We start from the raw sequence: 56,654 nt of genomic DNA, 5'->3' as shown, positions 1-56,654 counted from the left end.
CATGGAGAAAACAAGGGAATGAAAAGAAACATGCCTAGACAATGCGTAGCAAAAGTACACATCCCAACAGATGTGATGGAGAAAAAGCGGAAACGAGGCTACAGGGCTCACGCTACAGGGACTTTCTGTAACACTGATCTTACTGGCTTTCACAAGTACAACAGACCTCTGTGAGGAATGTTGCCTTCTCATTTAGGGTAAAACACCCCCGGAGTTAAGGGGTATCAATATCACAAGGGAGATATATTCCTCTTTTGTCTGCATTTGCTGCAGTGAGGTGATGGTTAGTGTGCTGGTCTGTGGGCCAGCTGGGACACATCTCAGTTCACCCGTGCACACACACACACACGTGCGCACGCATGCACCCACGCACACAATCACATGCACACACTGAAGCTTGCTCTACGCTGCTCACTATCTTTCAACAACAAGCTGAGCAGGGACCAGACGGAAAGAGGTCCTATTTGTGCAGGAAGATAAATACACTTCTGCACCCAGTCCTGTCCCCTCCAGATTAGAGCAACACAATAATGAGCAGGAGCACTGGTGGAAGGTCAGAAGAAAGCAAGGGTAAAGGATAGAGTAACGGCCTACTACCAAAACACACACCCCCGCACGCATACATGCAGGACTAATCACAGACAGACACACATGGTTTTATCTTTACTTATCAGAATTTAGAATTCAGTGACTGTCTAAACAATATTTTGTCCCTTGTACTGTATTTTATTTCATTTTACATGTGAATCAAACCTCTGAGGTGTGTTTAAGTATGAAGTTTATGTACGTCCCTTACAAATATGAATGAAATCCCTGTTGTCATCTTTCCCAGAATCATTCACTCTGGGAACGCTCCAGGACTTTACAATTTGATAGCGTCACAGTTTTTAGGAACACAGACAGAACACAAGAGTCACTGTGGGCGTGGGTGTCAACTATCTGGTCATCTTCTGTTGGGATGACGGGGAACAGAAAAGTGTAAATATACACATACATACTGTAAATATTCAGGAATGCGTGTGTCGAGTTGTTTACAAGTGATTGCTGTGTGAGTCAGAACTGTCATAATCTTTTATCAGCTCCTCCTCTGTGTTACATTCGGGATGGTAACACTCAGGCACGGACCACAGAATTAGGAAATTCATCTCCACACTGCCATGAATGTATGTTTTCTCTAACTCTGCTGAAACAAACCTCTGCCTCAAAGGAAGGAGACCCCTTCACTGTTGAGGGAAACATGATTTCGTCTTGGTCCACCTCCAAACACTGCTAACAAGCCATTCCATTCTGTTTAAAGTCTTTTCATGTTAAGACACACATCAATCCACACCTACAACATACCTGAGGAAACAAACCTTCTCTCAGGATATGTACTGTGTGTGTGGGGTGAACATGGCCGGACACGTCCCTTAAACACACCGGGAGGCGCCCAGCGGGAGTGCCGGCAGCCCCTCTTTTCAACACTTCAAGCACGCTGCACACAAACACAGTTGCCCTTCCCATGGTCCTTTTGTTCCCTATCGTTTTTGTTGAAGTTCCTGTCATGGACACTGTCAGCTTTCTCTGGACATTTATAACTGACAGTTATATTCCACTTTTGGACAAACACTCACTTCAACGTATAATTTTTTTTTTCCAGGACTAAATGGCTCTAATCATACTTGAATCACTGCGTAAATGCAAACAAGCTTTTGAAATTAACCATCTTACAAGTGAAGCTAGAGAACATGCATATGCTTGCTGACACAGAATTATAGCAAATGCACTTTACAGAAATTCAGACAATTACCCAAAGAATAACACACCCAAGTACAGGCAAGCGTCTACACTAAGCCAGGAAGAAAATTACTTAAATTGCTTGCATTCCTTATAAAACTCTTTGAAGCTGAACCCAACTTGATGCACACAATCAGAATTGGAAGAGCACCACTTTTAGTTTATGCACGTTTTAAAAAAGGTTGCAAAGGTATTGCATAGTTTTGTGATTGAAGATAAGCACCATGCTAGTCTCATGCAGTCAATGCTCCTGTGCTAGAACAACAAACTTTATCAGCATGACATGACGTTAAAAAAAAAAAGGAAAAGAAAAGAAAAAAAAAAAAAACAACGTAATTTTTGGCATCAAATCATGACGTAACATACAGATAAAACCAGGAGAGGACTCCAAACTGGTGCATGATCAGAGTGAAGCGGTGGCCTGGGGCCTATAGTAAATGAATGCCAGAGAGAGAGTCTGCAGTGAAAGGTTATCTCCTGCACTGTCCTTCAGTGTCATGTGCTTCCTGTGAATGTACCTGACACCTCGGTGAGGTGACGCTGCAACGGAGAATCACCTCAAGCTACAAATGAATAACTGAAGAGCAGGTTCCATGCACAGAGTGCTCTGATAAATCACTTCCCTAAGCTTCATTTTCTAAACAGAGCTGATTTACATCACTTCTATATGGACTCATCCAAGCGTCACTGAGCAAACGCGTACAAACCATTGCAAACGTGGCATACACTACAAGACTACCTGCCTCTTTATTTAAAAATCCCAAAGCAATTGAGTGATAATCAGCTGCACCAATTCTGCCAGAGACTTTGGCATCCTTTGTTGGTATTTTACCTTCAGTGATGAAACATTTTTCCTTCCAACTTCCTGCTGAAACATGTTGCCTTGCTTTCTGGAACATCAACATAAATTCAGAATCTCCAGAGAAAAGTGATGTCTTGCTTTCGTGCTGTTTTTCCACTGTTATCAGGACATGACATTTCACTGCTAATGACAGACACTGTGACATGGATCAAGTTTAAATTCATGTCCTCCATCAGGTCATTACTTGGCACTGACAACATAACAACGCACACATTTTTATTTTAATTTGGTGTGATCTTGTACTATAAATAAACTGTAGTGGAAGGTGACATTGAAGACCTTAAGTTGTTTACACAAACCTTTGATAGCCTGCGTTTTGGGATCCCTGTTGCATCTATAAACCCGTTTATGGAATATTATGGAATGTGTTTTCTGTGGTGCTACGCCCACGGCTAGAAAAGATCTACAAGTGAAAGAACACGGAAATTCGTGCCCGCCAGCTTCACCTTCATTCCTTGGACTGAGCAATAGCAGGTTACTTCTACAACAACATGCCAAAACAATGTTGATCTCAACAGTAATTTGTGCGATCTTGACACTCCTGACAACAAGCCTGGTGTTACAGGCAATTATACTGTTCATAAAAAGTATCTATCAAAAGTGAATCCAGCCCCATGTCTGTATGAGTTTTGCAGAGACAACAAGCATCAGAAGTGGGTAGGAAAAAAAAAAAGATTTTACATGCCACAGTAACCAGTTTAATATCTGAGGGAGACAAGCAGCTTAATCAGGTTTTAGATCATTGATAAATTAGCTTACCTGGGTTCTCAGAGCTATGCCATTTACATGCATTGATCTGGAGCCAGATTACCTGGCCTAAACAGGGTTAATAATGGAGCTGTCAGTAGGTGTAAACAAAGTCAAATGCATATGAAACAAGCTTAATAGCCCTGAAACTAATTATTGGCAGCTTTTTTTCTTCCTAGTATTAGTCAGTCTGATGGCCACATATATAACAAATATGTAGTACAAATTTAGGTCATAAAACTACAGCATTTTCTCAGTATAAGACATTTCAGAGTCCATGCCAAAACAGACAGACAATGTTTTATTAATGATAATTAATGGTTGATTTGTTTTCTCTTCCTTTTTTCTGGTTGCAAAATGACAATTCCATTGTGCAGTCTTTTTCATGCTAAAATATATTACAAGATAAACTGAGCCTTTTTCTGTATACCAGCATGTGTCGTATAGTAAATATTGCAGGTTTACTTTTCATGTTGCCAGTAACTGATGTGCATTTTGTTTTTACTACAGTCCCTATTTTCTGGTTTAATGCTGATACTGTTTGTGACTTTAAAGGGTTAATTTTGTCGACAACCTTTCATGCTGTGCACAGAAAAAAATGTTTTAAATATTTAATTACATGCACTGGCTGCAGCCTGTGAAGGAAGAGTATTGCAGCCCAAGATAGCTGCAAATTACTGAATGATTCAGAAGACAGGGTAAACTTAAACTGCCTTCACAAAGCAGTGGGATCCAAGTCATAAAGAGCAGGCATATATAAACACAATAAACCGTGGTATCAGGTGGGAAAAAAATCAATAGGCCGAATTATGAAGCAGGTTCTTGTCCTGAGTTTTTATGTGTTTTATTTCACTGTAGATTGTCTTTCATGATTTTTCTATAGTGATATTTTAATCTTGGCATGTACCTTATATTGTTCAGTGCTACTTCTGATTAAAAAAAAAAAAAAAGAAAGAAAACTGTATTCCGGAAACCATGTCTGCAAGGTATCAATCTTATCTAATATATGTTACTTAAAAATGACTGATTCTATGTATTTTGAGACTATCCAGCTTTCAGAGCAGACGTGGATATTTTAATCCACACAGCTGAGTTACTGCTGGGCATCTTTTTTTTTTTTTTTTTTTTTTTTTTTTTTTTTTTTTGACCACAGTCAGACACTGTACATGATTGCCTCCCCCTGAGGACACACCACTATGGTTAGTTTAGTCACAAACACATCCACTTACAGCAGTATTAACAGCATAGGTCTAACTCTAGAAAGATGGCTTCCCTTTCTGAGCAGAGTAAAATCCAAATGGCAGTGACTTTCACAGTTGTTGTCCGGTACATATCTCCCAGACTGTGCAGTGACTGTGGGCTTTTGAGTGTTTTTGACACTGCTCCAGCCACAGGGGCAGGGAGTCCAACAACTGCTGTGACATTCCCAACGGACTCATCCCTTTCAACTTTTCGGTGTTTGTCCTGCTTCCTGATCCTGATCATATACTGCCTCATTGTGGTGAAGGCAACATTCTTCAGTGGGTGAAAAATTCTGAGTCCTAATTGTTGGAAAGGCTGAGAGGCAGGGTATATGTGCTAAATCCAAAATATTACACTGCTTTATTGTTAGACTGCTGTTCTGTTTAGTAGGATACTGTAAGTTCTTCTTTTTCACCTCAGTTATAGGTAAAGTCTACCGTAAGGTCTACAGAAACAATACGTAAACACAAATTTATTTGTTACTGAACAAACAGCTGTTTGCTGATGGGCAGTAGTAGTTTATAGTGATACAAAAGGACACAGTCAAAATATGCAAACTATATAAAGAATGAAGAATTTTTTTCACGAGTGTGTAAGTTATTTTAGTTAGAAAAATTAGAAAACTAGAAAAACTAGAAAAATATCTATGAATACGGCGTTATTTAATTGCAATTGCAATAATTGAAACTGTGACTGTGTTTCTCTCTTAGTTTCATGTTCAACTTACTGTAGCCTATCTGATGTTAAGATTAAAGGCACAAATCATTGATATAAATAAAGTTTAATGCAATAGGTGTTACAGAAATACCATATACACCTCAAGTTATTTAGCAAATTTTGAAACTTGTGATGTGTGTGATGGAAAGACTTTCTCATAGCAGTAATCAGTTGTCTAAACAACCACCCAACACTCAAGCCAAACACCACAATATTTATATTTATTATTTTAGTAACATGTTAATATTATTATTACCACGTTACAATATTGTTTGCATGACCCTGTCTGTACTTTTGATATTATGATATAAATAAAATTAAAAATAGTCACTGACTGGACTCCAAACATAGTTCTACTACTCATTACTTTGATTATAAGTCATATTCTCCACTCGCACCTAGTGAATGTGTCAAACTCTGACACAGAGCTTAATACTGACAGCATAAGACAAATGCAAATGCAATTCTGCCACCAAACCAATAAGACATAAATTTGTGCGTTTTTCTCTGAAAATAGTAACAGTCTGTTCTAAATAGTTTTGCTGATCCAAAAGCAGCTTTCATCCCATTTTATGAATTCAAGCCAGAGATTAATGGAGATTATTGGTTGTGACATTATGTACTAATTGTAAGACTAATCTGCATTCACACCACCAGCAGCCGACCCAGTCTTGCTCCTCTGTCTGATGGCTGATCTCAGCCAGCTGTTTGCAAGCTGCAGTTTTGCAGCAGTGCTGCAGGTAGTACATGCAACAATGATTATACAAACAGGGTTAAGTATTATATATAAAACACAAATGTTTCTGTAGTCATGAAAAGAAAGCGATGACTTGCTTGTCAAGTTTCTTGCAATGCAAATGCATGCATGCTTTGGTTCTCATGCAGCAGAAGAACTGATAAAATATCCACTATTTCATGACAAAAAAATGCATATTCATAACCCTGTCTTTTTACTATAATTATTGTAGCTACAAAACAACCTTGCAATGGAAAAAAAAACCTACGGATTACTAACCAGTTAAATATAAATAAAAAATAATTAATACTGATTATTAATGCAAAGTGGAAATACTGTAAGGTGATAAAATGTGTTTTAAATGCACAAGGCATATTTTACCTAATCAGGATTTAACTAATAAAACAAATAATCTGCCCTCCCTTTATTTAACCACCTCTGCTGACCTGCCATTTTGCCGGCTCTTACTTCCCAAACCTCCCCAGTCTCAACATCTAACAAATAACGTTTTAATTCTTTGAAAATCTCACTGAAACTGTTTACAGTTATGTATGGCACATTATTAATTTGATATAAAATTACAAGCCTTAAACTACATTACATTACAGACTTGTTCTCATAGTTCTTATCCAGCTGAACTTAGAGTAAGCCCATTATTCTCCATGAGCCCAGACATAATTCTGTATTACAGCATGGAAATTTATAATCATCCAAAGCACTGCTTTGGTGTGTGTGAAATCAAAGGGCATGTTAAACAGACATTCAAAACTGTGGAAAATACAGTATCTGTCACAGTGGAGTGGTTAAACCACTCATGTAGAACTAAACTGTTAGTATTTCAGTTTTGTGGTGCAGCACATTAGAGCAGAATTAGGAGGTTATAACAACTTGTGTCATATACGGGGCTTTTCTAGCATCACAAACAGCTCTGTAGTTAATCAAAAGAAGTGAGTTCTTTTTCAACAGAAGTGGATCTTTTTGTTGTGATAAGCGCATGTACAGTATAATCCAAGGTTTTTGGCTTACCGTAGTCTATCAAAACACAACTTTGTCCTGACTCATTTTTGTAAATCTTTTAGGAGCATAATCCTGAAAATCTCCATGCACATAACTCCTGTTCTTGGAATTACCTTAGCTCAATTTGAACTGTGGAGAAATATAACAAATGTTAAAATGACAATGGAAACGAAAAACAAACAAAAGAAGAAATCAAATATAATCAAATTTCAGTGCGTTTTTCACACCCAATAAGACAGTGATGAATCTCAGTTTTTTTTTTTTTAAATTGTTACTTAATTTTCTTGAATTTGGACATTGGCAGGATTATTACGGGACCTTGTCACACTCCCGTGCTCATGATTTATGACGTTATCACATTCTGGATCTATTCGTCAGAGGTCAGCTAGTGTGAAATGCCAGACAAGCTGCTTAGACCTCCCTCGAGGCAGACATTTTGTGTAATTAATAATGGCTTAATAATGCCGGCATTCCATTTAGGTGAGCGTGTTGCCTGATGTTGTGCTTTTTGGCTGCTTATAGCTAACTAGAACATCACAGCAACCACTGTCACCTGTTAAACTTGTGCATGCCTTGTTATGATGCGTCAAACTGTAATGGAAATTATGTTGGTAGGTAATGTGGGATCCCAGTGAGTCCTCATTACAATACATGGTTAGCTACTGGTAGACATGAAATGCAGGCATTCGACTGGCAGTAATTTGGAAACTGCTTGCCTCAAGAACTGTTCTCTTTGAGCACTGACTGGTTCTCTCATGCATGATTTTATTAGTGTTAAGGAGAACTACAGCCCACTTTCTCAGTGCTCTTTAAATAACTATTGTTCCCTCACTTCTTTTAACCAGTCTGAACTTAACAAGTCAGGTGTGGCTACATTAGCTTAGCAATCTTAATCAGCTGTGCCAGTGATGAGCAAAATTCTCATCACTGGCCTATAATACTGCAACAGTAGCACCATGCAGGCGGAAAAGTTTTAATAAACTGAGTGTTCACCTGCCCAGCACCCAACAGAAGACGGTTACCACAGCTACCTAGATCATAAAGAACCATGAAAGCTAAAAACCCACATATTGGAGCCTAGTTTTTGCAGCAGCTGGTGAAGACCAAAACACACATTCAGAGTGAATATTAGACTTACTAATTAGCTAGAAACACGACTACAAATGAATGCAAATGTTGCTCCATGTTAGATGTATAAGGAAACTGTCAGCACATATCTAAAAGTGCTAAGTCAAAGGCAACTAAAAGCCAACAGCATAGGCTTCAGATTCTTGAGGATATTTTGCCATCCAGAAAGGTTTCTTCAGATCTGACTCTGACTCTGAATTACTAAGAATCCACACAGACATACTGTTTGCTAACATGTGTAACAAGCAGATAACTTTGTCAGGTGTATGGGTTTGTTAGCTGGTCCTGATGTTTTATGCCAAAGTGGTATAAAAATCAATTTAAGTACATTTAAACACCCTGAATGTTTTATATGGAAACAAATACACACAATAAACACGCTACAGCAATTATACTATAGTATTAAAATTTGTTTGAGAATGAAATAATAAGATAAATAATTATACTGTTTGGGCTTTAAGTCTGGTTAAGAAATGGTGATCTAAACATTTCTTAATTATTGGATGGATAATGTATATGCTGCCTGCGCAGATGCAGGTTGAAAGGACTGCTAAATGCAAAGCGCTTCAAAGAAAATGCTGAGAAGACCAAAGTTGCAGCAGAACAGGAATTTAAATTCCTCACTCCTGTGTTAGTCATCTAACCTCAATAAACATGCATCATTCTTAAGAGCTCCACGGTGCTTTAAAGAATAAATGAATCAGCTGACACTGTAAACTATACAAAGTACTGGCTCCCACAATACTAGTACCAAACAACACACTCAGCTTGAGACTGAAAAGACAGAGGGTGCTTTTGTCTTTTCCCAGTCACAGGTGTACACGCTTTGTGGCATAACACTGGGCAGCAACAATCACAAACACCACCTGATGACATCTCCCTGATTTGATATTTTTACGGGGTAAAGCCCAGTGGCTAAAAAGGCTCCAAGCTCACCACTTACTCTCATCACACATCTGCTTTGCAACAGCTGTGCTCTGCAAACAGGTATCAACTCTGACCTAAATCAGTAAACATCAACTCTACCATGAAAACCGGCCTGTCACTGCAAAATTGTGACTTTTGTAGACGCAAAAGTTAGAGACCCAGTATGTTCACTCTAATTCTGTCCTTAGAAATGTGGAGTAGAAGTCTGAGTGATTGTGAGAAAGTGCCTAATAGGACAGGAAAATGAGCAGCCAATTACTGAAAATGGCCATGCCCTTTTTTCATGCATCTTATAAATATACATCAAGATATCTTGTCAGAGTAGAGTAGCCGAGCGGAGATTCAGCAGGGCAGAAAGTCTACATAAATAACCCAGTGAATATAGAAAATAGTCCCCACAAATGTGCAGTATAACCTCAGCTGAAACAACCCGTGCTTCCAGCTGGTCAGCCTCATTAGCCCGTACCAGAGACACTAGCGCACTGACAGTTGAAAACACTTCAATCATCCCTATCTAAACAAATACACATCCTGTACAGGACAATCACCTCAGTGGTGAGATACAGTAAATGAGCACCTTTGTCACAATCAACATCTGTTTGCTGAATTGCCCCTGAGGGTGCTATTAGGGTATAATGACCAACCTGTAGATGCATGTTGATTCATGCTGTAGCCACACAAACTTGTGGGGTAAAGCACAGAACCCAGTAGCCATCAGCAGCTGTCATTCATGTTCCCATGTCTAGCTCTTCCGAGGAACTCTCTCAATTCACAGAAAGATGCATAGCTTGGGGCAGAATCCTGCCTGTCTGCCACCTCAATGCAGCAGCTGTGACTTGCATACAGTGAGACCTCACAGTGACAGATTCGTGATAGAGTGCGCATTCACAACAGCATTGTTACATTCATTTACATCAGAGAAATAAATGGCCTTAATGGGCAATAAATAAACACTCCCACAAGTGAGAATGATTTGCACGTTTGTTAATTACAAGCATGTAGGTGGTTTTAGGGCGATGTGTTACTCCTCGACTCGGCTGACCCTTTTTTTTTTTTTTTTTTTTTTTTTTTTTTGTGCATGAGTGTTGCATCGATTTGTACTGTCTTTTGCTAATACAACACTCCCACCAGTCTGCATACACCCACACCCATGCAAACGCAAAATGCAATTATGTAGGTCTGCTCCATGGAGTCTATGGATAGACAAAAAGCCAGGGGTCTCACCTAACACATTTGCTTCACTATACAGGCCTTTGATTTAGGCTGAGCCATGAGGGACAAAAGCACTATTGTTATGCTAAGGCAGATGTGACTTACTAGAAATTACAGTTCACACGACAGCTATGCCTGGCTCCATTCCAAGTGAAAACATATCCACTCTTGTTCAGACAGATGTCATTTTCTTCTCTGTCATCTCATCTCATACTCATAGTTGATTAAAAAAAAATTCAATGCAATACATAGTTTACAACACAGCACACAATCAGCAAAGCTTGGTAATGGAAGATAATCAGAATATGCAAATTTTGGCAGTCCTCTCTACTTCTGTCATAAAAAGGCACTCAGAGTCTGAATGGATTAGATCTCAATTATGACAAATGAACGAAAGTGTGAACATAAAGAAGTTGGCTCCCTGGTTCAGTATTTCCATACCAAGCCTACCACCATACACTCACCAAGCACTTCATTAAGAACACCTGTACACCTGCTTATTCATGCAATTTTCCAATCATGTGGCAGCAGTGCAATGTGTAAAATCATGCAAATATAGGTCAGGAGCTGGAGCTGAATGTTCACATCAAACATGAGAATGGGGAAAAAATATTAAGTCAGTGACTTTGACTGTGGGATGATGGTTGTTGATTGGCGGCATGGAAGTATTTCTGAAACTGCTGAGTTTAACTCAGAACGGTACAAAAAACATCCAGTGAGCGACAGTTCTGTGGACAGAAATACCTTGTTGATGAGAGAGGTCAGAGGAGAATGGTCAGACCAGCTCAAGCTGACAGAAAGGCTACGGTAACCACTCTTTACAACTATAGTGAGCAGAAAAGCATCTCAAAAATGCACAACACGTCGAACCTGGGGGCGGATGGACCACAACAGCAGAGGACCACGTCAGGTTCCTCTCCTGTCAGCCAAGAACAGAAATCTGAGGCTGCAGTGGGCACAGACTCACCAAAACGGGACAGATGAAGACTGGAAAAACGTAGACTGGTCTGATGAATCTAGATTTCTGCTGAGACACGCAGATGGTGGGGTCAGAATTTGGTATCAACAGCATGAATCCATGAACCCAACCTGCCTTGTGTCAACTGTCCAGGCTGATGATGGTCATGTAATGTTGTGGAATGTTTTCTCTGGACACTTTGGGGCTGCTTAATACCATTCATCCATCGTTTCAGTGCCACGGCCTATCTAAGTATTGCTGCCGACCATGTTCATCCATTTATGACCACAATTTACCACCTTCTAATGGCTACTTCCTGCATGATAATATCACAAAGTAAAAATCATCTCAGACTGGTTCATGAACATGACAATGAGTTGAGGGTACTTCAGTGCCCTCCCCAGGCACCAGATCTGAATCCAGCAGAAAACCTTTGGGATGTGGCAGAACAGGAGATTGGCAGCATGAATGTGCATCTGACAAATCTGCAGAGATGATGCAGTCATGTCGACATGGAGCAGAATCTCAAAGGAGTGTTTCCAACATCTTGTGGAATCCATACCATGAAGAACTGAAGCTGTTTTGCGAGCAAAGGGAGGAACTATCCAGTATTTGTGTGGTGTTCCTAATAAAGTGCTCTGTGAGTGGAATACTCACCAAGCTTAACAAAGGACAAAGTGTGCACTGAGGAGTAGGTCATTAGGCTTTATAATGTCAGGTGACTGCAGTTATATACTGCATATGGTCCACTGTGAAACAAACATGTCGTTCACCTTCCAAACCTCCTCCTAAAGGAGACTTTAAGAGGAGGTGAGTTGAGTGTTTTGTCATCATTACATTGTCACAAAGCAGCACCGGACTTCCAGGAAACACTCGCTGTCATGTGTTAACGCTAACATACAGTACTGGACTGAGGTGTTTATAGTCTGTACTACACTGTATTTTCTTTACAGCACAATAATGTCAGCGTTCCAGTTTCAACCAGACACGATATGATCTGCTTGTGACACCTGCAACAAGTATGAGGGACAGATCTGATAACTTATCGTGAGCCTGTGTTTGCTGTGTGTTGCTGTTGCTGCATGTTTGTTGTAATCTGTGTCAGAAAAACAGTATGTCAGAGCTCCCAGCTGACTCAGTCCTGAAGAAAGAGTACAGGTGGTAAGCACTGTTTTTCAGGCAGCCCTTAGGAACCAGAAGAGAACAACTGCATCACTTTGAGAGCTGTATAATATGCACATTCAGTCCTCTAGTTCACACACTTGGGAGCTTGCACGAGAGGGATTCATGGCGCGTTTGGGATGTGTGCTAAGTTGGCTTGGACTTGTCAGCCAAGAACAGGGCCCAGACAAAGCTACATATGCAGCAATTCGAGGTTCAAGGCCATGACATAATGGCCAATAATACAGATGCACTGGTATGATGTTAGTTAACTTAATATGAGGAAAAGAAGCCGTCAAGAGAACATTGTTGATCTTGAGTCCCTGCTGAATGAAGAAGGGAGCTCACAGGGAGAAGAGGATGTCAAGGGACTGGCTGTTTATCTGTCTGTATGAAAGGCTGTGTTGAAAATGGCATGATTTGGGGAGGAGAGGGGGGTAAGAAAAGAATCCATTACCCTGAGTAAGAATCCCCTCAATTACAACGGCCCACCAGAGCAACATTAGCTATGTTGCTGGATACTTTGCTCTAACCAAAGGAGCTACAGGGGCCCAAGAAGCAGGGCGTGGCAACTCTCTCAGGTAACACAGTGAGGTGGCTGTGCCAGTTTGATCACATCACTGACAAGCTCTGCTAAGCGGCAGAGGGATTGATGGGAGGTGTTTGGGCTGTTCAAGAAACTCAAGAGACTGCAAGGTCCATTTTGTGTTACCTCTCTAATGGGATGATGACTTTAAAAGCCAGAGCGAGTGTTGCAAAATCAAGAAGAGAGGAGCGCATTTGTGTCTCATGAGAACAGGGTAAGCGGATTTAAGAAGGCAGCAGTAAAGAGCACACATCATGTTCTAGGCCACAACACTTGAGTGACGGTACAACTGTGACTGCCATACAGTGGTGGGTTGTTGTTGTTGTTTTTTTAAATTATGTGTGTGCAATATATTTGCTATATGCTCTAAGTGGCTCCATACAGTCAAAGTAAGGAAGACGAGCTGCCTCTTATCTTGAAGTTGTGCAAGAGGCTGACCAGTGTGGGACATCAGCACAAGCACTGAGAGGTGTTTCAGATCCAGTTACAGACACTGACACCACTTTATAATTAAGGTAGCTGAGACTCGTTTTATCCTGGTGAAGAGAAAGAAAACTCACCCCACAAATTCTGTCACTACACAATGTACTGTTTTGTAGGGAAAAAATTTATGTCTGTGCATCCATGCACACACACATGAATTAATTTGTGTGCAGCCTACTGCACCTACATCAGTGCAACAGTATGCTGCATTTTACTTAATAAGTTCCATAGCTTAAACAATGATTTTCATTTGTGAAATCTTACAAGAAGCCATGTGGAAGAGGGCGAGAGGGAGCATTGCCCATCAAAGCAAAAATAAATACTCTTCAGTATCATCAGTGATGATTTATATATGAAGAAATAGTTAAATAACACCTTACTACAAACAAATGGTTCCTGGTGTGGTTTTAAAATTACTCCCTAAGGGCGACATCTACTGACCAAAGCCCATCCCTGAACAACCTGTGAATGAATCTTAAAAAAGAAAGAACGACAGAAAGGAAGAAAAGAACAACCCTGAAGTGTTAGGTTGGTAAAGTCGATAATTCGATATTGTCAACAACAACATCATCGATTCTGGGTTAGGACAACAACACACAGTGCTAGCCCTCTGTCTGTGGTGGACATGCATGTGTGGTTACAGGACAGGACGACAGACTATGCCAAAGTGTAGGGTATTAAAGCATTAAAGCAGGGCGTGAGCCTAAATATAGCCAAGGAACCAGTTTGCTTAGGGCACACGTGATACCAGTGATACAGGCCGCTGTCCCTGGTCCTGAAATTGTACCGGGTCCATAAAATGCATGTGCTCGATGTTCATATAAGAAGCCACAACGTTATTGTTATTATTATTATTATTATTATTATTATTATTATTTTAAACAGAAATCTGCACATTAAGTCAAGAAAGCAAAAGATGCATTGCAAAGTGCCTAAAACCTTTAAAGTATAATGCGGCTTTGCAGGATGCAGATAGTTCGATACACATAAACTGCAATTCCTCACAAGCAACAGTGCGAGGCGCATGTCTGATGCAGTTCAGGGTAGAGAGAATGGGAGAGAGAAAGCGAGAAAGAGAGTTTGATTGATCATGTGGGCTATGGGAGCCTGCGAGAGTTGTCGAAAATTGCTGCATAGACGCCCCTCAGGCACCTATCTGGTACCCACTGACTCCAAACCATGCTGTGGCCATAATAACCACAATTCACTAGAGCGCCTGTTACCAAAAGCCCTAAGCCAGGGGCTGTTAACAGACCGTTCATTCTTCCGGGTTGGACTTCACCGGTAATCCACAATACATTAACTTACCGCAGTCCTCACACAAGATCTTCCCAACATCCTTTTTAAGGTTCTTTCCACTCGTGTCCAGAGGCGCAAACGATGCCTTGAAAACCAAGGGCTCGTCAGTGGGGTCCATGAAAAAAATGTACTTGTGGTTCTTCTTCACTTTGGTGCACGGAGCCTCAGATCCAAATTCCCCCACGGTGACGAGCTGTTCTCGCTCCAGACCCCCGCTGTTTAGGGGCCAAACATCCAGCACTTTGACATTCACACGGTACGGCTCCGCGGAGACGTTCACAGGCGTAGACTGCACCTTGCCCTCGATCACCACGGCGGATTTGTAAGCCTGGTCCTGCAGGGAATTCAAACTCGGGGAGTAGCAGGCGAATGAGACCCCGATGACCAGCATGGATAAATGTACTGAATCAAGCCTCATGCCGCCTGCTTTGGCTCGGTGGTCGCTGGTCGCGTTGCGGCAGGGCTCTCTCGGCTGCGGGGCGATGGCGATGGAGCTGGGTTGAATGAAGAGACAGCGAGTAGGCTCCAGTAGCACGGCAGCGCGGCAGACCTTGCATAAGTGTCCATGCCATCGGGATCCGCTGCTTTTTCGAGTGATTTTCAGTGGGTAAAGAGCAGCTTTGAAACGGGGGGAAACCGCGGGATGATGCTGGGTTTCAAATCCAGTCACTGCTTTCTGCTAATAATAAGGCATTGTAGATAGGCTAAGCAAGGAATTGGCGGATTCTCCCCTCCAGAAGATGCCCCCTATGCTGCCATAGTAGCCTTAACTGCAAGACGACGCCACTCTTATCTTTGCCCAAAAATTGCAGTGGTGGGGTACCGCTATGATGGTTTCTTGTATCATCTGCAGCGGAGGGAAAAGACGCAAAATGCTGCAGTGAACCACAAGTTTGGTAGTCCGGTCGCAAAAAAAAAAAAAAAAAAAAACAAAAGCCAGGTTTCATTCCAAAAAATAAAACAGTATTTCTGATCGGCAGCTCTAACGCTAATACGCCGCCTTCCACCGCGGCTCTCTCTCCGCCTCCCCCACTAGCCACAGACGGAGAGAAAATAATGCCGATTGCCAAGGGGCTCCGTCAACAAAAAAAAAAAAAAAAAAAAAAAAAAAAGAAAACGCAGGATCGGAGCACTGGCAAGCGATGGACCAGAAGGTCGATCTCCTCACTCCCTAAAAACCCAGTTACTGTGTGTCAATCACTCCATGGTGTTTTATCAGCGGCGATCTCACGTTATAATGAAACAAACGAAATCCTAAATCCATGACTGTCCCTCCTCAAAATCGCATCTTACTGTAGCCAAGGCATGACTCCAAAAGAAGAGAAAAAGAAAAGAAAAAAGAAAAAAAAAAGAAAAAATGAAATAGGTTCACGTTGAAAAATGCAGCCGCATACACTCCGGCGGGCCTAGAGAAATCATATGGCTGTGCGATGATGACTAAGGCTGCGAAAGCATTTCAGATTCTTCAAGAGACTGTTTTGAATGAGTTTTGCGTCTCATCCCATTAAGTCATGCCCTGTATTCAGGTCACATTGGCGAGCTCTGCCTCTGGAAAAAAAAAACTGATGTTGAAGCACCGCATCAAATCCATACAGCTACAACAGCTGCAACACTGGGGTCCAAAGCGGAAAAACTACTTGAATCACCTTAGAAGGGGAAAATTAAGTGGAAGCATGCTTCTCTGTGTTTTTACAACAATATTATACCTTCACATGGTAAAGAGGGGACTTTGAGAAATGACTAGACCTAAATAAGAAACACAATTCAACACAGGAATATTAGCACCTTTGATTATCATCAGTGGTGGTGTCTAGGTCAAGTTATGACAGTAACGGTTTGGTTTGGTTTAGCCTAAATGCCAAATAGCATGCGGATACAGGATGTTGTACTGACTATTCACAAAGAGCGACATCTGCTGACCACACTGTATTTTATGAGCAATCTGACACATGCTTGCTGTAAATGCTGCTGTAAATCAAACAGCAAAGGCGCCAACTTAGGAAAAGCAGGGTGACCAAATGAGAATTTCGTCCAATAAAACATGCTGGATGTGGATCCAAACAATCGCGCCAATTGATTAGTGGCCTATACAGTTTAGGCTCCATAAATAATTTATATTGAATTAAGCTTAAACGGGCAGACCACGAGTCTCAAAACAAACACATCGGTAGTGTAACCGTGTAAAATGCACCTAAACCTATGAATTTGCGTTGTGTTTTCATTGACGCGCCCGTCCAGCAGACGTGACACAGACCTGGCTGCTCTCCGTGGTGCTGAAAATCTACAAGGTCTGTAACTTAAGGCTATAAATTATAAAGATGATATCAGACACAGGCACAGAATCAGTTATTACTGACTGGACTAAAGTCCTGTTTCCTGTTACAAGAACTCCAATTGTGCTTTGTTTTTTTGTTTTTGTTGTTCTTTAAACAACACTTTAAAAACAGGGGTTATTTACACGGGTGAAAAATTAATTCCCTGAAAGATTCAAATATGCTGCAAAGTAAAACACATTCACTTGCAACATGGTGCTGATAGCAGCAACGCGTACAGACACTGCCCTCCATTACAGTTGCCCGAAATGTTTGCCCTACCTGTTACCATCAGAAGGCAAAGCTGTAACTCCTCCATTGCACCGAAAGAGGGCGCGCGTCGGCCATGTTTCCCACAGTGCGTGTTGACATCAGAGGTGAAACGTGCGGCGTTGAACTTGTGCGTGTCGCTCTCTCCGTGCCACGACTCGCCGTTTCTTGTCCATCTTGTGAAGCCAGCAGAAGCAGTCCGCCGAGCTGTCACAAAATAAAAAGGCCTCCGAGCACATTCACATGTGTCTATTGCCTCGTCTCGTCTCCTGCGGCACGCCGTCGAGGCTTTAAGGCGCTCCGCCTGCAGACCGAGCGGGGTAAGGTAGGTTATGTGGGATCTCGCTTGATGGAACGACGCTTTATTTACATGTCATTCGGATTGTTTCTGTCCTGCAGCAGTTGAGTGTCCTAACGTGCAGCCAAGCATATGTCATCGCTTCGCAGAGTTTTACAAAAGCATAAACACGCACCATAAGGCCGTGCGTCTGATCAGAAATAATAATGGGTGCTGCATTATTTTTTTTTTATTATTATTTTGGAGCGGCGCCACAGCATTCCTCTGCTGGGATGTACAGGGCAAAACTTTGTGAGGTGATCACAGCGGCGGCCTTTTTACAAACTGCGACAGCACCTTTTCTGAGGCTGGTATCTGCGTTGGACGTGGCCTCGGCATCCGAACACAACTGCTTTTTCTGATCCATATTCATGATAAAAAAAAAATAAAATAAAAAAGAAATTGGTCTGGGAAAAAAAATAGGACAAGTAGGCTACCGATTGATGAGAGATTCATTCATCTGAAAGGTTGTTTGTGGTCTGTCGGAGCAGCTGACAAACCAGCGCACAGAGGCAGGGTCCGTTCAGCCAATTAGGTAGGCCTAAGTAAATTAGACAAATATAATATGCCTTTTGATCACATTTTGAAAGTGATGAAATACTCTATTGGGGTTTTTTTTTTAATGGGCAAGGGAGGCCCAGAGAGGAAAGAGAATAACAGCATAAACCCTACGCAGGTTACATAGAGAATTTAAATCTAATACCAAAAACAACAACCCCCCATCTGAATTTCTTTACTTGAAGTTGTATAGGAATTAGCCTACTTACCTTTTTTTGCAGACTCGTGTTTGTCACATATGTCCACCTGGTTGAGGAGAACAAAAAAAGAAAGGGCTCTTCAGAAAAGAGAGACAGTAAGGTCAGCTGCAGCAATAGAAAGATATGAACGTGAAGAATTAAACGTTTGGACTCAAAGAAATTCAACCAGACGGACAATGAAATAATCTAATAAACTCCTTGCATACAATCCTGCTTAAAGGGGGTTTGAGGGCATATATCATGTCGAACATCAGAATAAATTGGCTTTTTTTTTTTTTTTTTTTTTTTTTTTTTAACATTTCACATTCTGTATTCAGATTGAATTCATTTTTACTTTCGTGAATGTTGGCTTGTCTTATTTAGATCACCAGTAATTTACTCCATCAGACTTTTGCAGGATTTTGTGTGATAAGAAGTGATGATTCGGGAGGCCCCGGCGACCTTTGAGAGAATAAGAGCACAGAGCGTATCTGAATGATTTTATATAAGAAATCTAAACGCCGATTAAGGTTAAATAAGACAGTGGGGAAAAACGGAGAAGCAGCCAAACTGTGGTAATGCCTTAAGGCCGCCGTGCTCACCTCGCCTCACATGAAGGTAGACAGCAGCTCAAATTTGAACTAAACGTACAGAGTAGACTTCATGGTTTGGTTATTTTGGACTATAGTTTTCATTAACTGAACATCACTTATTTTAGCATGTTTATTGCAGCATTTTAAGCCACATAGTTGTTATGTTATTAGCAGTTAATTAAAATGTTTTACTTCTCTAATACAATATTTATTTACTTTTTTCAATTTACTTTGGCCTAATAATAAGGAGGATAAAAGGGAAATAATTAGTTCACCTCTACCTTTCATCAGCATTCTTACTTAATATCACAATCTATACTCATTCATTGGATATTATTTCATTATGTTATCTAGTCTTCAACTTTAGGATTATTTCAGGATTGTACTCAATGAATTGTGGGAAGCTTTATTTACTAAAGGTTATTCAGTATTTTGAATTTATATACAAGTGCAAACCAATTTTTAACATCTAAAAAAAACTTTAAATAATGTGTGTCATAGTATTTAACTGTGTGCCAATAATGAAGAGTTATAAGTATATGTATAAATAAAAAGGGCATTTATAAATGTAATCAGATTTTAAGTGTTTTAGTTGATTTAGATTGTATTTTGTAAATAAAGTATCACTGAACTCCACTAAGGCCTTCAGGCAGCCTCTAAGACGCCTACAGTGAAGAAATATCCATGCTTAACTTAGTCTCTTATTTATTCTTGATAATTCTGTCACTGTGATAGATCTCGTTTTATAATGTAGAGAAATAAAATAATGTGCATGTTGAAACAATACACAATAAAATCAGAAAAAAATAAGTTTATCAAAGATCAAAATTAGCCCATCAATCATAAATAATCAACTTCTTTTAAGCTAAATAAAATTTGAAGGATCACTGCTCACCCTTTTAAGATGAACATTTATGAAGTGCCTAACGAATATTGTCTGAAACAGTTGTAAATGAGTTTAAGCAGAGTTAAGCTGCAGGATATCCTTTTTATTTAGACTTTAAGGAGTGTGGCGCACAGTAACTTTGAGCGCTTACACACATTTACGCACACCAATAGTCTTCAAGGTATTTAGCCTTACATATTCTCTAGATGTGCGTGAAATGAGATTCAGCCTGCATACAGCGAAGGTGTGGCCCGAAACATAGCTGTTTCACAATGCAGAGCTGAAAATATATGTGAAATTCTTATATATTAATGTAGCCGTTTTATCTCATTCTCTATATTTTCTCTATATAATATTTTAATTCGACTTTTTTGACTGCAAATATTACCCCTTCAGCATGTAAAGGCCTGACTTATAAGAAAAGTCTCACAGTTTTTCCACATGCACGCAAACTGCTGGTTTAGTGGCTCATATAAAACTCTGGGATTGTTCTTTCACAAATTAAAAAAAAAAAAAGATTAGCTTTATTTATTATTTTCTCATAGCATAGGATTTGCCAGAAATGCCAAAGTTGTTTGAAAGGAGCATTAAAACGTTACATACATGATGTGCAGAGATTCAGGCATAGCAACAGTAAATTGGCACAAACGAATTTAGGCTAATTTTTAAAAAAATTCTAATAAAATAATACATAGGCCCATATAGCCTGTGTTTCAATATGAAGGGTCTGCGCAATCAAATTTGTTTCCAGGTGGACCAGAAGGAAGATTTATTGCTGTGGAGAAAGTATCGCCAGCATGAGGACAGTTTTTGCTCAAGTGACCAGTAACAGGTAAATTTTGTGTGCAGCCTTTTGACCTATTAAAATATATTTCACCTTTTTTAAGCAGAAATAAATGCAAAACGAGGATACTACAATTTCCATTTCAAATTCCAAATTCCACACCAGAGATGTTCAACATCTATTTCTAAGCTTGCGGACTGACAGGACTAATAAGTAATAGCCTTTGAACATGTAGGCCGAAATTTAAACATGGGGATGCTTTGGTCTGTTCACACAAAGTCAGTCTATGGTGACGCCTATAAATTACTACTAATGGGTATTAATTGCATGCAGGCCTGTCAAACACAGATTTTCTGATTACTTCTACATGACATGCTGCTCTGAAAAAGAATAAAAAAGCACCTTTGACATTATAAACATCTCTTGTCGTTAAATGCGACGGCAGCGTGCAGTCAGCTGGCCTGACAGACAGCTGAGTTAAGAAGAGGCAGGCCTGTGATCTGAAGAGTTAAGAGGTATAGGCCTGTGAGCAGCGTAGCCGCTCTGCTTACACGACGCTCAGGTCAGGCGTGGACGCCAGCTGGCGAGGTCTGGTTATAAAGACATATTTAAAATAGCCCGGTGACTATGCTGACAAAAATGTGTGCATTCAAGTCATAAATTAGGTGACTTTAGAGAGAGCGAGTAGTCTAAAAATAAAAAATATAATAATAAATAAACCTTGAGTTGATAGTCGCACTAAGGCAAAAGATTCAAAAATAAAGTAATTCCTCCTTTTGTGTTTCTCGTGCTATGGCGACAAGCGCAAGACAACCTACTAAAATGTTGGACCCGGACGGCGTTAATTATAATTTGGATTTGACGGAACTGAGTTTTTGGACCATAAGATGGAAGGACTTTCAGTTTTTATGATAATGTTGATTTATTATTTTTTTATAGTCTTTAAGAAGAAACTATCGGCTTTTGCCTGCCTTCTTTCAAACCTTCCGGGGTGAGAAACTAATACAAAAAAAAAAAAAAAAAAGATATGAATCGCGTTTAAACTGAGTAGAGATAAGTATAGACAAACTTCGCTATCACGACTTCAAATAGCAAACACCATGATGTGTTGTAACCTAATCTTTGTATCCTTGAATGCTGCTGCTAAAACTATTAATACAGGTTAAACGGTCACTTTCTGCATTTTTTCTGGACATGCTTTGGCGAGACTGCACTTCACTGCCATGCCTGGAAAGCAAATCTGAATTTAAGTTGTGAAAGAACAAATTCTAATGTAGCCCAATTAAAAAGAGAAAATAAATATGGTAATGTTACCTGATTCACACAAGAAGTATGCCTATGAAATTTTAAAATAAATGTACTGAAATAAATTATAGTGCTATAGTCATTTCACTTGCTACCTAAAAGCTGATGAAGGTAAAGGTGGACTAGTTAAAACAGGATCTGTACAGGCCTGTTAGTGAGCATAGAAATTATTCACTCGTGTTCATCGGTCTTATAATTGACATTATTTAATTACTAGTACTAATATAATTCCGTTAGTTTTTTGTTTTAAATATATATTTAATTTGGTGATGAGGCCTTAAGACTTGCTTTAGTTGCGAGACGGCATAGGTTAAGAATTTGACTCGAATGTTTGACAGGGTTTTCTTACGAGTTACAAATCAATGATTTTGGCCCATTTTTGGATCCGTACACAAAACTACATCCGTACATTTAAAATAAGCAGTAAGGTCAGGTCAACCTAACTAAAGTCGTCGTTTGCAAAAATCGATTGTACATTAAATGTGTAGGCTACAGAGACACGTACCATGTTAAATAGTGCTACTTTGGAAGGATTAGTATGTTCTCATGATATCAGAAAACAGAGGGCAAGCTAGGGTCTTTCCAGGCAGCAAAAAACACCACAATTTTCACAGGTCGAATCGAAACTTTACCAGAGAGTAGGGGATTCTTCAAAACAACCGACGGTTTCGTTTCACTATAATCATGCGGGCTCAGGACTTGACACCGTTCAGGAGAAGATACGCCGTCTTCACCCTGCATTAAACGGCTCCCTCGCTTTTTTATACCTCTCTATATAGATCTCGCGAGAGCTCCGGCGTTCGCTGTGGCTGGCCGTGGCTTTGCAGCAGACAGAGGGAGAAGGCAGGCAGGCAGCATCATGGCGGACAGAGACAGTGGAAGTGAGCAGGGAGGAGCAGCCACGGGCCCAGGCTTCGGTTCCATGCACCTAGCGACAGGAGGGGCGGGCTCGGCTTCCGGGCTCCAGCATGAGACACAAGAGCTGGCGTCGAAGCGAGTTGACATCCAAAACAAACGCTTCTATTTGGACGTTAAGCAGAACGCGAAAGGCCGCTTCTTAAAGATAGCAGAAGTCGGGGCCGGTGGAAACAAGAGCCGCCTCACTCTCTCCATGTCCGTGGCGGTCGAGTTCCGTGACTACTTGGGGGACTTCATCGAACATTATGCTCAGCTGGGTCCGAGCAACCCGGGGTTGGTACAAGACGAGCCCAGGCGAGCACTCAAAAGCGAGTTCTTGGTCCGAGAAAATCGGAAATACTACATGGATCTGAAAGAGAACCAGAGGGGACGGTTTCTGAGGATTCGACAGACCGTTAACCGGGGGCCCGGTTTGGGATCCACGCAAGGCCAGACGATTGCTCTGCCTGCACAGGGACTTATTGAGTTTCGTGACGCTTTGGCTAAACTTATTGACGATTACGGTGTAGAGGACGAACCTGCAGAGTTGCCCGAAGGGTCATCATTGACTGTGGACAACAAACGTTTTTTCTTCGACGTCGGATCCAATAAGTACGGTGTGTTCATGAGGGTAAGCGAGGTGAAGCCAACGTACCGTAACTCTATTACGGTGCCCTACAAAGTGTGGTCCAAATTTGGGAATACTTTCTGTAAATACGCCGAGGAGATGAAGAAGATCCAGGAGAAACAGCGGGAGAAAAGGGCATGCGAGCTGCAGCAACAAGAGGAGATGCCGGCGGACGATGGAGACGAGGATTGATATAGAGAGCAAAAAGGAAAAAAAGAAAAAACGAAAAAAAACATGCAAGAGTAATGAAAATAACAAGAGAAATATAATTAAAAACTCTACTGTATAAAGAAAGAAATCTAAAGATTTAACTGTAATGGTTTAACTCCAAGGGAGCATCACCCACAGTATAAGAAACCTCCACAACCTGACAGTTATGACATGTTGTCACTCATCGCTGGATGTTACCCCACTTATCCACCATTAATACAGTTAACAGGCTGCTAAACAAAGTAATAACATTATATTTGAACATTGTTTCCTACTTGACAAACAATATTGAACTGAGTGTTTATTTCCCTTATTAACAGAAAACTTTTGTACCAGTTAAAGCTATTGTAAAAAAAAAAAAAGTGTTTGCAATGTTCAAATGGAATTATTGCCGAGTTCCGATGAAAAAAAAGTTTCCTTTTCATGTGAGCTAATGACTTCAGCACAAATCAGATATTTTAATTTTTAAACCAAAATTCAAAAACTTTGTAAAAGGTTGTCACATGTACTTGCCATCCTATTTACCTTTACCTGTGAGTAGAGATGTGTTTACACATAAATCATATGAGGGCTAGGCCTGCTTCGGAAACTGGTTAGATGTCATGCAGTATAAAAAGGAATATCTAGGCATTTTCATGAAATGAAATAAGTGCTCTATTTGTTGTGCAATATGCATTGCATAAAAATCAAATATATATTGAACTGGTCAATGGATCTTGACATGATGACATTTGCCAGAGGCATTCAAAGAAATATTAATATTGTAATTTTTGTTTCAGTTGAAATTGTTGCCATGCAGATGGATATATTATAGACTACCTTTGTGTCTCGTTGTTAATGCAATGTGTTCATTTTAAAGGTACTAAATATGTATTTGATAGAGGAAATGCAGTGACAACATGTAGCAAATGGCCTGAATTGCAGATTACTTAACAAGACAAACACCTCACACATACTGTGTTGATTGGCTTGGTGGTGGTCTGGAAAAAAAAAAAAAAAAAAGAGGCAAAACTCAGCAGAGCGTCATTGGTTCGTGCATCTGAAACAGAAACTGTTTGTGATCTTGTTCAGTCATAAAAGTCTAAATGGTGCCAAGGAGTGCTGTTGCTGCATGTTTAATCTGCACTAAGATAGATTTCGTTGGTCTCCCAAAATATTGGCTCAAGGACCCTTCTGTATGTATCTTTATCTGCCTATATTGTACGAATCTCGAGTTTGAGTACTGAGTGATTCCATCCAAAGGCTTGGTGTAGTTGTAGTGGAAGTTGTTTCAAAGCCTGATTATAAAAGGAGCGTTCTTGCGAACTGTAATTACAATATCACCATCACACCATGAGGAGGGACACTGAGGAGCACGCCTGGATAAGCCAAGGTGAAGAGGGTTCAATTCACCCGTTGGTGAACCTCCAGTTGTGTGTCAATGGATGTGCCCATCCCTACAAGTTTAAGATCTGAAGGTGTGACGTTCAGTGGGGCTACTTTGGATACATACTCATAGCTCTACTTTAGATTTGTAAGCCCAAATATCTACCTGGGGGTGATGAGATTCTGTTTTGGTCTAATTGTAAATATTTGGGCTGCCACACGGAAAACAACTGGTTCTGAACCAGTTCGGTCGCATCTCATAGATGTGTGATAGCAGTTTTATAAACTCTGTCAGTAAACTCCAGAGAAACTGGCAACAATCAGATAATGTCAGATTTACCTCAGCATTGAATTAAATGATTGCTCCCATGTTTAGATTGACTGGAAACCAGCAAACTAGACTGTCCTTGACCACCTATTTTTGGAGCCTCTGGTATAGCCTAAATGATACCTGATTGGGAGCATCCTCTTCAGCATATAAACAACCTGGTGCCTTACACACTCCGCATGCTTACACGCTGGCCTGGTGCTTTGGATCGCAGTTTGGCTTCTTTTTGTTACTGTTTCCTCTTTCTTTCTTCCATTTTTGTGTCTCAGCCCCCTTGTGTGCTAGCGCACGACTCGTGGTGCTAAAAGGGTTTGTTACAAACTCTTAAGAAAAATAGGAGCAGAATTCTTAACTTTTTTCTGCTACCTTCCTTCTTCCCTAACTTCATTGCCATCCCCATTTCCCAGCCATCCAGGTATCGGCCTACATGTAAACATGGAAGGGGGTGGTCACCTAGATGCAAGATGATGCAGAAGAGTTGGCTCTTCACTAGCCAAGCACATTAGCAGGGAGAGCAGGGGCTGATCGGGAACATCGGTAGTGGCCTGAAATGATATACATTGTTGTTGGCAAGCCCCCCTTGAAATGCTCGTTCTATGGCTTGGGTAGTTATGTGTAAGTTGTGTAAGTCGCTCAATTAATGGGGAGTAGCAAGCATGTCTTGTTTTGTTTTTTTGTTTTCCGTAGTTTTACCTTTTCAGCATTATTCCACATTATTTGTAATTTTGGAATGTTTTCGCCCACAACAAATATATCTATTTTTTCTGTGCAACATTTCATCACTGTGTGCAATATCGTATGTGCCAATGGTGGCAATATATGTATATCAATTAAATATATGATTACTATTTGAAAGCATGTGGCTGAATTCCATGTTTATTTCTCATGAAGGAGTTGTATGCCTTTATTTGCACTCAAAGCTCCATTCTGGAGGAAAATATAGTAAACCAAGGTCTTAGCAGCCTGTTGGGTCAAGCAGTTCACATAAGTACTTTAACTTGAAACAGAACAATGTCACTGCAGGTACGCCTCTCCCTAGGAAAAGGGTAAACTTGGCTTATGGGTTGTTGAAGGTTGACTATAAACACACAATGGAGTTTTTATGAAAAGGAAAACTTAAGAAACAGTGAAATCTCCATTTTAGCTTTAAGCTAAGAAAAGGTGCTTCAGTCCAATCCTCATTAAGGTGTATGGTGAACTGTCTTCAGTGGTTGTTGTGTGTAGCACTTTGCTTTCCCAGGTTAATGAAATGCCTGACCAATACTTGTTTAAAATGATCTCAACAAAGAATGTCGTTCTCTCTTCTTCTGTTGCCTCTTTTTTTTTTTAAAAGAGGGTATTTGATTTGCTCATTTGGTTTTGATGCATTAAATATAATTTATGTACATTTGACAAATTTTAAAATAAATTTAATTTACCCATGAGGGAAAATCTACATTCAAAATGTATGTGTTTTTCATGTTTTGTTTCTGTTGAAAAAAAAAAAAAACTTCCCAAAAATGACCACAATTCACTGATGAAAAGTATGTTTAATTTTGATGTAGTGTTGTCTAAAATGTCTGACTCATACATTTGCCATGGTACTCATTACTAAAGCTTAATTTTACAGCCTTTAAAATGCAGACTTTGCAATGACAAGTACCAGATGACTCATGTCTTCTTAGAGATTTTTACATTAGTATTGTATGTGTAATACCGGGCTGTAAAATAAAGCATTACTTTGATCTCTAATTATCCTGACTATGGAATTTGTGATCATCTGTATCATCTGTATGTCATAACTGCTCTTCTGTGAGCTTTGCTGCCCATGAAACACTAAAGGAATGAGAGCTTATTGATTGTGACCCAACAGAACGTTTGTGACTGTTTGCAATTCTTTTTTCTGATATAAATTTTGGGATTTTCCATGTTGTTACACATATATGTGATTGACAAACAAGTCAAAGCCAAGGAAAAACTCAAAAAAGTATTCAAGTCAGAAAGGTTTTAGGTTACTTATTAATACGTTTATCACATTTATAGCTATTTAGAAGGATTCCTTGTCATAAGTTAGATTTCTGGTTTATATCATGCTAATAAAATCCTCTGATGTTAAAGATGTTGATTATTGTAAATACTGGAGATTGGCTGGGCATTATCATTCACCAGATCATCATCGGCTTCATTGTTGTTTCTGTCTTAAAAAATACAGTTTGAGTTGTTATGACACGAGGAGATGTTACCAGGATCATCAACACTGAGAAGATTTCTTATTACTTAAAACTTTCCTGTACCTTCTCCTCGACCACCTATCAGGAGAAATCACGTTATAAAAAAATGTCAACACATGTTGGTATCACCCACCACCATAAACACCCACTCTCCAGAGTGCAGGGTCTGGACATGTTCAAAGGCACCTGTGTAAGGACATTTGTGTCACTTGGCCCCCCATGCTGGCCAGGAAGAAGGGTGAAAAAAATCGAAGGAGATGTGCTACATTGAGATGGACTTCAGCCCAGGTGCCAACTCAGACTCTGATTGTGCTCTTCATCCAAGAATTTTATCCACACAGAGGATCGGTTTAGGTCATCTCAGCTTTGGAAGCACAGTTACAATGCATCAGAACTGGTGATTAACTGTATTTAGTCAAACCAATATTTTGTGTGCCATCTATCAGCGGTCTGAAAGTACAATGTATTCCATTGATGAAAGACTACAGAAATCCTTTTATTTTCATGATCAGGATAGTTTGCCAGTCATGCTACGTAGAAGCACCATGGCAATAACTGCTCACAGGAATGCTGTGAGGGAAGATTAAAATAACAGGTTTGGTCTGGTCCAGCTACTGCGCTGCTAGCTGAGAGACGACTACTTGATCAAATTCATGCTGCAACACAGTCATCGTCACCTCGGCACTCCCTGACAGCAATGAATATTTTTGGACAGCCTGTTGCAATGTTACAACATCCGGCACCCTTTTTACCTTTTGTGAGCGAGTGTCTGGATGCATGTTTATTTGTGGTGTGGTGTTGCTGAGCTTTATAGAGCCATGAGGTGGCAGCATGTGTTTTGGAAATGCTGCCTTCGCTTTCAGGTTGCGTCCATGTTTTGTTTTGTTTTTTTTAATTCAACTTTGTAATTTAGTGCTATATTCTGAACCAGTTAAGCTTGGGTTTTGGAGGTGACGTAATTCATAGCAGGCTTCTCTGGTTTTGGCCACTAGAGGATGCTCTTTACCCAAAAATGATAACTTTGGAACGGAGGGAAGAGCCGGGGAGTTTCAGAGGAGAAATGTCCCTTTGGCCTTATTGTAGCAGAACTAACACAGAGAAGATGAGATAATCAGCTACTTAAATAAATGCCACAAGGCATATGAGCAGTTTAATGATTAAAACTTTTAAATAGTCTGTTTATTTGTTTTTATGAGTTTTAATGTCACAGTACACGGCAAGACCATGATCAAGACATCATTCAAATTTCTTCAGTAAAAAGTCATTATTTAAAAGAAGAACTGATGACTACATTTCTCATTACTTTTCCATACTTTAATATGTCAGCAATAATTGTCTGAGTACATACAACAGTGCAAAAGGCAAAAGGCACTTTAGATTCTTGTCCATCACACTACCATCAGGAGGCGTCTGATCAGTTTCAGATTCACTCTACAGTACGACAATGACCCAGAACATACAGCCTGAGTCATAAAGAACCATCTTCATATGACAAGAAGAAGAGGGAGTCCTGCAAGGAATGATATGGGCCCCATAGAGCTTCTACTTGAGCGTTAGTCTGCTGTTCCATGACAAATCCACAACAAAGAAAAACCTTTAAAATCCTTAAAAAAAAAAAAAAAAACTGTGCACAACAGCTGCTGTTGTAAAGGGAATGGGAGGGCAGACTAATTTTGGATATAGTTTTTTTTTTGTTTACTGAATTTGCATCCCCACTTTGCTTTTATTGATAAAACCTTTTGCATGATACTGTATATGTATAAATAAACAACTGCAGGTTGTGTCTGTTTAAAAGTTAGCGCTGTCCCATTTTTGTACCAACTTTATTTTTGCATTGACCAGTTGAAGAAGAGTTTTGTGAGTTGAAATCTTGATCTTGAAATCTTTCTTTTCTCTCTCTCCCTCTCTCTTTTTTATGACTTTTTTAATGTGTGATGTCAACTTCCTGAATTGCTCTCTTCCCGTTTTTTTCAAATGAAATGCTAGTGTGTGTGTGTGTGTGAGAGAGAGAGAGAGAGAGAGAGAGAGGGAGAAGAGGGAGAGTGAGAGGAGGAGAGGGAGGGAGGGAGATTATGGAATGCTGTGATGTCATCAGCCCAGTCATACACACACAAAGACGAGGAGGACCCACAGGCGCTCTGACTCTCTCAGCTTAGTTAGCATACTCTGCTGTGGAGCGGCTGTCTACATCCCACTGTGAGTACTTCAGCAAATTCTACCCTTCTATTACGGCTCCCTTTTCTTTGTGTATCACTTACTTTCTCCCCTTCACTTTCCCCCCTTTTCCCGGGTTTCCTTCTCCGCACCCCCGCAATGTGTGTTTAGTGGACACCAATCTGTATTCCACCAGTGTGATACTTCTCAGTCTGAGACAAGCTTCCTTTCCCTCCAAGTGCTGCTTATGTGGTAGCCATTGTTTAACTACCCACTGAGATTGGAGGAGTCCATTTCTATCCCCTTGTTAGAGAAACCGGCTCATGCTGTCCTGGGCTATGACCCTGTGTGTATGTGTGTGTGTGTGTGTGTGTGTGTGTGTTTTTCTCTCTCTCTTACAACCTGAAACAGACCATGTTAAAATGGAGCCGCTATCTCATGGGAGTGTGGGGGAGAAAGGAACATGGGTTTGGGAAGGGATGTGTGTTAGGGAGGGGAAGGAGGGGTGGGTGGGCCTCTGATGACAGAAACAGTCCCATTCCTTAGGAATCTCCTCCCATTTTTAGCAAGAGTCTTTCTGTCAGTGTAGAAACAGGGTTTGCGCTCTTCCGTATTCATGAAGGGAGGGACAAGATAATCGACTGAAACGGAATTTCTGAAGGAACGACTGGAAGAAAAGTTGGTATCAAGAAACATACATAACACTGCGACTTTGAGAAAGATGTAAAATCTTTAGGGCACAACATACATAATTTTCTAAATGTTCGTTCAAAATGTTCTCTTTTTTTTTCTTGTAGATTGTCACAGGAAACTGATACATTACTAGGGTGGGGAAGCTGTCAGCACAGCACAGAAAGGAAACAGGATTTTGTGCGTGTGTGTGTGTGTGAGTGTGTGTGTGTGTGTGTGATTGTGTGTGTGTGTATGTGTGTGTGTGTATGTGTGTGAGATCGTACAGTATGTACAATAGCGAGTGTGAGAGTGAGCCTTGATTTATTAGGGTAAATAAGAGTGGATCTCATGATAAAGAAGCCGTGGCAGTCTTCTTCTAACAACATGAGACCATAAACCAACACTGTCAACTTCAAGAAGCTGCTGGTCAAAGGACAGCGCCTCCTCCCTCTGACTGCTTGGCCAGGTGGTACCAAGTCAATCCACCAACATGCTGCAGCAGATTTTAAAGGACATGTACATCGACCCTGATGTGCTGAACGCTCTTAATGAGGACCAGAAAAAGACTCTGTTCCTGAAAATGCGCCAGGAGCAGGTGCGGCGCTGGAAAGAGCGGGAGGAGAAGCTGGAGAGAGAAGGGGGGGACGCCGAGTACAAGCGAACAAAACCAAAAAAAGGTAACCACGTCAACCCATCACCCCCACCTTACCTCTGTTAACTTTTCTTCTTCCTGTTTATCTAGTGTGACAGGGCGCTGCTTCAAGTTTTTCAAGCATACTGACCGTCACACTTTTAAACAAAGCTTCTGACAGAAAACCATCTGTTCCCCTTTTAAGGATAACGCAACGAATCCTTTTAGTCAAGATGTTTGCATCGTGTGCTGTGAATTACTTGATAGAGAGTTACAAAGCTTGAGAGGCACACCGCAGAAGCATGTGTGCATTGGTTGTGACAGACATCCTATGTTGTTGGATATAATGTAGCTGCTGTAGCTCATGTTCCCTGTCATCTCAACAGCTGTTTGCCAACACAGGCAACAGCGTTTACCTGAAGTCCACTTGGCAAGTTTAAAGTTTCCCAAAATACAAACTTCAGGTAACAAACACCAGCTGCTCCATATTGTGTCTGTTATGTTGAGGAAATTGAGACTTGGAAGAAGAGATACCAACATGCTGAATGAGATACAGACCATTTGTGCTTCACTAAAATGAAGCTCTATGTCTCAAGTCTTAAACAATTACAGCAGATTGATGGTGCTGGTGAGTTAATGTTAACATTACACTCACAGATGATGTTAACATTTACACAAGCAAAGAGAATGTCATGGTAAAATGATATTCACCCTGAGTGTATTGTAAGAGACAGACTTTAACTGTGTCTGAGAACTGCTATTATACTAGGTCTTAGAGCAAATGTAAAAGTGACTGTGTGTAATCATGGATGCGAGGTATGTGGCAGAGTGTGTTCACACGCACATGTTTTACATACAGGCTCTCACTTAGATCACTTTGTTCCCAGTCACACCACACAACCTGAGCATAAGAGCAATAGAGAAGAACATTCAGAGATGTCACCCATGTCGAGAAAAAAAAAGATGGCACATGAAAACATCAGCATGGCGGACAGAGATGACAAAAAGGAAAAAAAAGGCCTGCGTGTATACTGTTGACTCTAACAGTATACACGCAGCAATCAAACGAAAACAAAACCACCAGAAACTCAGGAGGCTGCAAGTCTGTCCAGAAACTGGTTTGACGCATACTACTCAATCTTGCCTGTCTGCATTTTCTTTGTCATGGAAGCGAGTCCTAGTATGAGAAACGGATGGCGTAATGACATCATGAATGACTCTATTTTTATGTTTCAAAGAAGGACTCATAGATGACAAAGCAAACTACTGAGATTTGGGAGGATACAGAAGTTGCTGAAAACCCACTGGAATATGACTTAAAGCCAAATAAGGGCACGCCGCAGTTGGTGCATTAACTCTGATTGACACAGTAATGTGATCTGTCTCGTCTTGGCTAATAACAAAGCACTTACTATCAACTGTGGCGCAGAGTTAGGGTGAACAGTGCTCTTTCTATCTCTTAATGACCGATGCAGCTGTCCTTAGGAGGCTGCATGGAGACTGCAGGGTGGGATCACATGGTCCCAACTGTTCTCCACACAGGCTTCATGTCCGTAGTGCAGAGGAAATGGTGGATAGTTGGTGTTTCTGTGTAAAAATAGGAAGTGAGTCGAGACTCGATCCTTCAAACAATTAGCAGGGGGCGAAACAGGAAGCATGCAGGAAATGTACGTGTTTGAAAAACAAAGAGAGAGAGAGAGATTTTATCAGAGTGGCCTTGTCGGAGAGCTCACATTCCAAGTTTGTTTTTATGCATTGAATGAAGCCGGCGTCTTCCACAGCTGTTGTTAACAGTTCGCATTTAGCCTTTTCTGATCGTGGGACTTTTTCTGTGGTTAGGCTGACTTTATGTTAATCGGTGTTTATGTAGTATAGTCATATATGCTGCCGTGTTTGTGTGCATGTGTTATAGGCAGAGTGGTGACATTCACATGAGGCACAGAAAACAAAGCATAGCTCAGTGTAGAGTTTCTGTGACGAAACTTCTTTTAGTAACCTTGGTCTTGTTCTTCAGATATGGAAAACCATCTTCTCTCATTTTAGAAACATTATCCGGTTCACTTTGACAGGGCAGTGCAAGCTACATTTGAAATTGTGTAATAACACAGTCAGTTACAGTAAGACCAAGGGCATATGCCAGCACAATTAATATGATGTCTAAATGTCAGCTGACGAGTTTCATCTCATCTGCATCTGACAATGGTTTTGTGGTTGTAGCTGTCAGTTTGGGCTGTCAGCTTGTTTACCAAGGTATGTTCCGCCTGCTGTGTTTTCTCAGTCATCCTGGTATGCCCTGCTGGAATGTGATCCACAGGGCAGGCTGGCAAAACCAGTTCACTATGAAAGTATGTTATCCTGTTTCCAGCCCAACAAGCTCTCACCCACTGAGCCTGCGTCAGCTGGGTTATCTCTATAAAGTAGCTTCTCAATGCTCCCAAACATAGTCACAAGGCCATGACATGTTTATGTGAGTGTGTGAGCGTGTGTCTTTGTGCTTCTAAGCTTCTGAGGACTCAATGTCCTCACAAAGACAGACAGATAATTAGAAGCCAAGTGAGCATGTGACAAAAGATCTCATTTATCGATATGTCTTAGTTTAGGATTTGGGACTTGGTTTCAGGTGGGAATTAAAAGATGATTTAATGTCAGAATTAGTTTAGGTAAGAGGGAATAATACAGGGCAGACAAGTATGTACAAGTCTGTCTGTGTGTATGCGTGTGTGTGTGTGTGTTCGTAAAGATAGGTCAGGAGGACAGGGTCTTTCCCTGTCAACTCTGTTTATATCATCCACATGAAGGTGCTGTCTCATACATTTGTGAATTGCTGCTTGGGCCAACTGTTGCTCCTGTCTGTCTATGAACCACAGCAGCAGCATCAACTCATCAGATACCCTGCTGATAAACTGACAGTTTTATTTCAGAATGACCAGAGCTACAACAGGTCATGAACAAAACTGAGCTACATTTGACCAATGACCTGAAAAGGACACAAATTACATAAAAAAAAAAAAAAATCTGGCTATGAGTAGATGTGTCTTCTCTACAAAAATACTCCTTTGCATTTCTTGAATTTTACTTTGTATATTCAGACCCACTTTCAATCATTGACATGGTGTTTCAACAGCCCTTTAACTCATACGTTGCATCTGTGTGTTGTGTTTCCCTCAGCCAACAGTAAGAGTGTGAGCTGGCTGCTTGGCCGGGACGGAGATGTGGCGGTCATTGTGATTGGGGAGGTGGATGAGCTGAGCTCCAAATTCATCTGCTCAGGCCTTGGAGAAAAGAAGGCGCAGAACAGTCTTCAGAACAACACATAGTAATACACTTTTCTACTATAAAACAGACAATAATTTGTTAGGTTACAGGCAATAAACAATGTAAAAAAAAATCTATTAGTGTGTCAGTGTATTAGTGTTATTTACAGACTGTAATTCAAGGGGTTATCAGGGGTTTCTATTGTAAACTTAAATATAACATGTCATTATGCAAAAGAATATGTATACTGTAAATGCCAAGAGGTATGACATGGTCTTATTATATTTTACAGCCTTCAAACTATCTTGAAGAGCAGAAAAACCACAGAGCCCGTCAGAACAGAGAGAGAGAACCTCACTCCTAAAACACAACCTGGAATCTCTCTGGATTTAAAGGTGTGTACCTGTTTGTTTGTGCCCTCAGGAAATCAAATCATGTTGTCTTTCACTGTGATTCTCAGGTCGGGGAACAAAGATGATTTAGAGGATGCTGCTCTTTTTTTTTTCATGTGAAATTATCTGGTCTCCTAGGCTATCTATAATTTGATCAAGCAAAGAGAATCACTGGTCTGTCAGATCAACTAGTACCAAGGTCCCACATCGTCCCTTTGTCCTGTCATCTTAGCCTCTTAACTGATCTATTGTCTCATCCCCTCAATTCAGCCCCACTATCTCCAACATAACAGTTCCATTACTTAATTTTTCACTTCTCTTACCTGCAGTGAAATTTGTGAAAACTGTCCATTAGGTTTTTTTTTTTTTTTTTAATCTAACCCTACTAATTTGATCCTCTATTTTCTGTCAAAATAAGCACTCGGTGTGGTGTTTCTGAGCGCAGTTGGCGGTGTGTGAGCTGTTGATTTTTTTTTGGAGTGGGGGGGTGCCTCCTTTTTTTCACGCTATCTTAAAAAGAGATTTTCTGCGTTGTCATGGCAACCCTGCACACACTGAACCAGAGCGAGCCAGGGTGGATGGTCTCATCTGGCCTGACCACGATGGTGCTCTGGAGCTGCACGCTGCTCACTCGGTGGAAATACTATCACCCCAGCCAGTCTGATATGTTTTTAAATTATTATCATTTACAACATTCTTTTATTTGAATAACTCTTTTTAACTCTTAACCAACTCGCAAACTCGTGCTCTTTCTTTCCCTGCTCATTCCAAGCACTGAACTGAATCAAAGTTAAGGAGGATGACGTGTCGCCTCTAGTATCATCTAACATGGCACTGTTTCTCCCAACAGGGGAAATGTGAGGACACAAGCACTTTACTCCCTCTGCCGGTGAGTTCAAGCAACTGCCTGCCATAATTGAGCTCTGGGCTTCTCGGGTTGCATCATGGCCTGTAACACTCATGTAATGTCTTTGTTAAACCCACAGGTGTCAGTGAGTGAGCATTCATCACATCCAGCAGCAGAGAAGGTATTTGTGCATTAAAGTATTTGCTGAAGCTTATTTTATATTGTTCCTGCATGATCAGTTGGTGCAGTTTTTCAGTTTTTCAAAATGTTTCATTGCTCTTAGTACATCTTCTAGATGTGTTTTGAAGCACAGAACAGTTTATTTCCTAGTGCCACCTGCACAACAACAACACATTCTTTAAAAATACAGCCTCAGATCTCCCAGCAAGGTGTGATTAACAATACGGTTATCCACTCTTCTGCTCTTTGAAATGTGGCTTTCGAGTGCCGACTTGTTTTTTCATGGCAGTCCCACCCTCTGTGAGTAACAGGAAATGGTGGTTAGGCCAGCTGTCCCCTCACTCCCAGCCGCTGTACAGATCATCTTTCTCCCAGAATTCTCCCTCTCCGTGCAGTGTCTCGTCTGAGCTACCGCACCCCTCATAGCTCTCTCTGGGGAACAGCTGAACTGAACTGTCCTCCCACTGGCTCCATCATCGCTCCAGCCTTGGGTTGTTGGGGGAGTACACTCTCTATCACCCCTCGTTTTCTTTCTCGTCCTGTGTTTATGTGCACGTAAATGTGTGTGCGTGCAGGTGACACACGCTGCAAGAACAGCTGAATCACAGAGGCAAGGCAGGATTTCTGGACTGCCCTAGAACAGATGGTTGATGAACTTGATCAGGGAATTAAAACGCCAGAGATAGAGAATGCGTCAGTCGCAGATGGATGGGATTGTGGGATAGTCTCCTGAGGTTTGGGCGCGTGAGCTCTCCTCTGTTCTCTGTTTTTTCCTCCTCTTTGCCACAGAAGGAGATGTCTCTGCCTCACTTCTTATATCTATACCAGGCTCTCTATATTACAGGCCCCAACACATCTCTGGCCAACCCATGCCGATGTGGCAATGAACATCCACACCTTGGGAGGTCTGGTCGGTCTGACAGCCAAGAATTCACTGCCTAAGCCTCCCCCTTACAAGATTCATTATTTTGCTGAATGTCTTGTTTGTAGGTTGAATGATTTGTTTCTGGAAACAGGAAGGGGCTGGTTTGGTGCTGCAGATGTAGTGTTGGCTGTTGCTAACGCCGCTGCAGGTTTTCTCCGGTTGATTTAGAGAGGGAAGGAGTCAGTCTGGGAGAGGAGGAGAGTGAGATTGCTGATTAAGAAGGCGTAAGATCAGGAAGGAAGATTAGCAAGGCAGCTTGATTTCTAAGTCACCTTATAATTTTCTCTCCACACATCCTTAAACTCTTAATCAGTGGTCATAGTTCTGTGTGTTTCATTATGGCGCAGTGTAGTCACTGGAGAACTGTAATTTGGTGAATCATTTATCCAATGATTTAATCAAACATGACAGTAATTCCACTGTATGTGAATTAGCTGTCAACACTGATCGCACTCCTCTGTCCTCTTTTGTCACTCTTCCCTCCGCAGCCCGACTTGAAGTCAGCCAGTGCGACTGAGGAGAAGTCAGTTCCCCAGCCCTCCATCTGCTCCAGGCCTCCCATGAGAGTTAGCCCTGTCAACGTGAGACCGGCTTCTGCAAATACGGCACCAGGCTCTGTCAACACGAGACGTGGCCTCACAAATCTGAAGCTGGCCACCGCCGCGCCATACTCTTCCCCCAGTAGCACTGTCAAAAAAGACTCTGGAACAACGACAACCACCAAGAGCGGCCTGTGCTCACAGGAACCTCAGAAGCCCCTGGAAACACAGGGCAGGAACGGTAAGTGAGCATAGCATCATGGGTAAGGGTACATGTTGTGTCTAATGTCAAAATAAACAGATAAATAAATATATTATTTTAGATATGTTTACAAAAATGTCCTCTTTGTCCATTTGATAAACCAGTATTTTTTCCGTTCAGTCTTTGATTGAAGAGAAATACACGAACAGCGATACTAATGATGGCTGTTGTCAAGCACAGCTGCCATCCCCTGAAATCTGGATACCCAAGAATCTTACTCTGTTATACATTAGTCAGACCTTAACATACTGGAGAAAGACTGGACACAGACTGAAAACTGAGTCAACAGTATTGCAGATAGCATACATGAAAATCACCACAAGCCACTGAGCCAGCAAGAGAACCCTTTTCCACTGCTTCTTCTCTTCTCTGAGAGTAATAATGGCTGTGGAGAGCAGAGCACAACCAGTCTGAACAAAGTTCACGCTAGATAGGCGTCTCAGTGCTGCAGCAAGGAAGAAGGATTTATTTCCCCAAACCTAATGTGCTCGCCAAATAGTGCCTCAGCCCGCTGGAATCTTTATGGACTGGCAGAGTAAAAAGAGGCCAGCCTAGAGGGGAAGAAAGCTTATGTGACTGGGATTTGTGTCGCGGTACCACATCGGTCCTGCACACCTGCTTGTCTGGTAGCTTCTCTATTGTCATGGCTGCATGATCGAAGCGAAATTGGCAAGAAACACTCTAGATTGGTTGAGGTCATTTAACCAGATCAAATTTAATGTTAGAGAACAGACTGACATAAGATGTAAAGCTGGTCCTTCAGAGCAATATTAAATCATTTTGATTTAAATCTGAGCTGAAATGAGCAATGAGAAACCCCTAAAACGACTTGGTCTCTAGTTAATGTTAATATTTAACTATTCGCACATTAATAAATCTGAGATTCAGCCGTATGAGAAAATGCGAGATGAATGATCCATATCCTGTACAATACTGACAAAGAGATTCATGAGAAAGAACACCATCAGTTTGTATCTAACTATTTGATCTTTATTAGAACTTGTGCTGGGCTACTACAGTGTAAGAGCAGGTAATTTTGTAATGCATAAAGACATCAGAGGAGAGCGGTGGCAAAACCAGCTAATTAAGCCCCTTACGCAAGCACCACATTTAAACTGGTTTTCATGTTTTATTCTGTTTTTGACAAACCAGTGAGATACCCTATCTGCCTTTTTGTTTCTCTCTGTTTGTGTTCCGTGTCTGTGCTACTTGCAAAGCTCTGCCTTTGTCCATGCAGATGTTCATTGTGTAGATGTTGGTTTGTTTGTTTGTTTTTTTTATGACTCTCATCTTGAGCCTTTACATAAATATTAGTGTCGGTAGGTCTAACAGTATGTTCTGAGGAAGTTTGAATCTTGTTCTGGCAGCACCAAAAATTTCATGAATTGACCAAACCCTCATTCACCATACAGTGACCCAGTTATGCAGAAAAATGAATAGTGTCAGGGTGAAATTAGCACCATCCAGTGGAAAACAGTGATACTGTAGAAACAAAAAAAAAAGTCCCGTTGGATAGAAAACCTCATCTCCATAAGGTCCCTCTGCTGGAAAAATGCTCATCCTACATCTAAGTTTGGAAACATGTTCATGCACACACACTTTACACTGCAACACATCCTGGAGGTTGCCATGTTCTGAGAAAATGTGATTGGGTTTCTCAGTTAGGAGAAAAGAAAGAAGTTTAAAAGCAAGGAGAATGTAAGAAAACTGTGTTTTTCTTACTCCTTTGAACAATGATTGTGAGACACTGACTGGACCAATGTCAATGTCATAACTAGCTGTAGTTTGAAATAAATGTAGAATTAGATAAATTGCGAGCTTAACATTATCTGACTCAAATTGTGTCAGTGTAGATAACTTTCTTCAGAAAAAGACACCACAACAGCTCAAGGTTGAGCGTCTGTTTTCTTTTGCCTCCATGTTTTCTAGCACTTGTTGAATGCAGTTGAATGGGGGAGAAAAAAAAATCAATCCTAAAACTATTTCTGTTTTTTTTTTTTTCCCTCTCTTTAGTGTTTGGTTCATTCTGAACATTCCTGGCAGTTGCATGTAGATTTTGGAGGCTGGGCAAATCTCTGAAAAAGCCGGCCACAAGAAAGCTAACAAGCTCTTAATAATGTCATGAAGAGACAAAAATCCTGGATATAATTTCGAAACCATGTTCACAGCTATTGACTAATATAGACCGGACTGAACTGAGTATAAAATGTTATAATTTTAAGGGAATTTCTGCTCTAGTGCCATCGAATAAAAAATCTGTTTGTGGAGGCATGTACAGCGAGCTCAGAGCTTTTAAGGTGATTTATCAGATGGATGAACACAAATGACCAAAATCTTGATATTAAAAAAAAACAAAAGCTACAATTCCAATAAACTGTGTTTGTACGGGCGTATTTATGTGTGTGCCTGCGCCCACAGTAGTGGCTGGGTATGAGATCAGTGGGCAATGCCAGTGCAGCAAATAACATGAGAATAGAGGGAAGAGGGAAGAAACGGAAAGGAAAGGGAAAGCAACAGCTGGTGTGGTAGGAGTTAAGGTGGGCTGAACACGGTGCTGAATAAATGTGTCTTGACAAAAAATACTGACAGAGTGTCTGTTCTTGACAATGGCAGGAAGCTTGGTCCGGGGGGGAGGAGGAGGAGGAGGCAGACTAGGATAAGGCTCATGCCTCAGCTGTTTTCTTTTGAATGTGGATAATGACAAGGATTCCTGCATCCTGTGAGCAGAGTCTGTGGCCCACACAACACTTGTAGAAGATGAACTTAATCATCTGCTGTAGTGCATTTAGCCTCTGAAGAGAAGATAGACTAAACCTGTTGTGACCTCCTGAGTATAACACTTGAGAATTCAGGAAGCTGTACATGAGATTGGACAGCGGTGCATGACAAATAGTTTTTTTGTTACACCAGGGAGGATAGAGAAAAAGAAAAAAAAAATCACCAAATAGAGAGTATCAAGTTTTAGATATCGTCAACATGTAGTTGTCAAATGTCAGGAAAACAACATACTGGGATGAGTAATCTCCTTGTCGGTAGGTAGAAATTCTGCATTAATGTTGATTTACAGCAATGTACACTTTCCACCAAGCCTGATATATATATATATTTTTTATTGAAAACTGACCATAATGAGCCTTACTGATAACTTGGATACTATGTTAAAAGTTGTGTGTCATCTGTATAAAAATGAAAGTGAAAGACATAATATGGGCGATGTTTCAGTTAATAGTGTATAGAGTCAGCGTAAGACTCTAAAACTGAACCCAGAGATTGAGAAACGTGTGCTGGGTTAGCGTGTGTCATGATTTGAGCATGGGTGCGTGAGCATGAAAGTGTATCAAACTCCAGCAGCTGGCGGTGTGTGCTCATATGTGTATATGCGTGTGTGTTCATGTTTATAAACCCTTCTCTGTCTGTCGGCCGGCTTTCCTCTCCTCTCTCTTCACCTTCAGAGGGAAGGACACGCATTCCAGCACTGCTTCCCGACTCTAGCCCTGGGCGACGCTCAGCCAGAGCTGATAAGTGACAGGGGCCCCAACCCCCACACAGGAGCCCCCCCCCCCTTGCTTCCACACACACACACACATACCTCCTCTCCTCCCTGCCCTTCAGTCCACAGACATGCTGCTCGGGAATTCTGCCCTCTGCCCCATTTCTGCCCCCCCCCCCCCCCATCCCCACTCCAACACCCCCTCCTCTCTTTCTGCCAGAGACATGGAGGTCTTTAAAGAGATAGATTGGTCTTTAATTTTTGTGCTAGCCTGGTCAGTGACACCGCTTCCCGCCCCTTCCTCTTTGTCCTCCCCGTACATTTACGATCTGGACTGAGATGTGAGGAGTGGCATCTGAGAGCTCAAATGGGAGATTAATCAATCTTGACTAGTGATTTAATGCAGAGATTCTCTTTCATTTTAATAGGTGTTTTCGCAGGTAGCTTTAATGACTGTTTCTGCTGACGGAGCTAAGAGTGCAGCTGCTGAGGACAGTTACAGGCAGAAAGGTGTGGAGTTTGAGCATTTTAGGTGTGTTAAGACAGGTTAGTCAGGTTACCTGTGGGAAGGTATTAGGATTTTTGCTTAGAGATATATAGTCTCAAAATATACACACAGGTATACATATTTGTATTATTTCTTTACAACAGTCCATGCCCATAACCCCAGCTCTCCCTCTCCTTCTCTTTCTATCTCTCTGTCTCTCTATTAAGCATTCCACTCAGACCTGCACCAAGGCTCTGAGCTCAAAAAACTCTCTGACCATGAGTGTGTATGTGCCTGCGTCTGTGTTTGTGCACATCTGTGTGTGTGTGTGTGTGTGTGTGTGTGTGTGTGTGTGTGTGTGTCTGTGTGTGCACACGGTGCGTGCCTGAATGTGTGTCAGCCTCAATTGCTGGAGCCTATCCAAGGTTTCCGTGGTGACCACACAACACAACGAGACAATCAGAGGCAAGCCCACGCAGCGCAGCGAGAGGACATTAACACAGGAACCGCGGGTCAGGGTGCAGAGGAAGGCAGGGCAAGACAGAGGGAGAGGAAGATGAAGAGGAAGGTGGAAGGAGGTGTTAGAGCCACAGGGAGAGGGGTGGGAGTGAGTGAGGGCGAGGAGAGAAAGGAGAGTAAACAACAATAAACAAAAACACAACCTTAAAGGCTACTTTAGGTCTCTCCCTTTCATGCCTGCAAGACATCAAGCGCTCTAAAGGTTTCCTGGCCCCAGGAGTGCCTGTGTGGTTTTGGCTGTATCCCACCTCTGTGTGTGTGTGTGTGTGTGTGACTCTGTGCTATGCCGTGGTGTTAGTCAGAGATGGCTGCATGCGTGACTGAATCCATGAGCAGGAGGGCTGTGCAAGGGTGCATGTTTGTGTTTGTGTGTATGTGTGTGAGCATGCACGGACCTGAATGTAACGTGAGAATGTGTGTGTGTCTTTTGAAATTCAACTGATAGAAACTGTGTGTACGTTTGTGCCTGTTTTCACTTTATTTTGTGTGTGTGTGTGTGTGTGTGTGTGTGTGTGTGTGTGTGTGTGTGTGTGTGTGTGTCTGAGCTTGTGTGCGTCTGTAGCCATGCACGCGGGCGCTCTCACATATCTCTGTCCCCCGGGGATGACGCTAAAAATATGTGGCTCCTCAAGCCTTCTGGTGTCTGAGCAGCGTCTGTCTGCTCTCCATTGCCGTCCCTGTGGCCCTCCCTCCCCTCCGTTACTCCTGTTCCCTCCATTCCTCCCTCAATTACACCCTCTTCCAAACACAGTACTTCGGCAAGCGCGCGCACACACACACACACCAACTACACCCAGCTGTGTCCCTACTTCCACTGAGGATGACCTCTGCTCAGCCAGAGTGGGATAAAGGGAGGCGAGTGAAAAGGGGGGAAAAAAGGTAGAAAAGAGTGAAGGAAGATCTAGGAACAGTATTTGGAGAGGAGGAAAGGATCGGGTGGTGTAGGAAGGTTCCTGCTTTCACAACAATGGCACACATGGATTTGAATGTGTAACTCTCATAGTTTATAATTTTACCCCAAATCTGCATAAACTGATTTTCACCTCGATTTTATGTTCTTATGGTCTAAAAAGGAAAAATGTTTTCTGATGCAATAAGACACTGACCACTGTAGTCCACAGTAAACTAGGTCCCCTTGTGACAGGTGCAGCCTAGAAAATCATCAATAACCCACAGCGAGGAGAAACATAGAGAATAAATGCAAATGAATTGATGATTATGTATTAAACTTCCCTCTAAGGAAGTTTTTTTAAGGAAGTTAACTTTTAAGATCTTAACACAGTTTATGGTAATTACAGACTGGAACCCTTAAATGAAGGAAACTGCTCGGGCTAAATAATAATGTGTGTATGGCAGATTGTCACCCATATGTTGGAGCTCCTAAGGAAATCTCATCCTCTCTCCTTTCAGATATTGGTGCATCAGAAGGGTCTCAGAGGGCTGCCTCAGAGGAGGCCGGGTCATCAGGGAGCGCACCAACCTGCGCAGGGCGTGGCCGGGTGGCTCAGCTGATGAAAACCTTCAGCGTTGACAACGCTACGACCCCCACACAGACCCCCCCTCGCGGCATCAAGCCTCCTCTCCCCACCAAGCCTAGCCACTTGCGTCTAACGACCACACCTACTGTCAGGTAATCCATACACAACGGCGCACAGGCGCTCACACAGTTTCACGCATTTCTACATTATTCAGAAAAAGCCAAACTGGACAATATGGGACATTTATTGTGAAGCATCAACCCAAAAGCCAAACGGGGATGGAGGACTTTAAATGGTAATGCTCACAATGTTGCTATCACTCCCAAAGTTTAGCAGTGGAAATGTTTGAATGTAATGGATCTTTCATTTTTTGGATGCTGCAGTACTGTAAACACTCTTTGTAGGAAAGTAATTCCAAAGTAATCGATTGCAATTGAATATTTGTTTTGTTTATGAAACAGTTCTTCTACCTTTCATGTATTTGCCAGGGAATTGATGACTATCACATGTATTCGTTTGTTATTGATTCTTTCCATTTTGTGTAACATGTGGAAAAATACACCCTCATCCTAACACACAGTTTTTAGTCACATTTGCAATTCCTGAGCACACAATATTGTTTACTTACAAATTCCATTATTTTCATGTCATTATGAGACAGTATGCATTAGCTCACGCAATGTGTTTTTCTGATAATTTCTGACTTCTTGAGCGAAAGAATGAGCATGGAATGGGCAGAATGGGGTGAAATAAGGTACAGTAGGGTCCTCTTTCATCTTGCTGTCTCCTCCCTGGGAATAGTGTAGGGTTGTTTATTTGTCACAATGCAATGTATGTCTCCCTCTGCCACTGGCAGAAGCCTCACTGCGACCTGTTGTGGACCAGTGACAGTGCCAAATGCCTCGTCTGTCACTCCCAGTGGATCAAATCCTGGCAAGTTAGACAGTAGCTGCCAAATAATCCAGCTCCGTGTTACTCTTCTCCAATTTTTTCAGTACTATTTTAGAGATTTGTGGTTGTATTTTGTTTGGTTTTTTTGTTTGCTTGTTTTTGTTTTTTTGCTTTGTTTGTTTGTTTGGTTTTTTTTACCTTTTCTATAGGGAGAAAGATGTTTTGTTATGGGATATATAAACGCTACTACAATGCTCACTTGTAAAATGAGAGGCATCTTTATCTTTCATGTCAAGTTGGTATGATGAAATCAAAGAAACAATAAAACTGTAAATTGCACACCTTGTATCTTATAAAAAATTTCTTTTGTGTAGTTTCTCTCTCCCACTGCATCCTTTTTAATTCCATACTAAAATAAAACATATTTCTTTCACGTCTTGTAGCTCACAGAAGGCAAACACAATAGAATCAAGCATCTGTAACAATATTATAATTATTTTCACTGCTGTAATCACAATTTTACAACATGTGAAATGAGAAATTAGCAGACTTGAACCCACAATACTGACATGCTGCACAGTTTGTGGCTTGTACACTGAGAATATGTGCAACATTTGAATGTCCAACCCCAGCATCTAGGCCTGCATTCTTCACCGGGGCCGGTGTAAATTTTTTACTTGAATTTCAACAGGACCACACATCCACCCCCGAGCTTGTTATTACAGTGCTCAGACATTTCTTGCTTAATTTCCAGCAAAAACGCTCCCCAGGCTTGTAAATGGCATTTAAATATTTGCCGGTACTAAAAATTGTGAGGCATATTTTCACATTTGTATCTGTGATTTCCATTGCAGATTGTGGTTACCCTGGCTAATGTTTGGCAGCTGGCTAATCTGTTTAAAGAAAATCTCCACTGTAACAAATCAGCTCACTGGGGTAAATAAAAAGCAAACACTCCAGCAGTGTATAAATTGATGCACCACTCAGTGATTAATGATTAAAGTGAGAAATGCCCTCCGCTGCTGTACATAATCGTCATTAACAAAATTTAGACGAGCAAGTAGTCTTTGGCCTGTCATTTATCTGGCAGAATAAAGTCCATTTCATGAAATCAGCTTATGGGTGTTGAAGACAGAGAAGCACCTGCTTCATAGGAGCCAGAGGATATAATTATATAATTGCAAAATGATACATTTCCTACTTGTGAATGGCTTTTCAAAGGAGATAAGATGGAAAGCGAGATCCATGCACACAAACACACAAACACACATTGATGTGCGCGTGTCTATTCCACAGAAAGACAGAGAGTATGGTGGTGTTTCATTGCACTACAATGGCAACAGTAAACCTGTAATGCAATACACTTGCACAGTACAGTAGGGTACAGGAGTCACTATATTGTCTACAGGGGGACATTATGTAAGTGTGTGCGTGTCTGTGAGTGTGTGTGTGTGTGTGTGTTTGTGTTTGTGTGTGAGTGCGTGTCAACGGAACAGACTGTTGTAGCAATAGTCAATTGTGTGGTCATTTCTGGGAAGTTCAGAGGAGAGCAATTCATCAAGACTCTTTCTTTTCTTTCTTTTCTCAACAGGCTGTATTCACAAACACAAACACACATTTGTACTATCATCATCACGGCACTTTTCTCCTGAGCAAACTTTTACAAGCATCATTACCAGTTATTGTTTTGGTCAGCCTGAATGGGTGAGTATTCTGCATCTGGAACCAGATGTGTCTCCACTTGACTCTCAGATCAGATCCTAAAAGAGATTCCTCTTTGGCTCTCATTGTTTTCACCAAGACGTCAAAAACACCTCTCCCTGCTCCCTTAATGAATGCAACTTTTGTTTAAAACAGCACATGGTTTGAAGTTCAGAATGCCACAAAAATAACTGAAGATGCATAAAAACTAGTTTTGCTCTACCCTAGATTCTGTGTCGCCTATTCACTCTTCATAAACAGTTCAATAGCCTGGTGTGTATAGGCATTAAAGTGAAACTAAATCAGGCTGGTTACTGTTGTATAACCTTCACACAGCTGCAACTCAGTACAGTTTCTTGGTAGAAAGCAGCTTAATTTACATTTAAAATCATTACTTTCTTGAGTAAAACGCTTATGTAGCTATAGCATATTCAAAGCCAACACTTCTACCAAAGGCCCTTTTGACAGAAAAGACCAGCAAAGCTACACTTGACCTAGTCTCTGTGTCATTTCACGGCCAGAGTGATAAGACTCTGGAGGCAAAGCATGCATTGCAAACAATGCACTGCGTTCCAACTACACGTGGGTCTTGTTGTATCTGTGTAGGGCAGCATGGAAGTAGGCACCAGTGTCACTGTTAGACTGACATTCACGTGTAAAAAGTGCATCTTGCTTTGACAAACAGGCTGCAGGGAGCCCATGTGTCATCGAACACATATACATACACCCATATACATACTGTTTACAATGAAATTTACAGAACACTACTCATCTTGAAGACTTACAAAATGACAAATCGTGAAACATATAAGGCTCTACTGTACAGACACTGTAGGTGCTTGTGCAACACGCTGAAAAATGCTGAAGCATGCAACTGCGAGATGCCGCCTGGATCTCTGTCTCCCAATGAGCCCAACAATGGCTGTGGCTGTTCTCTGATGCGCAGAGACATCGTCGGGCAGTTTCCAGGAGATATCTGTGGCGAGTCCCTTGGTATGCCCCCCACCCCACCCCCTCTGCCCCACACACACTTCTCCTCTTCATCCACCGAGCCTGGCCGCTGCTGTCGTCAGGGCCCTCCGACGGGAGATAAAAAAGAGGCTGTTGTTGTCTCCTTGCAGGAGAGATGGACGCCTGTTTCTCTCCTTTTTTTTTTCTTTTTTTTCTGCCTCACTCGCTTCACACCCACAGAAGGGGAAGTGAAGAGGAAAGAGAGAGAAAAAAAATAATAACAGCGTGGAGGAAAGAAAGAAAGCTATACTGCGTGCTGTGGCGTTCCACCACACCACCAATAACCACCCCCCCTCCTCCTCCTCCTCCTCCTCCTCCTCCACCACCACCAGCCCCATCCACAGCACCCCCAGTAGAGAGAGAAAGAGCGAGAGAGGAGAGGAGGGAGGGGGGCCGGGGCCATGTGATACGGAGAGCATGCGGGCACAGCTTCACCCCCAGGCAGAATGAACGGGGGCCTGCTGTGTCTCTCCTGCATGATTAATCTGGCTGAGGGGCAGGAGGACTGCCACAGCCCTGCCTGCATTAACTCCCTACTCTCCAGCCAGCATGAACACACACACACACACACACAAACTAACACACCAGCAGTAGACTCATGGTCAGACACAGGTTGATATACACATAGTGCTGTGTATGAGTGTGTGTAGCCAGTAAAGAATAGTAGCTGGCGCTGAAGTGGATTCCTATTGAGGTATCAGATTGTGGCCCCATTAAGTTTAACTGTATATTTGTCTTTTGCCAAGGGCAGCGTTTCACTGTCGTTTATGCACTGACACGACACTAATCCTTCTGCATGTCATCAAACTGTAAAGAGCACCTTGATGTGAGGCCGCTCAGTAGTGTTGGTTTCTGGGTAGTTCTGGTGTTTCTGTGACTCATCCTCTCATGTGACCTCTGTCTCCCAGGCAACATTGTGGATGTTTTCTGGTGCCGGTCTTGTCTTTTGTGTAATTCATATGAGGCAGATGGTCCAGGAAATGCGGCTTACTCTTCCAGATTCTCCCAGACAAAGAGTATCTGGCATGTGATGGTCAAATTTTCAAATCACCATGACAGCTTCTGAGGATTGCACAGCAGGCCTGTCATATTGTCTCACAGTATTACACTCAGCTAATGTAGACATGATACTGGAAAATAATGTATACTGTAACCGTCCCTCCCACAGCTGGCAGGACTGATTTCTTCCATAAGACTGTCCTGGAATGTTTTAGCCCTGAACCGCTGTAAAGCAGGAAGTGTGTGAGGAGCGACTATTGTGCAACAGTAGAGACCAAGCATCAAAAGGCAGGCAGAGGGTTAACATCCTGCAGTCCGCACCACATTAACTGGAAAGGAATGAAGTGTCAAGCATGTTTTCACCACAGCGAGACGGTCAAAACCCTACCCCCTCCTCCTCCCACCAACCAGTCACCCCTCAAACCTTCTCCCCCACATCACCCACACGCCTCCCACTCCCAACAACCTCCCACAGCCATGACCAAATTATTTTCCAGCCTCCCGAGATTTGCCTTGCCAGACAAAAATCTGCAGCGCAGTCCTGATTCAGTGCGCAAGCACACTCAGCCTCCCTCGCCTCTCAGTGCCTTTCTGTCACCACCAAGAAAATAGATCTTCTTTTTTACTTACTTGGCGTCTGTTGAGATGGCTCTTTGTGCGTTTTCTTGACAGATGTAAATTACTACCAACCAAACAAGTTGCCTCTCTGTTTACTTTCTTAATTTGAACAATGACTTGTTAAGGTGCGATGTGCTACAATAATGAAACCAATAAATACAAATACAGGTGTGGTGCTAATACAGGTGTTCTGTTTTGAAGAGGTTGAATGGAAGTATTGAATGTGCAACAGTGCAACAGGGACAAGGAGAAGGAGGAAGCGCAAGACAGAAAGTGGACGGGGACTCAGTGATTGAGAGAATAAGTGAAAGGGGGAGTAGAATGAGAGTGAGAAGAGACAGAATGAGGGAGGGAGAGAGAAAATAAGCCCCACCAGTGAGCAGGCCACACAGCCCTGCCAAACTGCTTGAAAAAAAGCCCCCTCTGTTTTATTTATAGTGCGCTGTATCCATGGCAACCAGAGAGGTCAGGCAAGCTGGGCCTGCGCTTCACCCTACTCTGGGGATTAGGATTTCACAGAGGTTCTCAGATGTGAGGAAGGTGGGCTAGAGCAGCTCGCTGCTCGCCAACGCAGCCCTCCTGCCTTTTGGTGAAGTCTGGGCCCTTCGAGGGAAGAGAGGGGGAGCAGCAGAGAGTCATGGGAATACTGTGGGAACGGTGGTTTGTGGTGATGGGGCTGGGAGGAAGGGGACTAGCACGGAGAGGAAACGTGCACGCATGTTAGCAGTTGCACGCAAAGGCTGTTTTGATTAGGTACCTTCTGTCACACGAAGGCATGTTGGAGTTTTTTCTTTTTTTTTGTGTGGCTTGGTTGTTTTGGTTCTTATGGCTGTATCTTAAAAAAGGTCATACAAGGTCATGGGAAACTTTCTCTTTTGGCAAGATACATTAAACAGTTTTATCCATACAATTAATGTTTCTGGTAATAAGTACAGCTTAATAAAACTGAGAGACCAATGACAAAAAAAAATCACAGAAGAATATGTTTTTAAAAATTGATCTTTGTCTTAGTTATATTATTTGCCCTGTTCTTACTTAAACTTTACCAAGTAAGAATTGAGGCTCGTGTGCTTTGCCCCCTTTTTAAAAATTTTGTGGGCTTGTTATTTTCATCCCAAAAAATACTCCTTCCAAAACAGCTAAGCCAGTTGGAATGAAGTATTTGAGGAGCAGAGAGAGGTAGGGCCAGAGTGAGGGAGTTAGAGAGGAGATGAGGAAAAAAAGCTGATTGCCCTCCAGGAAATGCATGGTGTGACTACAGCAGAGACCTCCAGATTCCTCCTGGGGCAGAGGACGTGCGTTGCTAGGAGATGGTTGTTGGGCTGGTGTTGCCATGCGTGGATGCTGTTGCCTGCCATGCTCCGATGTGCAGGAGGGCAAAGATTCAATACTCTTTCAGGGAGCATGTGTGAGAGGACCTTAAGAGCCATGGAAAAAAAAAAGCTGTGGTCAATCATCATCATCAGGGACTAGTAATGACTCACCCTGTCTCTAGGGGGCACCCTTAGCACCTGAGTCACAGGACCAACATATCCAGCTATTCCCCCTTGAAACTGTGACCAATCCATCATTTTATGGTTGCCAAGAATAGATGTCACAGGCACATGATCATTGTAGCTGCCTCAGAGGTGGTCAGTTCGCCCTCCTTAGAACTGGGTATGGTTCCAGAGGGGGATGGAGGATGAGGTGCAAAGGTAGCAAGGCATTCAGGTCCTCATGGAAATTGGCTAATGGCTATGGGCTTGGTTGCTAGAGAGTGGAAGACTGAGGCATGACAGACGAAAAGCCAGCAAGGTTTGTGCAGCAGCAGTCATTAGCAACACTGGTCTAGACTATGCACAGTCTGGACGGGAGGAAAACATACCCAAGCACGGTAGGTTATAAAAAAGTTTTGAAGCTCATATAGTGGGAAATGCAATTCAGTACCAAGCATGTAGCTCCAGTGAGTCAATAGAGCGACAAAGCAGGAATATCAACATTGCGTTCAGAGATCAGGGAACAATGATCACACTTATCCAGATTACAGAAAAATGTTCCCACACATACCTGTGCGTACCTGTACACACAGAGTGAGAGATAACACCGGCAGACAGATAAGGGGATTGTTCATTCAATAAAATAACCATTGAGGTGAGTGAAATCCCTGACATATGAATCTGAATCCCTTTAAATTCGTACAATTTGCCTATGACTTAAAGATGAATTGAAACAACTTTTAAATTATGTGCATTAAACTCATTTCTATTGTTAATTTATCAGTTCTGAGCTTTGAGTTGTTAAACCCACAGATCAAGGAAAATGCTCTCCTGTAAAGCCATTAGTCTTCATTTTACAGCCCATCATGTTTCTGTTACTGAAATGAAAACGAGTGGTGCATCTTTTTTTCTTTTTTTTTCCACAACTGTATCATTGTGTGTAAGTTTGCAATTTGATGTTTGCATATCCTTTGATTTGGCTTTGTTTTTTTCTGCAATTCACTGCATTCAAAGCACAGAAAAACAACATACCTTTTACACCTCAGCAACCTAAATATTTAGCTTTAGCGGAAACTGTATGGACATTTATGAAATGAGAAATCCGAAGCAGGGGAACTAACACCAGAGTAGAGTGGATGATGAATATTTAAATACTTTTGGGACTGAAAGAAATCACTGTTATCCTCTGTTCCTGTTTGGGCCTTATCAGTGATGTCATGCTCTATATAAAATGATATTTAGCAGCAACGTAATTACCACAGCGCCCAGTATAGTGAAGGCAGTAAGTCTATAAGTTATGTTCATCTTATTTTTGCAGTGCAGGACATCCTGGTCTTATATCTGACTCAAACACTGCACCATACTGTAGCAATGCAGATATTGTATTGTGTCTCTGTGAGCAGGAATATGATTATACATTGGTTGTAATGATGTGTTCACTCATCCAGGTTCACAGGAACTGAATTATATTGCACATTACAGCAAATAGGGTGTCTCTGTGTTAGAGTGAGTAGTGAGACAAGTTCTTCAACCTGAGCAACTAAGTTCAAGGCCCTCCATTGACTCACAACCCACCTGCTCCAGGCTGCTGTTCTGCAGCCGACCCTATAGACTGACCTCCCTGTGGAAGCGAATTTTACTCTAAAATATTCCGCTTTCATGTATCTATTTAAGATGGTGGTGTAGAAAAGACATTGCCGGATAAAATGAGATCACTGTAATTGCCTGTACAAAAGCTCGCTGCATCAAATTAAAAGTAATATTCTGCTTTGTAGTTTTCAAAGACTCATTACTTTAGCATAATAACAGACAGCCCTGGGAAGCTTTAACAATTGTTGGTTTTGCTGTTTCTGAACAGCTGGTAGTGGGTATACAGTAGATGTTTGTTCCTGGGAATGATCCTCTCTGGTACACAGGAACTGATACTTTACCAGAAGCAACAGCAGCAGCGTGTTTGAAATCGATACAAGAAGACTTCAGCAGTAAGCATAAACAGTAATAGCCAGTGTGGCTGAACAAATCAAAAGACTGGTTACCTGCAGAAAACAACAAAGAAAAAATGTCACGGTACAGGTTAAAGAAACACAACAATGACATCTTATCATCCAAGATTTCACTTAGGATGCAAAAGTAAACGAAGAATCTCCAGAATCAGCAGAGAAGAGTTCTCGGATATTATTGCAAAATCCAATCAGGAGCAAGGAGCTTAGGGAGGCTCTGTGGGGGGGCAGACTGGGGCTCAGAGGAATCCCATTTGTCCAAACTTTTATTGAATGTTTCTACTTGCCTCAACTCCGCCGATCCATCAAGAATCAAAAATATTGTTCAACTGGTAAGACTGGATGACAACACTTTTTATGTGTGAATGTTCAGAGGTATAGAGGGATGAAGCAGTGGTTTAGGGTCTGAGGGGGCAACAAGGTGATGCAGATCCATTTACTGAAATACACACAAGGTCTTTTGTGCACCGAGCCTCGATGATAAGTGGAGCCCCTCGTATCTACTCTTACTGAACACACATAACTCCATGGAAGCAACCTGATCCAGATACTGCTCGCAGCACTGGACTGATTTTCCACCATTCACCTCGTTTCATTTGATTCAACACCCAGCCCAAGAGTTCACTTCACTTTTCTATCACTTATTTATTTCTTCTTCAACTCAGACCAACTTTACTCAACTACAAATTCTACAAAACTCTCAATGTTTCTATTTACATTAAGATTTCTCTTTTTTATTCTCTTTATTTATTTATTCATTTTGATATTTGTATTGTTTGCCCACATATATTTATGAGGACACTAATATGAGGGGCTAATATGTGTTTCAGTACTGCTCATAATTTATTAGATTACATTGATGCAATATGTTTCCATATTTACAAGGATATTTTCATATCTAAAAAATATTTACATTGCTCGCTTATTTTTCACTGGACTTTCCAATCCAGTTTTGCATCTTATCCAGTTATTCATATAAGGTTCAGCTGTCTACACAGGCTGTGCTTCTCCTTGGCAGAGCGAGAGACAGACTTCCGGTGAGAGACGAGCCCACAGGTCGTCTGTGCCAGCAGCTTATTACGACCCAGAGTTACGTTTTATTGTGAGGTGACCTCTAGTGGCTGCAGTAATTAAGGAGGACAGCACTTTGACATGGGAGGCCACTGTTCATTTCCTGTTTGAAACCAATAGCCATTATTGTTTCTTTTACCACAACCATTAAACAACCCTGACTGCATGTTTATTATTGTAACCATGACAACTAATCTTAAGGAAGTGCTTATTTTAAACCAAACCACAATCTTTACCAAGTAGTTTTTGTGCCTAAACCTAACTAAACCATGACCATTCAATAAGCTTAGCCGCATGTTTATTATTGTAGCTGTGACAAAGAAAGGTCGCATACACCTGCCACCAAAGGGGCACTATTTCAGGAGATGCTCCTATAGGTCATATCAGAGGGTAGGGACAAACAACCTACATGGCCGTTCAGGTTGGAGGACTTCATGCACTGATTTAATCATTTAATGATAATGAATGAATGAATGATGGCATGTCTGTAGCACAATAATTTACTTCTTTGTTCACTTAGGCAATTTTTTGTTTTCATTCAAAATAAATAAGACATCTTGTGACTGCACGACTTTAGAGTGAAATGTCCCCTTTTTCTTCTGTAGTTTTGGCCACACTCCTGTGTTTTTCCTTCTGTCCATCTCTCTCATTGGTATTGTCCAACCATTCTGTTGATGTCTCTCTCTGTTTTGCTCATTTTTCTTTTTCCTTTCCCAGCCCAGGGTGATTGGGGACTTGTGTTGGTCTGTGGAGGAAGGCTGTAGCCAGCACTGTGAGGAGCTCAACTTGGTTCTGCTCTGGTTCTGGTGCTGGCTGACCAGCAGGCCCCCGCGGCTCAGGCCCAACTCCAGGACGGGCAGTAGTGGAACGGACAAAGGACTTCATTCTCTATGGGGGGAGGAAGGGGGAGGATGGGAGGATGAAGGGGGCGTTAGGAGATGAGGAAAGCGAGAGAGGGAGGGGGGCTGGCGAGCCTAGCGCAAGGGGTCTTATCCTCCCGGCTCAAACACATGCCACCAGCTGCTGCCCCCTTCCTGTGCTTTCATTAAAAAGCCTCCCTGTGCTCCGCTGGGTAATCCACATGCTTTCCTGAAAAAGTGTGAGGTAAATACAGTATGTCTGTCCATTTCTCTGCCTCTGCCATCTCTATTTTGCCATCTCTTTCCCTTCATTGCTCCCTCTTCCTCTCTTTCTATGATGTGCTCTGCTGGGCAGTAGAGAGCAGTCCATTCTCTGCGTGTGTGTTGTGTGTTCTGTGTGTACCTGTATGTGCGCCCATGGAGTCTGTCAGACTCTCAGCATTTCCAGCACTCAGCCCAGAGCCAAGGCAAGCATTGCCAGAGGGAGTGCCTGCAATGTAGGGCGCCCAGCAAGCTGGACGCAGGCAGAATATCAACGCCACACGGCAGACACTCCTCCCAGCAGCCCACCTGCTGACTTACGTGATCCAAATGTGAGGAGGAGAGGGTGGTTAGGTGGAAAGAAGGTAGTGGGGGAGGATAGGCTGCAGGAAATTGCCAGGTAGTTTCCAGACCCACTTCCCTGTGTTGCGCTCAATTAATCAGGGCTACATCTGTGTTGGATGGACCTCTACCCCAAGGGGAGGGGGTGGAGCAGAGACGTTTGTGTTTTTGTCTGTATATGCACATGCGTTTTGTGTTTCCATGCATGTGAGCATGAGTGTGTATGCCCACGCTACCTGTGAGAGTGCACAGTGTGTCTGTTAGATGTTAGAGGAGGGAATGGGGTGGGGGGGGGGTTGTGTGTTTTGTGAGTATTTGCAGGCAAAGATGGGAGGAGGTTGTTGATGCTGGGGTTATTCCAGCCTTGCAGTCAAAACTATAGTCATGGACAACCTTCTCTGGTCCACTGTCCTCCTCCGTGTCCATATTAATCTCCTGGTTTCAGTCTCAGCCCTCCCACCCCCCGACCCCATATCCCCCTAACACATGCACACATACACACACCTCCCTCTCTGCTTTGTGGGCCTCGCTAGGAAAAGGATCATTTTTCAGCACCTGTGTAGCTCAGTGCCTGTATGTTTACTTCCTGAAGCTTCTGGCACACCTGGACTTGAGCTACCCCTCCTTCTTTCATCTCTGCTCTCCAGTTTTTTTTTCTTCTCCCCTGTTTGGCTGTTATGTCTCCAGTCTCTTTCCAGGTCTATTCATATGAATAACAAATGAAATTGAATAAAATGCAGGCAGTCAGTGTGTGAGCTTCCACAGAGAAAACTGCCTCTGCAGGTTTCACTTATTCTTTCCAGAGTCTGAGTGAATGGCACAAACATGTTTTCGTATTAAATCTTTACTTTAATTATCTGTAAAACTTGACAACCCTCTTTGTCCTAATATCTCTTGCCTTTTGAATAGGATAAGATTTATTTAGTCCAATATGTCATGACAAGGCTTAAAAAAGGCATAACTGTGTTAGCTTGACAGGATGGACGTATGAGATATGGACACGTTGTGTCACTAACGGCTGTTAATGAACACCAAACATACATGAGTCAGATTTAATAAAGCCTTGGTTTGACAAGTTTATTTAATTTGACCACAGTCTTTTGTAATATAGTGTCTGCAGTTTGGGTAATTCAGTGCTGTAAATCAGTCGAGTAAATCCGGCTTTTTGATTTGAGAAGATCTTCTGACTTTACAAAACAGAACTATGAAGACATGTCTTATCGTGCCTTGGCGCGTATTAATGCAAGTGTGTGAGTGGCTCAGGATCCTGTGTGGAGGCCTGGCATAGTGTGGTGCAGTGCAGAGTGGAGAGGAGAGACAGCTGCCCTGACAGATGCCGGGAGGCAGGACCCCACTGGGAAGCAGAGGGAGGGAGCTGGCACTGTCTCACCCCAGCGGAAACACCATAGGCTGCAGGGGAAGTGGGCAGGGGGACAAACCAGGGGCTCACTGTGTGTGTGTGTGTGTGTGTGTGTGTGTGTGTGTGTGTGTGTGTGTGTGTGTGTGTGTGTGTGTGTGTATCTGATCTACTTTAAGAGGACCTTGGCAGTTGGTCATGTACGTACTGTATGTAAATACGTATGATATACACACACACACAGAGCAGTATATCCAGTATATAAGTCCAACCAATCAGGCAGGCCACACACTCCATGCTGTGCTCATATTAGTCCAACCTACCTTGGAACAACAGATTCATAAGGTTGAGACCAGGGTTTGGGAAATGGACAGTATGTGTGCAGAGCAGGGCAGTTTTCAGCCTGTATAAATAACACCAACTTAATAAAATCATCTCAAGAAATATTTGAGCAGTCACCGGGAGAGTCCTCGTACAACTCGTCTATAAATGGCTGAATGAATGCAAAGTTCATTCAGGCACTC

At 41.9% G+C, this 56,654-nt stretch overlaps 2 protein-coding genes across 3 annotated transcripts; both read left to right on the top strand.

Moving 5' to 3' along the window:
• Positions 1–17,625: 17,625 nt before the first annotated feature.
• Positions 17,626–26,361, top strand: puraa (purine-rich element binding protein Aa). The gene is made up of 2 exons (XM_041051900.1): positions 17,626–17,758; positions 22,855–26,361. Exon 2 carries the CDS (start codon positions 22,935–22,937, stop codon positions 23,790–23,792), a length of 858 nt encoding a protein of 285 aa, XP_040907834.1. The 5' UTR covers positions 17,626–17,758; positions 22,855–22,934; the 3' UTR covers positions 23,793–26,361.
• Positions 26,362–29,825: 3,464 nt separating this feature from the next.
• Positions 29,826–44,774, top strand: zgc:100829 (uncharacterized protein LOC445149 homolog). 2 transcript variants are annotated; one of them, XM_041051713.1, is made up of 8 exons: positions 29,826–29,909; positions 30,665–31,216; positions 34,339–34,486; positions 34,718–34,820; positions 35,668–35,706; positions 35,804–35,845; positions 37,258–37,549; positions 43,477–44,774. In XM_041051713.1, exons 2-8 carry the CDS (start codon positions 31,030–31,032, stop codon positions 43,698–43,700), a joined length of 1,035 nt encoding a protein of 344 aa, XP_040907647.1. In that variant the 5' UTR covers positions 29,826–29,909; positions 30,665–31,029; the 3' UTR covers positions 43,701–44,774. The 2 variants fall into 2 exon arrangements, with proteins under 2 accessions (XP_040907647.1, XP_040907646.1); XM_041051712.1 differs by lacking the exon at positions 29,826–29,909 and adding an exon at positions 30,430–30,545.
• Positions 44,775–56,654: the final 11,880 nt, after the last annotated feature.

The sequence above is a fragment of the Toxotes jaculatrix genome, chromosome 12, assembly GCF_017976425.1.
Source record: "Toxotes jaculatrix isolate fToxJac2 chromosome 12, fToxJac2.pri, whole genome shotgun sequence".
NCBI classification, from domain to species: domain Eukaryota; kingdom Metazoa; phylum Chordata; class Actinopteri; family Toxotidae; genus Toxotes; species Toxotes jaculatrix.
The sequence above is the reverse complement of the archived record's forward strand: the minus strand, read 5'-3'. Positions and strand labels throughout refer to the sequence as shown.

Excerpts from the sequence above, each read along its gene's own strand:
- zgc:100829 (XM_041051713.1), top strand. The coding sequence starts at position 31,030 with ATGCTGCAGCAGATTTTAAAGGACATGTACATCGACCCTGATGTGCTG. Across the intron at positions 31,217-34,338 it reads GCGAACAAAACCAAAAAAAG|CCAACAGTAAGAGTGTGAGC; the intron begins GTAACCACGTCA and ends TGTTTCCCTCAG. Across the intron at positions 37,550-43,476 it reads GGAAACACAGGGCAGGAACG|ATATTGGTGCATCAGAAGGG; the intron begins GTAAGTGAGCAT and ends CTCTCCTTTCAG.
- puraa (XM_041051900.1), top strand. The coding sequence starts at position 22,935 with ATGGCGGACAGAGACAGTGGAAGTGAGCAGGGAGGAGCAGCCACGGGC.